At 40.4% G+C, this 71394-nt stretch overlaps 4 protein-coding genes across 9 annotated transcripts in view; 1 reads left to right on the forward strand and 3 right to left on the reverse strand.

Annotated features, from left to right (window-relative positions):
• Positions 1-1487: 1487 nt before the first annotated feature.
• On the reverse strand, positions 1488-13732 carry LOC145545292 (killer cell lectin-like receptor subfamily E member 1). 4 transcript variants are annotated; one of them, XM_081589391.1, is made up of 8 exons: positions 13632-13732; positions 11968-12175; positions 10134-10238; positions 9868-9906; positions 8894-9057; positions 7463-7563; positions 6250-6350; positions 1488-4250 (listed from the first exon to the last, which is right to left on the reverse strand). In XM_081589391.1, the coding sequence occupies exons 2-8, from the start codon at positions 12155-12157 to the stop codon at positions 3976-3978; spliced, it is 975 nt and encodes a 324-aa protein (XP_081445517.1). In that variant the 5' UTR covers positions 12158-12175; positions 13632-13732; the 3' UTR covers positions 1488-3975. The 4 variants fall into 4 exon arrangements, with proteins under 4 accessions (XP_081445517.1, XP_081445520.1, XP_081445521.1 ...); XM_081589394.1 differs by having other exon boundaries at positions 3934-4416; XM_081589395.1 differs by having other exon boundaries at positions 3934-4529.
• Positions 13733-26398: 12666 nt separating this feature from the next.
• Positions 26399-35600, reverse strand: GABARAPL1 (GABA type A receptor associated protein like 1). Its single transcript, XM_081589396.1, has 5 exons — positions 35232-35600; positions 30526-30604; positions 29254-29372; positions 27699-27760; positions 26399-26601 (listed from the first exon to the last, which is right to left on the reverse strand). The coding sequence occupies exons 1-5, from the start codon at positions 35319-35321 to the stop codon at positions 26514-26516; spliced, it is 438 nt and encodes a 145-aa protein (XP_081445522.1). The 5' UTR covers positions 35322-35600; the 3' UTR covers positions 26399-26513.
• A 12018-nt stretch (positions 35601-47618) lies between these two features.
• TMEM52B (transmembrane protein 52B) lies at positions 47619-55783 on the reverse strand. The gene is made up of 5 exons (XM_081589397.1): positions 55730-55783; positions 53220-53263; positions 50599-50637; positions 49736-49902; positions 47619-48355 (listed from the first exon to the last, which is right to left on the reverse strand). Exons 1-5 carry the CDS (start codon positions 55781-55783, stop codon positions 48111-48113), a joined length of 549 nt encoding a protein of 182 aa, XP_081445523.1. The 3' UTR covers positions 47619-48110.
• Positions 55784-64277: 8494 nt separating this feature from the next.
• Positions 64278-71394, forward strand: part of LOC145545295 (oxidized low-density lipoprotein receptor 1) — a 12199-nt gene continuing 5082 nt past the window's right edge. The window contains exons 1-3 of one of the 3 annotated variants that reach the window (XM_081589400.1): positions 64278-64503; positions 67852-67953; positions 69445-69690. In XM_081589400.1, coding sequence (XP_081445526.1) covers positions 64476-64503; positions 67852-67953; positions 69445-69690 — 376 coding nt within the window. In that variant the 5' untranslated portion in view covers positions 64278-64475. Of the gene's footprint in view, positions 64504-65803; positions 65985-67851; positions 67954-69444; positions 69691-71394 lie in introns of those variants that run through there. The other 2 variants (XM_081589398.1, XM_081589399.1) reach the window with 2 other exon arrangements.

Genomic DNA, 71394 nt, shown 5'->3' on the forward strand with positions numbered 1-71394 from the left:
ACAGCACCAGTTCAGGGATTGTGTTAAGTACAAGATATAGTCACACTACTTCTTTTCTCTCGCTCTCTCTTTTTTAAGGTAAGAAGTAGATTTATTTAGAGAGAAACACATTCCACAGACAGAGTGTAGACATCTCAGAAGGCAAGAGGCCCTAAAATATGGGGTGAGTAGTTTTTATGGACTGGGTAATTTCAGGGCTTCCCTGATGGCTCAGCGGATAAAGAATCTGCCTGCAAAGCAAGAGACCTGGGTTTGATCCCTAGGTCAGGAAGACACCCTGGAGGAGGAAATAGCAACCCATTCCAGTTTTTTTGCCTGAAAAAATCCCATGAACAGGGGAGCCTGGTGGGCTACAGTCCAAATGGTCATAAAGAGTCAGACACAACTGAGTGACCAAGCCCACACAATGAATAGGAGAATTTTTCCAACATTTTGGGGAAGGGGCAGGGATTTCTAGAAACTGGTCCAGTGCCCACTTTGTTTCCTTTTATGGTTAGCTTCAGAATTGTCATGGTGCCTGTGGGTATGCCCTTTAGCTTATGCTAATGAATTACAATGAGCTTATAAAGAGGCTCAAGGTCTATTGAATGAAAAATCTTCCACCATCTTGGACCTAGTTGGTTCTAACTACAATTTTTTTTTCCAGTAATAGAACTAGATAGAGATGCCAAATCCCTACTATATATTTTATTTTTGGTTGAAAATACACACACACACACACACACACACACACGCATCTTTCTGGGGACAGCCTCATTCAGTGATCAAATTGCCTTACTAAGAAGAAGGAAAGTAGAGTCTTTCTTTCATTTCTTTCATAAATTTTTGAGGAAGCCATACTAAAATTCAAAAACAACTAGATGCCCAGGAGTGATATGGGTCATGGTGATCCATTAAACACCTTAACTATTAGCCATTTTGAGTGGCTTTATATGAAAACAATCAAAATTGTCAGAATATAAATAATCTCAAAAACTGAGGGCCTGGTACAGATTAAAGTCGTGTTGCTGGAATTAGTTGAGCAAAGTGAAATAGTAACACTATTGCTTAGAAAAGTGCGGACAGCAGTGAGGCATCACGGGTAACTCCAAGAAGGGGTCAAGCATGTGATGTAACTAATCTACCAGGAGTAGGTAGGGAGAAATGCCCAGTGCTCTGTGATCTCCTCCACTAGGAAACAATGTGGTCAACTTTAAGAATCAAAAGTCTGGTACTAGTAGAAGCCTATGCAATCAGAAGCAGAGTCCTATACTTTGTGCTAATCTGAGCTAATCTGCACCAAAACCCGACTGAAATCCATGAAGATGGTGAAAATGAAGTCATCATTTCTGGAAATATGACTGCCAAGTAAGCCTGCCAAAGGAATTCTAAGATGCCAAATATAAAATCTTGCCCACCTTAGAAAAAAAAAATCAGTGGAAATTAATATCAATTTTGGTGTGAAATCTGAACATCACATATAAAAACACAGATGAATCACACAAACATTACACTGGAAGAAAAATTGTTTTGTACAAAACATAACAAAACAGAATTTGAAATAATTCTTGAAAAAGAATTTACAAAATATCATCAGAATAGTGGTTGACTTTAAAGAGTGGGTAGGGATCTATTGGAATGAACTTGAGGGAATCTTCTGGGAAAGGGTAATACTCTTCATCTTTTTAGAAAATAATTTTATTTATTTATTTGTTTATTTTTGGCTGCACTGAGTCTTTGTTGCTATAAGCAGACTTTCTCTAGTTGCAGTGAGCAGGGGCTACTTTCTAGTTGTGGTGCAAAGCTTCTCATTGCGGTGGCTTCTCTTGTTGTGGAGCACAGGCTCTAGGGCAAGCGGGCTCAGTAGTTGTGGTGCATGGGCTTAGTTGCCCTATGGCATGTGGAATCTTCCCCGACCAGCAATCGAACCTGTGTCCCCTACATTGATAGGATTCTTAACCCCTGGACCACCAGTGAAGACCAATACTCTTCATCTTGATCAGAGTTTGCAGCAGACTGTATGATAAACTCATTGAATAGTTAACACTAAAATCTGTACATTTATTGTATGCAAACTGTACTTCAAAAGAACAAGAGAATTGTAGGCAAATATTGAACTCTAGTTAGTGATATACATGCTATAGTACTCAGGAGGGAAGTGTGCTGATATCTGGAAATTATTTTGAAATGTATAAAAAATAAGATGTGTCAAGTGTAGATAAAAGGATAGGAGACAGATATGTGATGGAGAAAATATACTCAAAAGTTAATGGTACAATCTGGGTGATGAATATACCTATGCTTGCTATAAAATTCTATCACCAGTTCTGTTTTTAAATTTTCACAATATAAACATGATATGAATGGCAGTGCTTAACTTTATTCTGTGGTTCAACAGCTTTTCAGGTTCTTCTTCAAAGGATAATGCTGATATATACTTCAGGGATATTTTGGAGAAATGTCTATAAGTTATGTATGATATTTGCCTGTTTATACTAATAATTCAGTTATATTATTCACTGACTTCTAAACAAGGTGAGTTGTAACATGGCATGTCAATGCTTCAGATATTGCCCTTCAACAGTAGGTAATAAAACCATGTATTGTAGCACATGGGCTGCGTTGTTGTAAGTAATTATATAACTTTAAGGGAATCAAGTTGAAAACATAGGCAGAACACTCTTTGACATAAATTACAGCAGGATATTTTTGATCCACCTCCTAGAATAATAAAAACAAAAATAAACAAATGGGACCTAATTAAACTTAAAAGCTTTTACAAAGCAAAGGAAGCCATAAAGAAGATGAAAGACAACCCATGGAATGGGTGAAAATATTTGCAATGAAGTGACCCACAGGGATTTGTCTCCAAAATATACAAACAGCTCATGCAGCTCAATATCAGAAGAACAAACAACCCAATCAAAAAAATGGGTGGAAGATTTAAACAGATCTTTCTCCAAAGAAGACTTCCAAATAGCCAAATAACACATGAAAAGATGCTCAACATGATTAATTATCATTGCTATTCAGTTGTTCAGTTGTGTCCAACTCTTTGAGACCCCATGGACTGTAGTGTCCCAGGCTTCTCTGTTCTTCACTATCTCCTGGAGTTTGCTCAAACTCATGTCCATTGAGTGGATGATGCCATCCAACCATCTCATCCTCTGTCGCCCCCTTCTCCTCCTGCCCTCAATCTTTCCCAGCACTAATTACTAGAGAAATGAAACTCAAAACAACAATGAGATATTACTTCACACCAATCAGAATAGCCATCACTAAAAGTTTTACAAACAATAAGTGCTGGAGAGGGTGTGGAGAAGAGGTTATAAAATTTTACAAACAATAAATGCTGTTGGTGGGAATGTAAACTGGTATAGCCACTATGGAGAATAGTCTGGATGTTCCTTAAAAAACTAAATATAGACCTACCATCTGCTCCTACAATCTCACTCCTTGCCATATATCAGAGAAAACCATAATTCAAAAAGGAAACTCTTTTTTAAAAATCCTCATGAAACTACATACCAGAGTAAGAAACTAAACTCTGAAAAGTTGCTCTGATCTGCTTTTTTGCTTAGGATGACCTTCTGGGAAGGGAAATATTTAAGGAATAAAAGTATAGTAAAGTAAGTATGGAGGAGTGGAAGAAACCGACAAAAGGAGTTTTGACTTGTTGAGGTATGTGGCAGTCATTCCAGCTTATGCATAAGTTAACTTGAATTTTATACTAAAGTGAAAGTGTTAGTTGTTCAGACATGTCCAACTCTTTGCGACCCCATGAACTGCAGCCTTCCAGGCTCCTCTGTCCATGGAATTATCCAGGCAAGAATACTGGAATGGGTTGCCATTCCCTTGTCCAGGAGATCTTCCAGACCGAGGGATCGAACCCAGGTCTCCCACATTGCAGGCGGATTCTTTGCCATCTGAGCCACCAGGGAAACTAACAGCCTATTTGTGGCCTATCAAACATACACTGTACATCTGCTTTAATTATTAAAGAAAAGGACACATTGACCAGAAGTAAAGAATGTCCATGTTAACAAAGATTAAATGCTCCCTTCTGGGGATGCCGATGCTGATCCTCCTTTGATGATAAGACTCTCTTCCTAGGTGCCGCAGCCATAGTGACACTCTGCATACGTGCTGATCTTTTTTCTTTTTTTGTGAATGCTTGAAGGAATGCTGGCCTTCCCTGGTGGGCTCAAAGGGTAAAGCATCTGCCTGCAATGCGGGAGATCCGGGTTTGATCCCTGGGTCGGGAAGATCCCCTGGAGAAGGAAATGGCAACCCAGTCTGGTACTCTTGGCTGGAAAATCCCATGGACAGAGAAGCCTGGTAGGCTACAGTCCATGGGGTCGCAGAGTTGGACACGACTGAGCAACTTCACTTTCACTTTGAAGGAATGTATCCCTGACTTGCTTGTTGTTCTTTGTTCTAACAAGATATGAAACAATGCTTAGAATCCTACTTCTCCAGAGAAGTTATCGGAGAGTCTATCTTCCAGATTATAGTCCTCAGTTTCCCTCAAATAAAGTTCTTTTCTGCTCCTATTAGAGATTATTTATTGATTATTTTCATCAATGGAACAAATGCTTGGACTAAGAACAAATAGAGCACAGTTGGACCTCTGCACCCATTGGTTTTGCATCTTCCAATTCAGCTAATCGTGAATAGAAAATATTTTTAAACATCTAGAAATTTCTGAAAAGCAAATCTTGAATTTGCCACACCCAGGCAACTATCTACATAGCCTTATATTGTATTGACAACAATTTACATAGCATTTACATTGTGTTTGGTATAAATAACCTAGAGATGACTTATATGTACATAGGTTATTTGTAAACAATACACCAAGATTATTTTTTGTACATACACCATATATTTATACAAATATTGTAAAATATATGCAAATATTTTATATAAGGACCTTGAGCATCTACACAGTTTGGCAACCACCAAGGGTCCTGGAAGCAATCTCCTGTAGATATCAAGGAACAATTATATCTAATTCTTCTGTCATTATCATGTTGCTTCTGCTCTAGTGAAATAAGAACTTTGGTAAAGCATAACTTTTGCTCTTTGCATATAATTTTAGACCAAATCTTATTAAATAAACATAAAAGGGAGCTTATTTGATCTGTATGTGTAAAAGGCATAGAAGGTTTTAAGACTAAGAGGAACCACAGCTTGTCATCACTATTGTTTTAATAAATCTAAAGCCTTTGATACAATTAAAAGGAAATAAATACTATTCATTTATTTTTTATTTTTTAAAAATACTATGCAACAGAACAACTTAAAGGAATGAACATTTCACAATAGAGACTTTAAAGCAAAATCCTTTTTAACCACATTGTCACCTGTGGGTCTAATTAGCTATCTCAGAGTCACCATGTTACAAAATAAATTGGACTTTTGGGTAGTAATCAAGCTGAAAACTAATTTTGAAAAAATTAGGGAACAATTCTATTTTTTGTGCAGTTATACTAATCTCTACATCTGGTTCTGTGTTCTATTGCTTAACAATATATTTTGACAATTTTATAGACAAAAAAAGCAATACATATATCAGTGACAATAGTGTAAGTTTACATAAGACAACTGTTTAATGTCCAACACAGTCTAACCTTGTCTCATTAACTTTATCTCATGGTGTAATTCAGAAAATATTTAAGGCAATGTCTCCTAAAGTGCATTGGCGTATATATTCTAGGTATTATTACAGTGCTATTTCATGAAAAGTCATCTAAATCAAAGTATATCCACTCAACAAAATTATAGTACATTTATAAAATAGCATTGCAGTATATGTTTAGAACATTCCATTTTTACTAGAGGTGTTCATTTACATATTTTCTCTATAGACCAAGAAAGTGACCATTGGCGATTCTATCAACATGTAGAGTTAGATAAGAGTAATGCTCATCTTTTCTGTGAATTTACAGAATAAATAAGGTGATTCTATTTTTTAATTCTAACTGGAGTATAATTGCTTTACAACCATAGGTCACCGTAGAGCATTGAGTAGAGTTCCCTGTGCTATAGCAGGTTCTCATTAGTTATCTGTTTTATACATGGTAGTGTATATATGTCAATCTCAATCTCCCAGTCCATCCCACGCCCCCTTTCCACCCATCTTGGTGTCCACAGATTTGTTCTCTACATCTGTGTCTCTAGATTTGATAATAGGTTTTGCAAATAGGTTCATCTGGACCATTTTTCTAGATTCCACATATATGTATCAGAAAATAATGTGATTCTTACAGATGTAAGTCTGTTTAATTCCACAGCTTTCACTTAAATAAGCTTCTCTTGATTTGTAAGATAGACAATTTTCTCCTAACGTAGGTGTAGGAAGGGAAAACCTAAAACAGATGAAATGGCATAGTCTTCGTGAAGTTCTATAACAAGTAAATACCAGAGAGAAGAAATATAAAACTTTCATTTTATATATAAATACTTAAAATGTAATGTACATATAATAACATAATTGAATCAAATTGAATTTCTATCAGTAGCACAGATAACTAAGATTTTTACAAATTTAAAATTTATTGATAGATTACAGAACCTTAAATATTTCATAGAAACTCAGGTAAGGATGTAAGTATATGAGAGGATGGAGAGCTGGCTGATTATCATTGCTTATAGAAGTAGACAGCTTAAAAACAAGAGTGAAAAAGCCTATGAATAGCAGGTATCATCACATTGTTCTGGTGGGGAAAATAAACATTTTTAGTGTCCATAGTGTTTAGGCAGATGGTGGGTAGAATGTAAAAATGCAGGGAGATTTTAAAGATATATTAATGACCTGGAAGTTGGGCCTTATAGAGAGAGCACTGTGGTTAGTGAGGAAGCAAGACGATTTTAATCCATGGTTTGTGTTATGAGCTGAATTGTGTCCCATTAAAATGCATATGTTGGGATCCTACCCTCCATTACCCTAGAATATGAGTATAGATAAGGTTTTTCAAGAATTAATTGAGTTAAAAGAGGTCATTAGGGTGGGCCCTAATCCAATATTGCTGCTGTCCTTACAAGGGGGTATTTGCACATAAACAGGCATAGGGGGAAGACCACCTATAGACACAAAGAGTAGGCAGTCAAGGAGAGAGGCCTCAAGAAACCAAACTGCCAGCACCTTGGCCTTGGACTTCTATCCTCTGCATTCAAGAAAATAAATTTCTGCTGTTTAAGCCACTCCATCTGCAGTGCTTTGTTATGAGACCCCTAGCAAACTGAGACGATGTGTAAGAAAAATTCTCAGGAGAGGACTTATTAAGGAACTGAGTTATGTTATCTGCTTCTGGAGGCTATAATTCTGGACATGGGATTGGATTTAAGTTACTGTCTTTTCCCAGTTCCCTAAATGGCTTTGAAATTGTGTCTTGGACACCCTTTATTTCTATTATTTTGGGCAAATGCAGCAATTAAACCAAGGGCAAAGGAGGTTGCATTATGTCAGACAGATACTTACATATCAGAAGGCAGAAGTGAATCATCTTCCCACAGCCACTGCCTGTCAGTTTCATTATAGTAGACTCCAATCCAAAAGAAAGATTTTAAGGAGAAGAAATGCTAGTGATAAACAAATACATGCAAATACAAAGTTCTCGTTGTTATCTTTTCATCAACTGCATGACAGTCTTCTTAAAAAAAAATTCAACATCGCGCTTATCTTTATTCGATTCATCCCATCCGCAAACTCATTATCATATGCTATATTCCAAGACCATTTTGAGATCTAGCTAATAATACAGCAGGAAACAACACAAATTCCCAGTTCTCATGGGAGACACAGAAAATAAATAAATATGAGTAAAAAGATAGTGTGTGTTTCGTGAATAAGGGAGTAAGGTTTTTAAAAGAATGATGGCAAGGTCTATAAGCAAGACCTTTATAGATGTCTTGAAGACTAATTTTACCCCCAATGTCTAACTCCTGTCTCTTCAGGTGCCGAATGGAGAGAACCTCCTCTATCAGGAGAATTCTTACTGTGGACGCTGTAACTCGATGCTGATGTCCATTGGCAGAGTGAGGAAAAGCTCTTCCATCTCCTCGCATCCTGCTCTAGATTGTGAGGCACCGCTCACACAATGCCATTAACTTTTGGACCACAAAGGCTATACTGTCTTGTTGTTGGGCTATATACCAGGTTCTTTTTTCTCTGATTGGGAGTTCTTGTAATAACTGTCTCCTTCAAAATTCATTCAATATGCATATTTTCTAAATGTCTTTTTTTGAGGGGGGTAGATTTCACCTGGGCTAGGAAGATCCCCTGGAGAAGGGCATGGCAAGCCACTGCAGTATTCTTACCTGGAGAATCCCATGGACAGAGAAGCCTGGTGGGTTACAGTCCATGGAGTCACAAAGGGTCGGACATGACTGAGCAACTAACATGTTCACATAATATAAAATATACTATTTGAACTATGTTTAACTGTACAGTTCATGATGGCACTAAGTACATTCACATTGTTATGAAACTCTCAACCATCATCTGTCTCCAGACTTTTTCACCTTCCTAAACCAAAACTCTGTCCCCACTACACACTAACTCCCCATCGCCTCTCCCCAGCAATGCACTCCCCTGCCCCTAGCATCTACCAATGTACTTTCTGACTGTGAGTTTGACTATTCTAGGTACCTTGTATAAGGGGAATCTAACAGTATCTGTGCATGAAGGTCTTTCTACCTATTATTTCAAAACATCTCTCCCCTTTACATAAGAGCTAGATCCAGTGGCACATTTTGCATATGAAAATGTAAACAAAAGATAAACCAGTTATACCCTTCAGCCATTTGTCTAGTGCTGAGGTCAGGTAAATGCAAATAACTCTCAGCTTAATACACTCAATTGACTTCACATATTTCACATACCATCATGATGCTCTGCTTCACAACTTACCATCTCCTCCTTGTTTATCTTGATGAGACTGGAATTTAGAGATGAACAGGCACTTTGACTCTCTCTCCAAGTTAACTCTTCCTTGGAAAAGTAGTAACAGCTGCATCTGAACCAAACCCAATTCTCTGGACAAGAATGACACTGAGGTCCAAGACACAGGTTCTCTATGATTGCATTGGGGAAACAAATCACAAAATCTGACTTTATTATTTCTTAAATACACCTTGTAAGCAGCAGTACACTTTTGTCATTAGAGTAACATTTCATAAACATAAAAATTACTCATAACAAAATTATGAATTAGAATGAAAGTTTTTCTTTTTTCTCACTTCTGAGACATGTTGGACCCTTCATATGTCATATGACACTGGTGACCTAGAATCTATTCATGTTCTTATCTCCGTACAATTGATATTACAGCATTTCAGGGCTAGAATGTCTTCACATTACATCTCCATTAGATTAATATTTGTTAATATTTTACCCCTGTATAATAAACTCTACTTCTCCAAAATTTGTTCTCATTACAGGTATTTCTATTCCCCTACAAACATATGAAGTCTTACAACAATTTCTTAAAACACCCCAGGAAATCCCCAGAAAACCTCACCCCTGTCTTCCTATATTTCAGTTAATTATACACAAACCTCAGTTTCACGAGACTGTAAGTTATTTGATGTCTGGAATTATGTCTTATACTTTCTATTACACATACTAGAGTAACTTGCCCAGAGAAATCTCTGTGTGTATGGATAGATAGTGATAGTCGCTTAGTCATGTCCGACTCTTTGCGACCCCATGAACTGTAGCCCGCCAGACTCCTCTGTCCATGGAATTCTTCAAGGCAAGAATACTGGAGTGGGTAACCATTCACTTCCCCAGGGGATCTTCCCAACCCAGGGACAGAACCTGGGTCTCTGACCAGCACAATAATACTTTTAATTCAGTTTAAGAAATCAGTCTGTAAAACCTACCTTTCTCTTGGATTATGAGAGGTGGTTTTTTGGAAGATGCTGCAAAAACAAATATCATGAGTAGATCTTATTTTAAACTGAAATAAAAAATGAGATACTCAAAGACTATATTTCATAAAAATAAATCAGCCATTTTCAAGAAAATAAAAAAGGAAGAATTTTGGTAAGTTAAAATTGTTCTCAGCCTGTTTGGGCTTATCATATTTTATGAAATTAAACAGTGCTCCTGAGGGGAAGACAGCTTGGAAGTTTCTGTATTTACTTACAGTTTGCAGTAACAACAGCTACCACAATGGCCATGGCCATTAGGAGAAGGCACAAGACACCCAGCATGCTAGAAATGAGCCTCCATGCAAGAGGCAAGACATCTCCTGAGAGCATTGAAAACACAAGCAGAATCAAAATTAGATGAAGCAAGATGACTGGACAAGTAAACACAATGCTTAAAGAGTAGTTTACAGTTAAAAACATATCAAATACATGTCAATTCTTGATTCTCACAACAGGCCTGCAAAATATTTTCAAACAATTTTAGATAATACTGAAATAGAAGTTTTAAAAAATCTCATTTTTTACATAGGCTCTTTGTCTAAGATAACAATGAGCTCACAGCAAAACAGAATCCCTAATTCACTAATGCTGCCTCCAAAGCTTACCATCATTCTTCTCCGACCCACCCCCCCAAAAAAGAAAAGAAAGATAAATTGAGCAAGAAAACTGCAGAATGCAGTTTATATACAATTGATTCATTTAGGCACTGAGCAGTTTTCCAACATGAAAAGTTAAAAGAGGCAACAATTTAGATTAGGAAGTCAACAAATACCATTTGTTTACTCTTCTCTCACATATTAAGGTTCATAGTGTTTCATGCAAGTATAGAACCAGTGATGGTGTTATGGAAAGAATAAGAAGCTAGGAGCTTCTCTGAGGGTCCAGTGGTTAAGACTTTGCCTCCTAATACAAGGACTGTGAGTTTGAGCCTTGGTTGGGGAGTTAAGATCCCACATACCTCACGTCCAAAAAGCCAAAACAGAAAACAGAAATAATATTGTAACAAATTCAATAAAGACTTTAAAAATAGTCCACATCAGGAAAAAAAAAAATCTTTAAGAAAAAAAAAAAAAGCTGCCAGCATCCTTGACACACCTATAGTTCACCAGTTGGAAGATCAGAAGCAATAAAATGCAGGCTTATTTTTGTCATTCAACTCGGGGACATTTAATATGCAAAAAAAATAATTTTTTGAGTATTACCTTTATCTTTCATATCAACTTCCTTCCTCCCACTGAATTTCTTCAGTATTCAGTCATGCAATATTATTGTCACGCATCTCTTACAGTCTCTTCATTCGTTTTCACCTCCATGCCTTAATCACCCAACTTAGACCTAGTGATGGGTCACCTGAGTGATTGCACTAATGCCAACTGCTCATTTTCCATTTTATGCACCTTGTGTACTGTTACAGATATTTGATGAAGGACGTCAAACAGCTTGCTGCTAATCCACATCAGGATCCCAAACTTCACCTGGATTCTCAGTGGCACTTGACAATGATTTACCCAATCTATTTTGTGCGCCAAATAAAGGAAATATGTTTATGTTCTGCTTAAGTAAATAGTTATGTCAAAGATTATGGCACAAAGTATACCACACTCTAGTCCAGAAATCAATCAGTCGAAAATATTTATTTCTCACATTATACAACTTTTGGCTTCCAATCAACGTATCTAACTCAATCCTCTCGAGCAGCCACAGCTAGTCATTGTCCTTCATTTACCATTGTTGTCTCAAGGGAATTACTTTCCAACGCTTTTCTATTCAAATCATATTCTTCCTCTAAAGTCTAAATAAACTCCCACTTTAGCAGTGAGATTTCTAAACTATCCAAGGTATCTTTTAAATTATTTACAGTATTTAACATTTGGCCTTTAGCGTTATCTGTATTAAATTAACATTTACATTTTTGCTTGTACATTTTCATTTTCTAACTAAACTTAGAAACTATTATATTTTTGTATCCCCCTAGTGCATAGCACATCAGTATATAATTTTAGGCATTCTCTACATGTTTACTGAATACTCTGTTTTAATATAGCTTACCTTCATCATTGACATCTTCTGCTTTATTTTTGTGCTGTCTTTTACAAGGTTTCTGGTATTTCAGCTTCTTCTTGGTTAATGGCAATTCATTTGGATCCAATTTATGCTTAATAATATTTTTTGGTGTGTGCCTCTGCTGAAAATCCTGGTTTAGAGTAGTAATACTATAAATTATGGGTTCTTCATCCATCTTTATATAGGAAAAAAACTGTAAGGGAGAAAGAGCTCAAATATCAGTATATCCTTCTATAATTTGGGAAGGCATATTATAATATAGAAAAATGAAACAATAATATAATATCTGAGTTGTAGGGAATTCCCCAACAGTCCAGTGGTTAGGACTCTTTACTTGCACTGCTGAGGTCACAGGTTCAATCCCTGGTCAGGGAACTAAGATCCAGCAAGCCACATGACATGGCCAAAATAAAATAAAATGAAATAAAATCTGAATTGATAAATAGATACATCTATTACACTTCCCAGAAGCATGTTCTCAACAGTTTGAAGCCCTGAGTACAGGAAAAAAATGTCACCAAGAACATAAAAGTAAAGGAAATAGAACCCTACAAAAGTTAAGCTCTCTTTAACCAATTCTTATATAGAAAGGACGGAGAAGGCAATGGCACCCCACTCCAGTACTCTTGCCTGGAAAATCCCATGGATGGAGGAGCCTGGTAGGCCACAGTCCATGGGGTCGCTAAGAGTCGGACACGACTGAGCGACTTCACTTTCACTTTTCCCTTTCATGCACTGGAGAAGGAAATGGCAACCCACTCCAGTATTCTTGCCTGGAGAATCCCAGGGACGGCGGAGCCTGGTGGGCTGCCGTCTATGGGGTCGCACAGAGTCGGACACGACTGAAGCGACTTAGCAGCAGCAGCAGCAGCAGCAGCATATAGAAAGGAATCATTGCTTTTAGAACAGAATTTTAAAATTCTAGGTCTGCAATGAAGTCATCCAAAAATACCAAGCCTGTTTCTAACATAGTTGCGGTTTGCCTCATGAAACTGAATAGTAAAAGACAGAGTTGGTGTTCTGCTATTATTAGAAATTGAAATATGTTTATTGGCTGTGATTCTCGGAGGCATTGCACAATTTACGATTAAAACACAAAGTTAATCATTTCACTTTTCCTAAGTGACTCTATGAGTAACAACACAACTTATGAACAATATCTTTTATATTATTTTGTAACTGAAATAAGACACCCCATAAGTGGACTTAATAGCTTGTTTCTATGCTTTATATAAATTCTCTTTATTGTTAAAAAATAAACAAAATACGTTAAGTATCCAAATAGCTAAAATTCAAAAGTGTGAAGAATTTTGTTGTAAACATGGGCTATCAGATTCAGCGCTGGCAAAACACTAAACAGGGTGAAGTCCCTTATTTGCCAGGGTTCTAAATACCTTCAGTTTAAACTTCTCAGAGAAACTTTATTTAAAAAAGATTACTGGACATACATCAAAGACTTGAAAAGAATATAGTCAAATAAAGCAAAATGCAATATGTTGAAGCAGAAAACAATATTATACTTATTGTTTGAATTTATTTAAAATGTTTAAAACTAGAAACTGCACAAAGAAGAGCTGTCTAGTGGTCTCATCTTTCAGGAATTAGAGGAGAGGGGGGATTACAAGAGAGCCAGAAACAGCAAAACATACCTGAAATGAGGAGGGGATTCCTTGTGCTACGAATTAGTTTGTGTAAGTCTGAGGAAGCAGGACCTGGTAAGTTGGCACAGAATCAGAAACTGTGCCTCAGTAGAAAAACTACTTGTTGTGCAAGGTTTCATAATTAACCAACAGGAAGCTTTATTCTTTTTTTTCTGCATTTGTCCTTAGCACCCACAATATGGGTGATATAATCTTATTTCTTGTAACTTAGGCCAAAGTTACAAGAAAATATTACATGCATTTGATGCTCAGCCATACTAAATAATAATTTTTGTGAACTGAAAAGAAAACATTGCTCCTCTATATGATTTACCACACTGCATTATAATTGATGTTTGTGTATCAGTCATTCCACTGGACTGAAGTCCTGAGAGAGAGATACCATATATTTTGATAATTTTACCTCTAGGTAATTTTATGTTTATGAGAACATAGTAGACATAAAATTCATCTATAGTGGATAAAGAAATTCCTTGCAATTTCTTCATTCAGGCTACACAGATGACTTTGCACTGACATTGTTCCCATCAGAGATTTCCCTTCAAACATTCACACACACAGAGAAATTTAAAAAGGTAGGAACGATGTGCAATTTAGGAGGGAAAATTAACTTTAAATAAATCTCAAGGAAATCACAATATTGTCTCTCTCAATGACAACATGATAATAAAATGAAGTTTATTATATCAAAAAGTATCACAAAATCCTAAAGTAAACAGAGGGAGAGTGAGCTGTTTTTTAAGTCAATATATGCTCTGTGATTCTTGCCTGAAGAAACCCATGGACAGAGGAGCCTGGCAGGCTACAGTCCATGGGGTCACATAGAGTCGGACACGACCTAGGGACTAAACCACCGCCATCACCACCGTGCTCCTTAATGGACAGCACACGGGGAAAGAAAAACACTAGGAAATAAGGCACGTCATGGAAGCATGCCAAAATTCCTCAAACTACTCTGCTTATGAGAAAATTGCCAATATACCTCAAAGTTTATGTTTTGGCTCAATGAAGATGGGTAGATAGTATGCAGTCAAGTACTATATATAGCAATTAATAATTAAATAATCAACGCACATGTAATACATGCATGCCTGTTTACAAAGCTAAATTTAACCAGAGAGCTACAAAATGACTAGGGTGAATTACATAAAAAAATACTTTCTGTATGCTTGTCTCTCTGAAGTGAGACAAACCTTTTTTAGGCTATTAGTTGTTTTTTTTTGGCTGCAGCGGATCTTTGTTGCTGCACACAGGCTTTCTCTAGTTGTGGTGAGCGGGGGCTATTCTTGCTTGTGGTGCTCAAGCCTCTTATTGCAGTGGCTTCTCGTTGTTGAGCACAGGCTCTAGGGTAACTGGGCTTCACTAGCTGTGGCTCGTGGGCTGTAGAGCGCAGGCTCAGTAGTTGTGGCCCATGGGCTTAGTTGCTCCCATGCATGTGGGATCATCCCAGACCAGGGATCGAACCCGTGTTCCCTGAATTGGCACACGGATTCCTAACCAATGGACCACCAGGGAAGCCCTGTTACCAGTCTTTTCCCCATGCTCGGCCGTTGGCCCAGGATTCAGTATCTAATCTCCCGATACTGAAGAAATATCTTTAGGTCTTTAAACTGTTAATAAATCAGTTATGTAATAGCCACAACAAAAACCAGAAGGTAACAGGAAAAACTTTGGTGAACATCAGGCTTCCCAGTCAAGACTTGCAGAATTCTTGAGCTTCTAGAACAATTTAGTAATAATTAAGTGACTGCCCAATAAAAGTGGGGGGTGGGGGTGCAGTGGGACAGAAGTCCAAGAGGGAGGGCATATGTGTGTGCATATAGCCGAAGAATTGATGCTTTTGAACTGTGGTGTTGGAGTAGACACTTGAGAGCCCCTTGGACTGCAAGGAGATCCAACCAGTCCATCCTAAAGGAAATCAGTACTGAATATTCATTGGAAGGACTGGATGCTGAAGCTGAAACTCCAATACTTGGGCCACCTGATGCAAAGAACTGACTCATTGGAAAAGACCCTGATGCTGGGAAAGATTGAGGGCAGGAGGAGAAGGGGACACCAGAGGATGAGATGGTTGGATGGCATCACCGACTCTATGGACATGAGTTTGGGTAAATTCCCTCTGGGAGTTGGTGATGGACAGGGAGGCCTGGAGTGCTGCAGTCCATGGGGTTGCAAAGAGACATGACTGAGCAACTGAACTGAACTGAACTGATAGCTCATTCACTTTATTGTACAGCAGAAAGACAACATTGTGAAGCAATTATCCTCTAACAAAAAAATTAAAATAATTGCAATTTTTTAAAAAAGCTTTGAACGTCTGACTGAGTAGATGGATGAACTGGAAAAATCACAGGTCAGAGACCACAAACACCATCTTCAACCCATGCTGTTATCCTTCTTCAGATCAGAGTCACACAATCCTAGTGAAAGGAAGCTCACAGTAACCATAGGTTAAGGTTGAAACATCACACTAATTTAGACCCTAAACGGGCTGGTTTTGTTTCATTTCACCAAATTTCAATTCATCACTTTGTTAAACTAATGCTGTATGTTCAATTATTTAGGTTGCATGGTTCTGGTTCTGTGATATGTGTTCCACATACATAAATTTTTAGGTTAGTGATGTACTTTTTTCTTATATATCTTAATAGGTGTATTTATCACATTACTTTCTTACTGATATGGAAATAAGATCATGTGCTTATTTCAAGTTCAAGTTCTGAACTTCTGAAAAGTTCAAGAGTTTGAACTTTAACTACTTGCTTCTCTTTATTTATATATAGAAAATTTAAAGGAGAGAGGGTTCCCTCTAAAGAGATACTGTTATTCATTGAACAGTTATTGAGTGCCTAGTGGTATACTACCTGATAAAGAGTAGACACACAGTGGGCTTCCCTGGTGGCTCAGTTGGTAAAGAATCTGCCTGTAATGCGGGAGACCTAGTTTCCATCCCTGGGTTGGGAAGATTCCCTGGAGGAGGGCATGGCAACCCACTCCGGTACTCTTGCCTGGATAATTCTATGGACAGGGGAGCCTGGGGGGCTACAGCCCATGGGATCACCAAGAGTCAGACATGACTGAGCGACTTACACCCCCACACACACACACACCCACACACACATATTAAATATTTAAGTGAAAAAATTATGGAATAATTAAAAAACAGACATGGTCTCTGGACTCATGGAGATTATAGTTTTCCTAATAAGAGAAATTTTAAAATCTAAGTAAAATTAAAAAATGCAAGTTCCAGACTTCCCTGGTAGTGCAGCAGATAAAAATCTGCTTGCCAGTGCAGGGGACATGGGTTCGATCCCTGGTCCAGGAAGATCCCACACACCATAGCACAACCAAACCGGTGCATCACAACTACTCAGCTCAGGCTCCTAGAGTCTGTGCTCTGCAACAAGAGAAACCCAAGAACCACAACAAAGAGAAGGCGCAGATCGCTGCAATTAGGGGAAGCCCGCGCAAAGCTACGAAGCCAAAAATAAAATAAAAAATACAAGTTCCAATTCGTGTTACAAATGAAACAAAAAAGGGTTTGAGATTCAGAGCAATAGTGAAGGGGGGCCTATAATCTCTAACATGGCGATCAGAGATTATAGAATTTAAGTGAAAACAAAGTATAAGAATGAGCTGGACATACAGAGTGAAGGAAGGAGCAGTTCAACAGAACATTCGAGCATGCACACAGCCCTCAAAGAGGAAACGGGTTAGTGTAGTTCCCAAAAGAGATAAAGGACCAGTGTGGTTCAAGATTAATTAGTGAGAGGGCAGTTGACAAGCAGTGCTTGAGGCTGCAGAGGTAAGCGGAGGACCACTGTATATGTGTGTGTATATATATATATATATGTATATATATATATAATCTCTTTAGATCTGAACATTATAAACAAACTCAGGGGTGTCTTTTCTTAGCTGCAGAGGGTTTTTTTTTTTTTTTCTGTTTGCCTTTTTTCTTTTTTAAGGAAATACTAAAACATAGTTCTAGTCTTTTATTCTTGAAAGCTTGCTTGCATGCATGCCTGCTAAGTCACCTCAGTCATGTCTGAGTCTTTGTGACCCCATGGACTGTAGCCCACCAGGTTCCTCTGTCCATGCGATTCTCCAGGCAAGAATACTGGAGTGGGTTGCCCTGCCCTCCTCCAGGGGAGCTTCCTGACCCAGGGATCAAACCCGAGTCTCTTATGCCTCCAGCATTGGCAGGAGGGTTCTTTACCACTAGTGCCACCTGGAAAGCCCCCAGTGAAACGCAGTCTCCTAAACATTAGGAGTAGAGCACATTTGGAAAAAGATGCTCAGAAGTGTTCATTTCCTGCCTCATCTTCCTCTATCACCTACCCCAGGAGGAAGTTCTTCATTAATTGGTGACACTGAGGCCAAGACCAAAGTCAGTTTTGAGAGACATTTAAAGGAATTTATCATTGATAACCTGTTTTTTGGATTGTAGTGATGGTCTGTTAACAAAACTTCACCTTTTAGAGAGGCAAATACTCTCAGAGGTGGAAAAACAGAGACAAGGCATACAGCATTTTGCTTCCCCGCCCTCCTCCACCCCCCCCCAATAAATCTTTATTTTGGCTTTGCTCTTTTTTTCAACTTTTTAGGTAATTCAGACAAAACAAATGGGGGATCAGGTCTGTAGTTGTATTACAGATGTTGCATTCTTCACAAATTGAAGATCTTTACCAAGTCTATTGGCACCACTTTTTCCAAGACCATCTGCTCACTTCATATCTGTGTCACATGTGGTAATTCTCACAGTATTCAAACTTGCTCATTATTATTCTGTTTATCATGCTGACCTCTGATTACTGATCTTTGATGCTACTATTGCAAAGATTACAGCTCACTGAAGGCTTGGGTGACAGTTAGCATTTTTTACTAATGTAATATTTTTAATTAAAGTATACACATTGATTTATACAAAATGTCATTCTACTCAATAGGCTACAGTATAATACAAACATAACTTTTATATGCCCTTAGAAACCAAAAAAAGCTTGTGACTCACTTTATTGCAACATTCACTTTATTGCTGTCATCTAGAACCAAACCTACAATATGCCACAATAAAATTACAGGTATGCTCGTAATTGCATTCCTAGATTTCCAGCACTGTTAACTCTTTGAACAGAGACATTCCCATGTATCTGAAAGAAGAGTGTTAGTGTTTTTCGTAGATTCTGAAAGGACACTAGAAGGTCAGAATAACAATTTAAAATGTATAAGCAACCTCCCTACTTTGGAAGATATTAAAAGACAATCAATGATCAGGGTCATCTCATATTTCTGTCTAGTCCTAAGATTCTGTATTCTTCTTTGCAGAAGGTTGATACATTTTTATTAGTAACAAATGGGAAAAAGATCATTGCTGCCGGTGGCAACTAAAGCTAATGAAATTGTCTAGCCCGCCACCTTGTGGCCATTAAATGAAATAACTTTTTTTTCCCGCCAAAACCTAGTTGTGCCTGAGTAGGAAAAGAGTCAGGGCTTGGGGGCTGTCTTACTCTTCAAAGTCTTTCAATCAGATCAAAACAGCATCAGGGTCACTGCAGAAAGACAGGTGGCTTGTTTTCTTAAAGATGTGAGAGAAGCCTTCTAATGCCTACTCATATGTAGCAGAAATCTAGTTCATGGGATTGTCTTAGATTCTACAGCACTACAAGAAGGAAATATAGATCTGGCAAGAATTATTCTAGGACTAAGAAAATGATGCTTGAACTGTGGTGTTGGAGAATACTCTTAAGAGTTCCTTGGACTGCATGGAGATCAAACCAGTCAATCCTAAAGGAAATCAGTCTTGAATATTCATCAGAAGGACTGACTTTGAAGTTGAAGCTCCAATACTTGGCCACCTAATGCAAAGAACTGACTCATTGGAAAAGACCCTGATGGACATAAGTTTGAGCAAGCTCTATGAGTTGGTGATGGACAGGGAGGCCTGGTGTGCTGCAGTCCATGGGGTTGTAAAGAGTTGGACACAACTGAGGGACTAAACTGAACTGAAGGAAAATGAAGTCAATTCAGAAGAAAAGCCATTTCCAGAACTGGTATAAATGAGTTTGTTAGACAAAAAGCATCCAGTTGAGTTGTTCAGAACCCTAGCTGCAGAGATTCCTTGAGAGGTTTGTAAAAACGTAAAGATGCCAGGACCCTGCTATGTCCTGATGCTAAAGTGGGGTCCTGGTTGGTATCAGTGGTTTTTAAAAATGTACCACTGATGCCACGCAGCTGGGACTGGAAACACCATGTACTTTAAACCTGAGAGGGTAACAGGCAGGAAGGCCAGGGGTCTCCAAACGCAGGAAATGGGCTGCAAGTGTAAGACATTTTTATCTCTCTCTTAAGCAGCAGGAGGAAACAAACTAGTGATATTTTTTCACTTCTCTATACAAATTTAAAAGAGGTTTCTCTTAAAATACTGTGTTGCCATAATGATACCTGGTTTCACCTGAAGTTAACTATTCTCAAACCTTGAGTTAACCAATGTATTTTTCTTATGGAAATGTTTGTCTTAAGCTATGTTAATGTACTATGCATTTATTCCAAACTCTGTCTCCAAGTCGGTTCTGCCTAATCGCTCAGAACCTACTTGACAAACCAGTATGTTATACTCAGACATTGTTACCCTAATCTATGTAAATGAAACTATTTGTATGATAATCTACCCTTCTACAAGATTCAAGTCAATCGTTTTATGGCCTGGGATAACTCGTCTGGTGCCAAGATTATGCCAAAATGCATCTTATGGATGAGGGGCCTGGTGCCATTCTGAGTTTAAAGACATTCCTTTCTTACATTAACAAACTGCTAGTGACTATATAACATCCAGCTGAAGACTACCAGGGGGGCACTCTTTCTGCCCCCTTCTGATGCCTATGTCAGAAGATTTCTCTATCTCCTTTATACTTTAATAAACTTTATCACACAAAAGCTCTGAGCGATCAAGCCTCGTCTCTGGCCCCAGATTGAATTCTTCTCCTCCGGAGGCCAAGAATCCCAGCCGTCTTTTACGTGGTTCAGCAACAACCTTTCAAACCCATTCAGTGGGATGGTTAGTAATTTTTTCATTTTATTTATATTTATTTTTGGCTGCACAAGGTCCTCATTGCTGCCCCTGGGCTTTCTCTACTTGTGGTGCACTGGCTTCTCATTGTGGTGGCTTCTCTTGTTGCGAAGCATGGGCTCTAGAGCATGAAGGGTTCAGTAGCTGCGGCTCCTGGGGTCTAGAGCATGGGCTTAATTGCTCCGAGGCATGTGGAATCTTCCCAGACCAGGGATCAAACCCGTGACCCCTGCATTGGCAAGCAGACTCTTAACCACTAGACCACCAGGGAGGTCTCGGATGGTTGGAAATTTTAATTGAATGTGGTTATAAGACCCAGGTTATTTTGTTCAAGAACAAACTCCCTACATTACAAGCAAGTCATGTGCAGATGATAATACAGCAATATTATCCAAATCTTTAGAATGATTACATGAAAAGAAACCCCAAATCTTTCTAGAATGGGCCCAATAAATAAGTTCATATATCCCAGATGGTAATCTGGTCTCCATTCCTTTTTAAGCCTAGATGCATTTTAGTGTGGCCATTCCTTTGTTGTGAATTTCTGTCATTGTTTGGCAAGTGTTAACACTCTACCTAGTATCTGTTTAGGTAAAGCCTTGCTTAAAATTCAGTTTCTTTTATTTACCCCTCATAAGTTCACATGACTAACTCTGAAGGGGTGAGTAGATATCTCCTACCAATTTAGCCACCAATCCAGGCAAGTCAGATGCTAGTGATTTCCTTTATTCTTTTTCCATAGCAATACATTTAAATCAGATTTTAATTTTTTTAAATCATTGTAAAGCAATCAGATAACTGCTTTACAATGTTGTGTTAGTTTCTGCAGTACATGAATCAAACCTAAGTATACATACATCCACTCACTCTTGAGCCTCCCTCTCCCTACCCCACCTCCATCCCATCCCTCTAGGTATCACAGAGCACCAGGCTGAGCTTCCTATGCTGTACAGCAACTTCCCACTGGCTATCTATTTTACACATGGTAGTGTATGTGATCATGTACTATATGTTTTTGTCAGTAATAAAGTTTTGAACCAGGATAATGGCCACCTAGGATACAGACTAAATTTTCCCAACTCCATTTTCAAGTAGGGGTGGCTGTGTTACTCAATTCTAGCCAGTAGAGGTCAGTGGTGCTGTCCTTAGTACCTTCAGGGAGCTTTCCTTCAGAGAGCTGGCCAGTATGCTGTCCTCTTCTGGGTCTCTTCCTCCATCTGATTACAAGGAGTAGATCTTGTGTCTGACTTGCAGGATGAGGAGAACACCCAACTGATGTGGAACAGAGGGCAGAAGTAGCCCCGGCCTCAAGAGGCAGTTTGTTGTGATCCACACAGTCAAAGGCTTTAGCATAGTCAATGAAACAGAAGTCAATTCTTTTTTGGAATTCCCTTGCTTTTTCTATGATCCAACAGCCGTTGGCAATTTGAGTTCTGGTTCCTCTGCCTTTTCTAAACCCAGCTTTAACATCTGGAAGTTCTCAGTTCACATACTGTTGAAGCCCAGCTTGAAGGATTTTGAGCACTACCTTGCCAGCATGTGAAATGAGCCCAATTGTGTGGTAGTTTGAACATTCTTTGGAATTGCCTTTCTTTGGGATTGGGATGAAAACTCACCTTTTCCAGTCCTGTGGCCACTGCTGATTTTCCAAATGTGCTGTCATATTGAATGCAGCACTTTAAAAGCATCATCTTTTAGGATTTAAACAGCTTAGCCAGAATTCCATCACCCCCACTACCTTTGTTAGAAGTAATGCTGCTAAGGCCCACTTGATTTCATACTCCAGGATGTCTGGCTCAAGGTGAGTGACCACACCATCGTGGTTATCCTGGTCATTAAGACTTTTGTGTAGTTCTTCTGTGTGCATTGTGTGTATTCTTATGTGACGCAAAGAGCCAACTCATTGGCAAAAGACCCTGATTCGGGGAAACGTTGAGAGCAAGAAAAGAAGGGGGTGACAGAGGATGAGATGGTTGGATGGCACCACGGACTCAGTGGACATCAGTCTGAGCAAACTCCAGGAGACAGTGAAGGCCAGGGAAGCCTGGCGTGCTGCAGTCCATAGGGTCGCGAAGAGTCAAACACAACTTGGTGACTGAACAACAGGTAGTAGACTCATTATGCCAAACCTGGACATTTTTACACGAGAATGGAGTCAATGTCTTGTGCATGTATTTTAAATATACAAATATTTGTGTATTTAAATTTTAATATACAAATATTTGTATATTTTAAATATATGTGTTTTAGATATTTTTTAAATACTTATATATTTCAAGTATTTTCACATATTCACATTGGTTCTAGCCTGATAAGGCTCTGAAATGTTCTAGCTACTCTGTCCCACATCTAGGTTTTACCTGCACCCGGGGAAAAGGAGATCGGGCAAGATCATCTTCAAAGATGACGATCAGCTACTTCCATCAAGAAAATCAATCCTCAAGGCGAGTTTATTAACCAAAAGGAGAGCCTTCTCAGCTGTATTTCCCATCAAGTCTGAAAACTGTTTTTAGAGACACCCAGCTCAACATATGCTACACTTTCCCTGACTCATGCCATATCCTGCATTTTCCAATAAATGTCCTGCAATATTCAGTCAGTCAGTTCACTCAGTCATGTCAGACTCTTTGCGACCCCATGGACTGCAGCACTCCAGGTTTCCCTGTCCATCACCAACTCCTGGAACTTGCTCAATCTCATGTCCATCAGGTCACTGATGCCATCCAAACATCTCATCCTCTGTTGTCCCCTTCTCCTCCTGCCTTCAATCTTTCCCAGCATCAGAGTCATCCCTAATGAGTCAGTCATCCCTGACTCTTTCCAATGAGTCAGTTCTTCGCATCAGGTGGCCAAAGTATTGGAGTTTCAGCTTTTGCATCAGTCCTTCCAATGAATATCACCAGTGAATAAAAAAATAAAAACCTAGATTATTCTGGCTAGTTAGCCCAAGTCGCTGCCATTTTAGTTTTAAATAAAACTTACTTCTAATATGCAACAATGCTATTTAATTTGCAACGGATTTCACAGTCACAACCTCTGACATAATTATATCTAACAGGAAGGAAATTCACCACTTTCTTTATACAAAAAATAAATTGGCCTGCCCATGTCACAGAGCTAGTTTAGTGGCAAACCTGGGATTTGAGCCCTATGCCCAGCCTCCAAATACTTCTAGTAAGCTCCAAGGTGTTCCCAACAGTCCTTGAATGGCCCATTTGAAACTTGTGCTTTTATGGATAATTTGGTTCTTCATGACCTAATCCCTGAACTGAAACCTTCAAGCCTATGAGAAGCTACTATTCTTTCACTATTTTTTGAGGATCAGCTCTAGGCCAGGCACTGTTCTGACCAGCTTGTTATGAACCATTGAACAAAATAAAACTTCTGCCTTTGTGAAGCTTACAATCTAGTGAGAGTGGACCATGAACTTGAGAAAATGTCAGGATCAGTGTTCAGCAAACAGAACAAGTGTAGATCAAGGTGGGAATCAGTGTGAGCTGTGAGTGGGTGAAGGTTGCTGAAATATTAAAAAAGGTGCTCTGGGTAACCCGAGGTGACAGCTGAGCCAAGACTTGAAGGAGATAGGGAGTCACAACACCTAAAATACAGTTTATTTTTTTCTTTGAATGGCAAGCAAAGCAAGAACCAAGCTTTGATTGAGTGATGTAAGGCAACATTAGGCCTCAAGAGATAGGGACAAACAGATGTGTTTCATACCTCCAACCCAAGATCTCAGGATCACTTTTTGCAAGTTTCAGGTGCTAAACACCTGTAAATTGAAGTCTTGAGGATATTAAATAAATACACTGCTGTACTGAAAACAGTACTGTCAAAACTGACGGTCCACACTGCAAAATATACACCAAGAGTGACGAGGGTTGTCTCTTAGGTCACTGTTGAAGTTTATGTGCAGGCCTGCACAGTGGCATGTGGAAACGTCATTTGACTCCTTCTGGAGTGATCGCTTCCTGTTACTTCAAACTGAAAATAATCTGTTTGCCTGTATTTACAAACTATTAAAGTGTCCTTAACCGCAAGAATAAAAGTAAAAAGAAAAAATATGGTAAACAGACTGAGATCACAGGCTGAGAACATCTTACAGCTTTGGGAACAAGGAGTGTTTTTATGTTTGGGGGATGGGGGAGGTTAAAACACAAGAAAAACAAGCTCTGTAGCTCTAATTACCCACGGGAGAGCATGCCACAGGCTGGAGCTGACCAGATTGCAGGCCTCGCTCTGTAATATCCAGGTAAACAAAGGGGCGAGTGAGGAGCTGGACAGGAGGCAGGGCCAGGAAGGAAACAGTTACTTGGAGCTGAAGTAGAATGACCAGCTGGACTCAGCCACTTAAGGACAAAGTAGACCAGTTTCTCAAAATAATTGGTGGTTTCATGCAGCAAAAACAAAATGATGAATGCTTGGAGCTTATTCAAATAAGAATAAAAATATATCCAAAAGAAAACACAGCTAGAAATAGTTGAATACAAGTTTTGTATTGAGTAAAAAACTGGACAGAATCAGTGTACCAACTAGTTTATTTTTCTGGAAATGACTGGTGTGTTATTACAGCTGACTTGGGGCTGTATTCATGGGCAAGAGCACCCCCAGCTCACACTCAAGACCTCAAATCACACCATACCTATTATATTGGGTGGTTACCAACACAGACACCATGAAGAACTGTGTGGTTAATATGTGCAACATTTTCACAGCAGCTTGCATAACTGACAATATTATGTCCAAAGGGTGAATGAAACAAGGCAGAGACCTGGGCCCTACCCAGCTCTGGAGAATGCTGTACATACCACCAGGGCCGAGCGCCCCCTGGAGTTTGAGCATGGAGGTGCACTTGTCTGCCTAGTCACCACTACTCACATTTTAACCATTTGTTGTTCTTTTGCATTTTAACCTGATTTCACAATATAGTCCTACTAACTTTCTTAAATGCACCAGGCTTTCTAGGGAAAAAAAACAATTTTGCGTTGGGAAAAAAGTGGAATAAAGCAGAACCTGGTTTCTTTCAGAAAGGAATTTCTACTCATCTGTTTTTTGCTGTCTCTTAACTTGTACCCCAACTGCCCACATACATATGGGTTCCTGACTGAAGGTTCTAACCTTCAAGCTTGTGCCAAGCCCAAAAGCCATCGAGGTGCCATTGCTGCTCTGGGAGACGGTGGCCTCTTACAGACTAGGACGTGATAACAAAACAGGCTGGCTTGGGACTTACAGGGAAGCCAGGTTAACAGAGCAGCGCCTCTGCAGCTTCGGTGTGCAGCAGAGTCACAAGGAGCCAGTTAAAAATACAGCTGCCTACGCTGAGATTCTTAGTCAGCTAAACCCGGGACAAGGCCTAGACATCTGCATTTTAACAAGCACTCCCACCTCCACTCCGCTATCTTCTGATGTAGGCAGTCTTCCACCTTTAGCACTGAGGAGCACGTAAGGCAGTGACAAGGCATTAATCTGTGGCGGAAAAAGCCGACAGACACCCTGGGCACCCCGCCCCCAGCTCCCTTCGCCTTTGGCCTTTGGCTGGTGACTCCTGGGTGGTGAGGGGAGGAGTACACGTCTGACCACATCTCGGTGACCCCTCAAAAGGCCACCCCCTCCCAAAGTTTCCCGCTTGGAGTCCACATGCCGTCTACTCTAATACCTACTAAATAAAGGCAACACTTCTAACTCATTTTAAGGTATGCAATTCTTTTATTTCCTTGGCCTGACAGCATAAACTTCATTATACAAGAGCTTGCAGCTTGACAGAGCTGACCCTCGGACTTCCCCCATGGGAAGGACCCTTTTCATTCATGGAGATGAACTGAAGTGTCTGAGATGAATTGAAATGTCCCATCTAGGTGCAAATTCCTGCTTCCCACCCAGCTCATAACCCTAATGTGAAAATAATCAGAGTCAAATGGAATCCCCAAGAACTACGAAAAGTCACCCCTCTCAAATTTTTCTAACTAGCAGCTGAGGGAAATTAAGACCCAAGGAGGAGGGGCCGCCGGCCCTCACCGTGCATCTCTGTGCATTGTGAGAGTGGAGGACAGCGGCCCCAGAGCAAGAGTTCTGGATAAGTGGGAGGTGCAGACAAGCCATCTTACCCCATACCTGACCCTTCTGTACGTAACTCCATTAACTCATGGAGTGAAGTCTGGGAAATGTCAAGACGAGTGGTTTTAGCCTATCACTGAAATGGGTGAGGCTCATTCAAGTCCAAGGCAGGTTAGACAGAGATGCTCAGTACTCATTCAGTTCCAGTTCTATGCTGTGGAGACTATCTTCACAATCCTGACATCCCTCACGCCTGGCTTCTACTCTCCAGCAGAAGGGGAGCTCCATATAAGTGTCTGGGTCTGAGGTCTACTGCCACCACAGGGGTGGTGGGCTGAGTATTGTGATGCTTGTGAGATGACCACTGGGATGTGGGTGGGATGTGGGAGGGATGTGGGGAGATAGGAGAGGTCAGGGGTCACAATACTTCAATTACAGTGGGTCTCTTTTGGTCCCCAGGAATGGTCCACTACCAGCCAGTAGTTCTGCAACATTCTCAACCCCTTTCCCCACCTGTCTTGTGCAAATGTCAAAAATAGAATCTCTGCCCAAAGCAAAGGAGAGCAGGAAGTTACTGTCGGTCCACGGCCTCTGGCCCCAACTTGCCCACCCCGATTCTTCCATGGAAATCAGATTTCGTAGCAGTGTTTGTTGCGAGACTAGAGTATCCCCGTTTTTGTTTTTCTATCAAAGCCAATCCAATAGCTCTGTCCTGAAGTGCTTTCTCCCAGGGCCGAGAAAGCAGCAAAAAATGTCAATCGAGCGTGTGAAAATATGGTGATGGTATGTGTGGTGTCGTGTTTCCAGGTGTTCCACCTCTGTCTCCTTCACGGGGGGAGCCCTCCCTCTGTCTCTCTCTCCCTAAGTCCCACACTTGCCCCTCCCCCTGCCCCGAGTCCGGTCGCTCCCATCGGCCGGTTTCCGCCACTCACTTCCCGTAGACACTCTCGTCACTGTAAGCCACATACAGAAAGTAGTCTTCCTCATGGTTGTCCTAGGCAAAGAGGGGAGAGGATGGTTTAGAAACATAATCAAGTTCGTCATCCCTAGGGTCTGGAGCCTCACACAACCTCGTAAGGTAGGCATAGGAGGTACCCTTCATCCCCGTTCAAAAGAAGATTACGGGACTCCCCTGGTGGTCCAGCGCTTAAGACTCTGAGCTTTCAATGCAGGGGGCACAGGTTTGATCCCTGGTCAGGGAACTTAGATCCTGCATGCCACTGGGCAGGGCCGAAAAACAAAAAAGGGATCAAAGAAGCAGCAGAAGTGGCTGGGATTCAACTTTGAACTCTGAGTTCACAAAAACCTTCATGGAAATCATACACATCAGAGATATGAAGCTCATTCTGGCAAGAGGAATAAAGATACAACATGATTATATATTGTTGTCGACTGTTGTTCAGTCACTAAGTTGTGTCCAACTCTTCTGTGACCCCATGGACTGTAGCCCACCAGGCTCCCTTGTTCATGGGATTTTCCCAACAAGAATACTGGAGTGGGTTGCCATTTCTTCCTCCAGGAGATCTTCCTGAGCCAAGGATTGAACACGTGTCTCTTGCATTGGCAGGTGGGTTCTTTACCGCTGAGCCACCAGGGAAACCCATTAACTACATATATTTGAAAGTCAAAGTCGCTCAGTCATGTCAGACTCTTTACGACCCCATGGACTGTACAGTCCATGGAATTCTCCAGGCCAGAATACTGGAGTGGGCAGCCTTTCCCTTCTCCAGGGGGTCTTCCCAACCCAGGGATCAAACCCAGGTCTCCCACACTGCAGGCAGTTCTTTTCCAGCTGAGTCACCAGGGAAGCCCAAGAATAATGGAGTAGGTAACCTATCCCTTCTCCAGTGGATCTTTCCAACCTGGGAATCGAAGGGATAATTATATATATTGGGATATAAACTACCAAGGAATGTATGCTGTGTAATAAAAACTAGAAATTATTAGAAAAGTTCACTAATAGGATACAATTACAAGGCAGTATTGTGTGAAACCCTTTGAGGAATGATGATGTAGTTACAATCTAAGGTGATAAATCATGATCAAGTCCTTTACTATAGTTTATCATCATATTTTTACAGTTTACCAAAAACTAAAGCACATAAAATCATTCAAGTTACTCCCTCCAACTGAGTTGATTTGTGAAGACAAATGAATCCACTGAAAGACTGCCTTGTCTTTAAATTTCATTTGATTTGCAATATTTGTGAAGCACTTTCTGCTGTTTCAATAAGGACACTCCAATGTTAAAGTACTACGGCAGGCTAAGACTGAGAAAAGAATTCAAAGGGACTGAATCCCGTGGGCTGCTCAATTGCTGAGGGACAAGAGACACCTGATCTCCCAGAGGCCGACACGGCCGTGTGAGAGCATCCGGATAAATGACACCTCTACTGCCTGCCCCACTTCCCGGGTGTGTGGATGATAACGCCTGGGACAGAGGCTAGAGAAGGCCAGACGGTACGGCATTGTCTCCAGGACCATTACCTCATACAGCTGGCCCATGGTCGCACTAGTGGGAGGTATGGTGTTGTTGACAAAGAAGAATAAGGCGTCCTCAGGTCTCAGGTGGATTCTCTTCCGGATTAAGAAGTAGAACTGGCCAACTGGATAAAGGGGGGAGTTTAAAAAACGAAGATGAGGTGGAAGAAGATGAGAGGTTAGCAGGAGGGTAGTTAAGATCCAGTTCTACTGCACCTGTTTCCCAAAGCACCAGACCGGTGGTATCATCTGAGCAGAGCCAGACGCTGTCCTGCAGCTTTAGAAACAACAAATGATACAGCAAAAAGCCTGCGTGTTCCTTAACGTGCCACGGAGCTTAATTCCTCAATCTGTCTCCGCTTTACTCCATTTCAGACCTAATGCTAACATTCCCATAGTCTAAATCTGATTTGAAACACACTTTGCGGAATTCTTCGGGGTCCAGTGGTTAGGACTCTGGCGCTTTCAATGCCAGGGCCCAGGTTCTATCCCTGGTAAGGGAGAACTAAGAACCCAAAGCCACATCATGTGAAAAATTAAAAAGAAAAAAAAAAACAAACCACCAGACACTTTCATGTCCATTTCCGCCTAAGACAGACTTTTGATGGATGAGATCTACTGGACTCCAGTAATCTTAGTACAATCCCTCACCCCAACGTCAGGGCAATGAGTGGCGTGCAGGGCTTTATTTTTCACTGAGCACACTGGAAGGTTTCTAGAAGGCTGATATTCGAACCTAACCACTCTGGAGCAAACACATCTACCGCTATCTTTCCAAGTGTCTCCTGCATGCAGTGGTTATTCCATTAAAAATCAACATGAAGAATTAACATATCTTTTGCAAATCCAAACAGTATCTACAAGATGTATGAACAAAAAAACCGTAACTTGAAGAGGTCAAGGTATTCAGCTGAGAATCTCTATAATGTGATCTTCCCAACAAATTAGTCTGGTTTTCCTTATGGTGTAAATTGGTATCACAATAACAAACCTGAATTTTAAGCGGTTTATATAATACACATCTGGTCTTTTCTTTCAAGCTCTCACACTCTGCTGCCTCTAAATCAAACAAGGCCCTACAACAATGGGAAAAGCTTAAGGAAATCGGTGATGGGAAGGAACAATTACATCACCATAGCTGAATCACCCAGCTCTCTGGGGCATCCCACTCACTTTCCTCAGTTCTACCTCTTCTCAAGCCCACGATCGCATGCACACAGGAAGGACTGGGAAGGCTGTGCTGTGGGAGGAAGGGTCAGGGGAGGGACAGAGCATTACCAGTGAGGTCAGAGGGCACGAGGTACTTCCTCTTGTCCAGGTCAGGCACCCTGGCCTTGGGAGCCTTCTCCACGATCACCTGGGAGGAGAGACAAAGGGTGGGAATGAAAACTGCAGAATCCAACCTAGTATGTTTCCTTCTACACCCTACAAATGCCCTTATCTGAAGTGAGTTTCTCCAGGCGCAGCACAACTTTTCCATCTCTTATTCTCTCTTCCCCTTTACAAAATGTACGGGGAAACAAACTTTCTTAATAAGGTTATAATTTTATTCCTGAAATAACAAGAGGACAGGGAAGGGATATTATGAAAAGTAAAGAGGACCTTGATTTTAATTACAAGTTACCTATAAGATGTGTGTGTGTGCACGCTAAGTTGCTTCAGTCGTTTCCAACTCTTTGCAACCCTATGGACTGTAGCCCACCAGGCTCCTCTCTCCTTAGATCTCCAGGCAAGAATACTGGAGTGGGTTGTCATGCCCTCCTCCAGGGGATCTTCCTGACCCAGGCATGAAACTAAGAGTCTCTTATGGCTCCTGCATTGGTAGGCAGGTTCTTCACCACCAGCGCCGCCTGGGACGTCCCATGTATAAGGTACACTATAGGATACCTACTTTGTGGCATTTAGTTGAAGCACCAAGAAAATTGTCTGGATTTTCTCAAGTGGTCCTGAGTACCTACTAGGTTTATTCTTTCTCATAAATGATATTTATCTGTAAAGGTACAGGTGATGTGGCTTAAATTTTGTACATCAAAATTTCTGAGAATGACTGCAAAAAAAAAAAAATGCATTCAAGGCACTATTAAGTGAAAAAATGGTTAAAGTAGTGCTTATATTAATAGAATGTCAGTACTATAACCCATAATAACCCATACTGATTATCTCTTAGGATTTTAAGAGATTTTCAGTGTCTACATTAAATATTTCTACGATACTTCCAAGCTTAGAAGGGTCATTTGTAATGAAAAGGAAGAAAAGATCAAAAGGAAGGAGATATATGTATACCTATGTTGAGGTTTGACAGAAAACAAAATTCTGTAAAGCAATTATCCTTCAACAAAAAAATAATTTATAAAAAAGGAAAAAAGATACATAGAAGTTATACATGTAGATGTATAAAATAGGAACTATTTTATAAATAAAAGTTCAAGCAACAATTTAAATAATGTACTTAAATTTAAATATTACAAAAATACATTCAGTATTTATATATTATATAAGTGATATAATATGTAATTTGATTTAAATATAAATACTTCGGATTATAAAACCTTCAGTTTTAGATTTTTAGTCTAGAAAATATAATCATTCTAGGTAGAAGATAAGGAAGTACAGAAAAGTTATAACATAAACAAACACGGGGCAAGTATCCCCAGTAGCTGTGTGACCTTCAACAGGTCACGTAAATTCTCTGAACTTCAGCATTCCAAGGAGTAAAATATGTATGTATGTTTAGTCGCTCAGTTGTGTCCAAGTCTTTGTGACCCCTTGGACTGTAGACCATCAGGCTCCTCTGTCCATGGGATTCTCCAGGAAGAATCCTGGAGTGGTTTGCTATGCCCTCCTCCAGGCGATCTTCCCAACCCAGGGATCAAACCTGGGTCTCCCACATTTCAAGCAGATCCTTTACCATTTGAGCCACCAGGGAAGCCTGATAAAAAGGAACAAGGTAACTTTCACACACATCTTTTACAGACACATGGAATGGATACAACAAACTCAAATAATCCATAAATCCATAAAACTTTTATGTGAAAAGGCTTTGTAAGCTGTAAAGATCTAAACATAAAGATTTGGAGAAATCTGAAGCTTTCAAATTTAAGGGGATAGGTTAACATAGTGAAAAACCTACTTATTTTTGCAGAGAAAAAGAATCCTGCACCAGGAAGGCCAGAAGGACATGATCACACTTAAATAAATCACAGGCACAAAATGTAAAGTGTGAGAAATAGAGTAGTAACTAACACAGTGATGTTATCATAACTAGGCTTATCATGGTGTCTTGAAATGTACATAAAAAAATCACTATGTTGTGTAACAGGAATTATCAGTGTTGTAGATCAATTATACTTTGAGTGAGTAAATCCTAAGAGTTCTTATCACACACACATTTTTTTTCTATTTCTTTAATGTTGTATCTGTATGAGATGATGGATAGTCACTAAATTTATTGTGACCATCATTCCATAAGGTATGTAAGTCAAATCATGATGCTGTACACTTTATAGGTATACAGTGCCATATGTCAATTATATTTCTATAAAACCAGAAGAAAAAAATTAAAAAAAAATAAAAATTAAACCTGGAGTACTGATATATGAATCAGAAATGAAAAGAAAGTTGGAAGAGCATAGGAACAGACCGGTGAAGACCCAACAGTGAGGCAGCAGGTAAATAAAATTAAAAGGGAAGGAGGGAGCATAGCATTGTGCCGCACAGGAACTCTTGAGACCTGGCAGCTCCAGCCCCAATTAATAAGAGGTGGAAACCACAAGAAGGGGGCAGGAAAAGAGAGCAACAAAGACAAATGCAAAGGAATCAGGGTACGTGACGGCTTTAATAACGAAACAGTCCAGCGAGAAAGGGCTTTGGAAATCATTTAACCCTCTTTTCCGTCAACCCTTCAGCACAGTGAGATGCAGAGCTGCGGCCAGAACTAACACCAAATCTCAGAAGTCAGAGGGCAAAGCTCCTTTTATTTGTCATCAGAAAGAAAGCCACACACTGAGCAGCTGGAAGGAGTTTGGCCACTGGTTAAAATCCAACTGGAGAAATCATGAGATCTGAGTGAGTCATAAGAGCTCACAAATTATCAAAGAAGTAAAATATTTAACAGCAAACAATGAGAAGGAAAAAAAAAAATAGAGGGATTAGCTGAAATTCTGGGTGAGTGCATGGAAACAATTGAAATGGGAAGGGCTGTTTTGAGGAAATAATGGGCAAGAATTTTAACTAGATTTCGGAACAGGTACAATTCTGAGCTTGTAGCTTATACAGAACTATTGGAACCAAGCTTCAATCTTGGAGTCCTGAAAAAAATGGTCGTCATTTTGCTTACTGTAATGTTTTTCTGGCATCATACTGCCATCTTAACTGTTGAGGGCAACCAACAGTTGATTTCTCTATTTCCAATACCTGACAGCGCAAGGCACACTTAAATCATTCTTAAATCATGAGCTGCTTTGGACCTTGAGAAACACTATGGCCTGGAGGATCCAACGGCCAGGATCAGAATCCCAGCTCAGTCACACACCAGCCAGGTGAAACCTCTCAGGAAGTTACTCCATTTCTTCAGATTCTTCATCTGTAGAAAGGGATTATAATGGTGTGAGGACTAAGTGAATGACTACAAACAGGGCACTGGAGATACTCCCAGGGACGTGGTAAGCTATCAATCAAAGTTAGTTGTCAGTGGAAAATATTATAACAGGGTTGGATGGGCATCACCAAGACTTGGTGGGAAACTTTTAACGCAGTCATCCAAGGTCCAGAGGCCAGGAAAGAATTTGTGAAGCATCCTTTAGTGGGTAATAGGACTAGTTCTCCTTTTTAGCTGAAAACACCTTTGTACGTAATTCCTCTAATAGAATAGCCCTCATGTCTCCCTTAGTTTATAGGAAAAGTACTGCAAGAGGTTTATACGGCCCAGGTCGCTTCTGGCAGCTGTAAGAACATGAGAAGTTAGATGAAGACTGGAAAGGAATTCACCATCAGATAACTGCAATTGCTTTACACCTAAATTACCTGTAATATTTATCCTAATGTCCCTGCCCTAAGATAAACAGCACAGTCTTAGGGTCTCTAATCCCCCATCTCCAAAACTCAAGGATTGTTGTTCCCTCTACCACACTTTAAAAGCCTTCTGCCCTCAAATCCAGCTACGCAGCCCACATTAGCGAAAACCAGGCAAGAGGTAGGGGGAAGGGTGACAGGAAAAACGCCCGGATGCAGAAAGACACCTTGGTATTTCTTCTCTGTTCCTCCTCTCCGCCTGCACTAGGTTTAAGACCATAAACCTGAGTCCAAAAACCCGAGAAGAAGGTCTCAGTCCTTCCTGATGGTGTTCAGGTACAATGTGTTCAGAATAAACACCGGCCCACACACCCTGGAGCCAAGAATGATGAGGCAACCGGGTTGCTGCGCAGAGAACGTGACCTTGTTTTCTGGGCCAGGCCTCTATTGTGGCGTCCCCTTCCCTTCCTAATCCTCACAGAATAAAATAAAAGATCCACTGGCTTCCAAACATTTCCCTCCCAAACCCAGGGCTACAAAGGGCCAAAGTCCTCCCGATTAACGGAGAACCACCTAAGGGCGGAAATTGATGGGAACAAATCCCCTCGATCTATTATCCCTGAACAGTTCCATGCCATCTTAAGGCAGCATACGGGTGGTCCCGACCTCATCATTCTCTCCCCAAAAAGCTACATTTTGAGTACATCCCAGCCAACACCTCCGCTGAACACTGCTGAGTCACTCAATCGTAGGATCCGCTCTAAAACTGCGGTCAGCTCTGAAAGATGGGGACCGGCTCTAGGGATACGAGTTTTAAACGGTCCGCAGTCCGAACGTCCATTCCACTGGCTCTCCCCGCGGTGAAGGGCGTGCAAGTTGAGTAACTTTAGGGGCCACCCTTCTGTGCCTTCGGGCAGCCATCACGACTCCCCCGCCCCCACCCCATCCCCTCCTGTCCACCCTCGGACACTCACAGGGACCCGGTCCGGATATTTCTTCCGGATCTTTTCTCCTTCCTTTTTCCGATACTCAAAGGGATGGTCCTCCTTATACTGGAACTTCATGATGAACCGCAGGGTTTCTAAAATCCCCGGACGGGGCTTGCCTCTCTCGCGGACGAAGGCGTCTCTCCCGTCTTTTGATGATTTCGTTGGACAACTGGCAATGAGTCTCAGATTCGCCCCCGAAAGGCCGCTCGGCAGAGCTTTCAAAAACGGGGGACTCGGGGCCTGGGTTCCAAGACAGGGTAGGGCCAGGTAAAGAATTCTCGGAGGTTTTTCCCGAGAGCTGCGAGCACAAAAACAACACCGCGGCCCGCTGATCCTGTGACGTCAGGAAGCCCCGCCCCCGCCCCGCCCCGCCCCCGCGAACCTTGGACCGCGGGGTGGGGGTGTGCAGGCACGGTCCATTTCAGCGTTTTCTCGTTCTAGTTACAGTTTCCCCGAATACAGTCCATTTAGAACACGAGAAATTTCCACATCTTATTTTATTGTGACAGTGACATTTGAGGTGTTTTTAAAACAAAAACAAAAAATAATGTTCTAAAGATGTCTTCTACCCTCTCCGCCATTTCTTGGTTGGGCCCCCAAAACAAATACAGATGGTAAAAATCTAGCTTTTTTTCAGCCTATTGGGGATCTGGAGTCTGGGCAGAGGTGGGATGGGGGTCCTGGAACTCGTTTGGCCCATTCAGAGGTGCCCCGGGCTTGTATTTCGCCCTTTGCTTGTTCACTGATTACGCCGGTGCCTCGGATGCTGGACTGGCTGCCTCTGATGCTGGGCTGGCTGCCTCCGCCTCCTGACCTCTCATTCACCACGTCGGCGTCATGTTTGGGTTTTTGCAGCAGATCTGCTCCTAGAGCAGCAACATAAACAGAGCATGACTCAGGGAACTGAAGAGATGTAGCAGGTGAAGGGCATGAGGTGTGATCAAGGTCCAGGGAAGTGACGTCAGTCGTTACTACTAAGGACTTTGCATAGATTGAGCTATGGAAATGAATGACAGATCTCAGAAGTTAGGTCTGTCTTCAGAAAAGAAAATATCAGGCAATTCAGATGATTAACGCGGTAGTCCTCAATTTTTTCCCTGATGCAAAAATTCACAGGAGGAGGGTACTCCTTTCCAGACATGAATACAAAGTGCCACCTGAAAGGCTGGTGGAAGACTGAAGGTTAACAGTGTCGCCTCCCCCTGGCCCTCCACTTTCCCTGCTAAGACAGAGGAATAAAGCCTTTCCAACCACTACTAACAAGTGATTATAGGGACCTGTAAGGGAAGAGCAGCAGAAACTGTAATATTAAAAAAGAGTGAAGATACAGAATGAGGGGCTGCTGTGCTCTAAAGAAGTCCAGGAAGTTCTGAAAAACGACAGCAGTGGCCTGCGTCACTTGTCGTCTTTCATCAAGGTCTCAGGACCTCTGACTAAAAAAAAAAAAAAACCTCACAAATGAAAAGAAACAAGGAAAATGAATTGCATAGCCCTACATTTTTTTATTTTTAGGATTTTTTTTTTAATGTGGGTCATTTTTAAAAAGTCTTCATTAAATTTGTTACAACATTGCTTCTCTTTTATGTTTTCGTTTTTTGTTCACAAGGTGTGTGGATCCAAGCTCCCCAACCAGGGATCGAACTTGCAGGGATTGAACCCTGTATTGCAAGGTGAAATCTTCACCATTGGACCGCCAGGGAAGTCCCTAGCCTTTGCTTTTAATGCTAATCATTTTTCTCCATGGCGTTTTTCAATCCTTTGTATGAAAATCCAGAAATTCTTGTATCACATTATATTTTTGTAATGTTTAGTCCTTATTCTCAAATTGATATTTTAGCTGATATGAGCTTCGACCCAAATATAGCTAAATCTCTCAAAGGAATACTTTAAAATCAATGGAGAAGAAGAGTGTTGTTTTCCCATCAAATCTACTGGAAACAATAATAGCTAGTTTAAAAATGATTTTAACTTTTATTTTAAAAACACCTATTCATGGTAGCAGATTACATAAAAAAGATACTCAGGAGATGAAATTTCATTAACCTTTATGCCTTAAGGCCTTTCTAAATGCAAATGCTTTTTTACAGACTAGCCACTCTGTCAACCCTTTACAGCTTGCTACATATACTTGTAGCAGAACACTTAAAATATTATACAGAAGGTAATTTTGTAAGGGCTTCCCTGGTAGCTCGACAGTGAACAATCTGCCTGCAGTGCAGGAGACCTGAGTTCGATCCCTGGGTTGGGAAGATCTCCTGGAGAAAAAATGGCAACCCACTCCAGTATTCTTGCCTGGAAAATGCCAGGGATAGAGGAGTCTAGCAGGCTGCAGTCCATGGGGTAACAAAGAGTCAGACACGACTGAGCAACTAAACAACAACTTTCAAAGTCAGTTGGTGGTTTCGTGGAAAACTAGAGAAACTCTAACAATACAATACAGCAAAATTTAGTTCACATGGGTTGTGACAGGGCTTCCCAGATGGCTCTAGTGGTAAAGAACCCACCTACCAGTGCAGAAGATGTAAGTGACATGGGTTCAACCCCTGGGTTGGGAAGATCCCCTGGAGGAGGGCATGGCAACCCACTTCAGTATTCTTGCTTGGAGTATCTGATGGACAGAGGAGCCTGGTGAGTTATAGTCCATGGGGTCACAAGGAGTCAAACACGACTGCAGCAATGTGGCAAGGCTGCATGCCCTTACATGTCATGACAAGTAATCCAATATATTACTTCTTAGTTACTCTATTGTTGTTGTTGAGTCTCTGTCAGATCAGGCTCTTTTGTGACACTATGGACCTGCCAAGCTCCTCTGTTCATGGAATTCTCTAGGCAAGAATACTGAAGTGGGTAGCCATTCCCTTCTCCAGGTTGTATCTTCCTTTCTCCAGGATATCTTCCCCAACCAGGGATCAAACCCAGGTCTCCTGCACTGCAGGCGGATTCTTTACAGTTTGAGTCATCGGGGCAGACCAGAGGGCAGAACATCTGTTAATCAAATGAGGAGGAGTCACAAAACCACCTGAAACAAGATTAAAGGGACCAGAGAGGCTCATTAAGATTAAGAGACTGGACTACCTAAGACCCTGCACACACCCTAATCTTGTCAGCAAACCCATCCTTTTGAAACTTTGCAGAAGAAAGAAGAATGCAAGGCTTACTTGCATTGATCCTTATCACATATCCCTGCTTGACAAGGCCGAAAGCGAAGAGAAAACCTCAAGGAGCCTCTTGAGGAGGGTGAAAGAGGAGAGTGGAAAAGCTAGCTTAAAACTCAACATTCAAAAAACAAAGATCATGGCATCTGGTCCCATCACTTCATGGCAAATAGAAGGGGAAAAAGTAGAAACAGTGACAGGTTTTATTTTCTTGGTCTCCAAAATCACTGCAGACAGTGACTGCAGCCACGAAATTAAAAGACATTTGCTCCTTGGAAGAAAAGCTATGACAAACCTAGACAACTACCCATTCCAGTACTCTTGCCTAGAGAATTCCATGGACAGAGGAGCCTGGTAGGCTACAGTCCATGGGGTCTCAAAGAGTTGGACATGACTGAGCGACTAACTTCATACTTCATTTTTGTTGTTCATCACAGGCTTCCCTGTTCTTGACTATCTCACAGTGTTTGCTCAAACTCATGTCCACTGAGTCGATGATGCCATCCAACCATCTCATCCTCTGTCGCCCCCATCTCCTCCAGCCCTCAATCTTTCGCAGCATCAGGGTCTTTTCCATTGAGTCGACTCTTCACATCAGGTGGCCAAAGTACTGGAGCTTTAGCTTAAGCTTCAGTCCTTCCAATGAGTATTCAGAATTGATTTCCTTTAGGATTGACTAGTTTGATTTCCTTGCTGTCCAAGGGACTCTCAAAGAGTCTTCTCCAACACCATAGTTTGAAAGCATTAATTCTTCAGCCCTCAGTCTTTTTTATGGTCCAACTCCCCAGTCTGTACATGACTACTGGAAAGACCATTGCTTTGACTACCCAGACCTTTGCTGTACACCTGAAACTAACACAACATTGTATATTGACTATACTTCAAAAAAAAAGGAATAGAAACTTATGCATGGTATTTGAAGTAAAGTAGATTTTAAAAGTCAGCTAAAATGTAGGGATTTTACATGTGTGTGGTGGGAAGGTGCTTATTCTCTTCAACAAGACTTGTAGAGCTATTTGACTTTGCAATCTGTCTGAAGGTATACATTTGAGTAAAAGGAATAAAAATTAAACTAAAGAACTAACAACAAAAGGTTTTTCAGTTTGATGTTTAAAGTCTGAGGAAATTGAGTGCAAAGCCAGGCCAAGCATTCAGTTTTCTGCCGGTCATACCACTTCTCTGTAACTTAGCCTCAAAAGCTGACCAAAGGGAGTACATTGTTTGGAAAATTAAAAGGGCCCTGTAGGCATTCAGAAGGTTATGGTTACTTACTAATTGTTTGACCCCTCATGAACTTTTGTCCAGTTTGAATTGGATTTGCATTTATCTACTTTGGTGTTCACTGAGTTTAAATTTACACCCCTTTAGGGGAGAGAGAGAAGGGAGGACCTAGTTCTACCCCGCCATGGTAATTAGAGTTAACATTAGAAGGAAAAGCAAGTCCTAAGTCTAGTGCAGGAGGGGTGTACCTCACAAATCCTGTATAGGCAAGTTTGCTATGCAAACTGGGACCAAGAAAGGTCTGGCACTCAGAGCACTGATATCATTTGTGGAATAGGACAGTAAGAACCAAAGGTAGCATAAACACTTAGTCTGTGATCTACTCGGAAACTGAAACACAGTGAAGAGGCATTAAATGTAGTCTGCCTTATTTCATAACTTTGCCTGTAACCAAGCTCTTATGAAAGATATTGGGGTGTTGTCTTGGGGTAGCTGAGTAGCCACAGTGGTCTCCCTGTTCTACATCTCACGTCTCCCATTCATCCTCTAGTGACAGCCTAAGCATCTTAACAAGTTACATGATCTTTTCACCTCTCTTCAAAAACTTTCAATAGCTTTTCATACAACGCAGGATAAGAACCAAACTGCTTAAACTCATACGGTAAGTATCTCCTTTGCCTCTCCTTTCTGTTTGTCCATCCCTTTGTTTCCTTTAGACCTTGATCATAAAGATGAGACCATCACACAACATTCATTAATAACTTAGCTCCTGATTTCTGCTTTACTAAATATATGTAACACCTTGCTGAATCTATTGATTGCTTTCTTGGATTAGGAGTAAGAACGAAGAATTAAGTTGTTAACAAATGACTGACCCTCTCTCCCGAGCTTCCTCTTCAGTAAATTTGCAGGTGGATCTTTCAAGCGCAAATGGATCACACAGGCAAGAGAACATCCAACCACAGGTGGACCACGGGAGCAGGACAGGGTCCTAAGGAAGAGACGTCAGCAGGTCTGCACGCAATGGAAAGGTGATGAAGAATCTGACCTCCTGTGTTAATGATTAACTAAGATTGTTTCTCCTTGTTCCATTTAAAAATTGTCTTGACTGAGCAGAATCTTCAGAGTTGGTCTCTGGACATAAATCCACCATCTCCTCAGATTGCTGACTTTTCTTCTTTATCAAAGCTTGCCCCTCAATTTATTGGCTGTTAAGCAGCAAGTGGCCAAGCCTGCACACAGTTATAATACATAATTTGTTTGTTTGTTTAGTTGTTCAGTTGTGTCTGACTCTTTGCGACCCCCTGGACTATAGCCCACTAGGTTCCTCTGTTCATGGAGGTTCCCAGGCAAGAATACTGGAGTGGGTTGCCATTTCTTCCTCCAGGGGATCTTCCCAACCTAGAGGTTGAACCTGCATCTCCTGCATTGCAGGCGGATTCTTTACTGCTGAACCACTGGGGAAGCCTCATAATATGTAATACTTGCCATCAAAGGATGCCAGCCTATCTTTTCAGAATCATTCTTTTTCTATTACTCTTGGGATTTTTAACACTCTCCATGATTCGCATTCTCATCTTTCCCATCTTTGCTCATAGACAGAAAATGGACTTATCATGCATATTTGATGTTTACATTCTATAATCCTTCAGGTTTCAACTCAGACATGACTGCTTCATGACACCCTTTCCAAGCTCTAAAGTTCTGAGGAATTCTGAGGTGGGAAATAGTGCAATTCTGGCTTAACAGAGGTGGAGGTGCCAACAGATGGGTATTGGCCAACATTATTCAGACACAGCTTGTAAATTATCTTCTGCAAATGTATCTTGGACAATCCATAAATCACTGAAATTATTTTCCTTGTCAGCCTGTTCAAGGGTGGACTTCCCATCCTGGCTTCTTTATTACCTTCCAGCCAATCTGCTCAGCCAATGAAAAGAAAACAAAACTCGGCTGTTCCCAGACTTTGCAGTTTTTCTCCCCTGCCTTTTAAATTTGTTACATAAATTTCATTTTTGCTTTAGTTCCATGCTCTCATATACATGTAAACTCCTAATGTGTTAACTAATCAGACCCTATTGTAGTCTTCTCAGCCAGACCTATAAGGCCAACTCAACAAGGTTCGACACTATAAATCCCAACCTAGACTTGGACCAGAAACAAACCACTACAAGGTTGCTTGTGCTGTTTTATTTGCCTCTAAACCACAGACAAAACCAGTCATCACAACCCAGTCAATCTTCTCTCAGACTCATCTTCCCACAGAAAGGATCTCCTATATTATCCTTGAATAAACTAGTCCACGTCTGGTCCATCTCTCTCAGACTGGGAGCTTCATGCTTTCAGAGTCTTCTCCTCCTGCTATGCAGATATTTTTTTATAATAAATATTGTATTTTAATCGTTGACTAATTTTTTTTTTCAATTTACTTATTTTTAACTGAAGGCCAGTTGCTTTACTGCATTGGTTTCTGCCTTACATCAACATGAATTAGCCACAGGTATACATATGTCTCCTCCCTCTTGAATCTTACCCCACCTCCCACCCCTTCCCACCCCTCTAGGTTGTGATAGAATCCCAGTTTGGGTTTCCTGAGGCATACAGCAAATTTCCATGGGCTATCTATTTTACATATAGTAGTGTATATGCTTCCATGCTGCTCTCTCTATTCATATAGATACTGACTTCCTTTCAGATGTCCACGTCCCACTGGACATGGCCCTGATTATAGGAGTTTCAGTTTTGGCCAATAAAAAAATGACTTTTTAAACTGTGGGTTTTTTTTCCCCCCACTTAGTGTAATCAACCTCAGTTCAGTTCAGCTGTCACTCAGTCATGTCCGAATCTTTGCAACTCCATGGACTGCAGCACGCCAGCCTTCCCTGTCCCCACCAACTCCCGGAGCTTGCTCAAACTCATGTCCATCGAGTCAGTGATGCCATCCAACCATCTCATCCTCTGTCGTCCCCTTCTCCTTCTGTGCTCAATCTTTCCCAGCATCAGGGTCTTTTCAAATGAGTCAGTTCTTCGCATCAGGTGACCACAGTATTGGAGTTTCAGCTTCAGTATCAGTCCTTCCAATGAATATTCAAGACTGATTTCCTTTAGGATTGAATGGTTTGACTGGTAAACACCCTAGAAAACCCAAATCCAGACAGGAGCATATATTGTAAAAATCCTAGTTAACAATGATGAGAGCCAAATAGATTGACTGCTAATCACCCTAGAAAATCCAAATTAAGCTATATATATATAGATTAAGCTATAGAGTTTGGATAATGAAGCTTCATAGGCAGGCTGCAGGATGTTACACATATTTATACCACTTGGACTGAGAAAGCGGTGGCAGAGATCCTTCACTGCTCAGAATGACAGGAAAGACCTAGAGAACAATAATGTAAAAGTCGTATTTCCTAACTACTTTATTATTCATTATTTTCAATCTAAGTACAGCTTAGAGTTTCCCTGAAAAGAAGTGATTATGATTCATTTCATCACTACTATTCCACATCCAGTCCCCCATCCCTTTTCAGGCTTTCATCCCTTTTAACTAGGACTTTTACAATGTATGCTCCTGTCTGGATTGAAGACCTGCTTTTTCGCACTTCAGCCAAGACCTTAGACTTCTGTCAGTATCTTTCTAAAACATTGAGCACATGGATTTCTCCTCCTAAAAGACTTTCATGACTGTCTTCAAGTTCAGTGTAGGACTTACTGAGTACCAGGCTTAGCAATGTAATGTTTTTCTTCTTCAGCTTATGCTCACCCTTCTTTTTAGAATATATAATTCATACTAAACTAATGTTCAATAAAGAGAAGAAATGAATAGAAAGTGAACAATTGAAAAATAAACAAGAGGAACAAGGAGAAGGGAGAACTGGTTAACTTACTAACACCTACATATATATAAATAAGCACTTTAACTTGAGAGCTTCCAGACTTACATCCTCCTGCCCAGACCCTGAATACCCAGATCAGCAAATTCAACAATCTCTGGGCCATTTCCAGTGGCTTATTTTATAAACACTGCAAAGTGTAAAGATCCAATATGAATTTTTTTTTTTTTTTTTTTACAAATTGAGGATTCCCTCACTCACCAGGAAAATGATTTTTCTCATTGGCACATCTGAATCTTCCTTGTTGCTTTCTTCTATTAGACCTTATCTCAGATTAACTTGGTTTATATTTACCACCAGCTGCCTTTCCCCCATCTTAGAAATCCCTGAATTTAATTTCCCCCTAAATGAGGTCTCCACTAGTCTTCTGCATCCTCAAAGACAGGTACACCTTCCACACATTGGCTCGGTCACTGATCCAGAATTTAATTTTCACTTACAGAGTTTCCCTACCCAATCCATCAGCAAGCCCTGTCCCCAGAATATCTTTTTGACTGCTGCACTGCTCAGGGATATAGACTTTGAGGAGAGATCAGTTAGCTTCATTGAACCCACATTTAAAGTTTGAAAGATGGGTATTGAAGTTTGAAAGGCAAGAATTCTGTAGTGGGTTGCCATTTCTTTCTCCAGGGGATCTTCCTGACCCGGAATTGAACCAGGATCTCCTGCATTGCAGGCAGATTCTTTACCATCTGCGCCAGCAGAGAAACCCATGAGGATAATTAAAAGGAATGAAATAAAATTGAGACCAGTGGTGAAAGTGATTTTTTTTTTTTTACTCTACAATATTGTATTGGTTTTGCCATACATTGACATGAATCTGCCATGGGTGTACATGTGTTCCCCTTCCAGAACCCCCCTCCCAGTGCCCTCCCCATCCCATCCCTCTGGGTCATCCTGGTGCACCAGCCCTGAGCACCCTGTATCATGCATCGAACCTGAACTGGAAATTCATTTCACATATGATAATTCACATGCTTCAATGCCATTCTCCCATATCATCCCACCCTCGCCCTCTCCCATAGAATCCAAAAGACTGTTCTATACATGTGTCTCTTTTGCTGTCTCGCATACAGGATTATCATTATCATCTTTCTAAATTCCATATATATGTGTTAGTATACTGTATTGGTGTTTTTCTTTCTGGCTTACTTCACTCTGTATAATAGGCTCTAGTTTCATCCACCTCATTAGAACTGATCTGGATGTATTCTTTTTAATGGCTGAGTAATATTCCATTGTGTATATGTACCACAGGTTTCTTATCCATTCGTCTGCTGATGGACATCTAGGTTGCTTCCGTGTCCTGGCTATTGTAAACAGTGCTGCGATGAACATTGGGGTCAACTTGTCTCTTTCAATTCTGGTTTCCTCGGTGTGTATGCCCAGCAGTGGGATTGCTGGGTCATATGGCAGTTCTGTTTCCAGTTTTTTGAGGAATCTCCACACTGTTCTCCATTTTGGCTGTACTAGTTTGCATTCCCACCCACAGTGTAGGAGGGCTCCCTTTTCTCCACACCCTCTCCAGCATTTATTGCTTGTAGTCTTTTGGATAGCAGCCATTCTGACGGGCGTGAAATGGTACCTCATTGTGGTTTTGATTTGCATTTCTCTGATAATGAGTGATGTTGAGCATATTTTCATGTGTTTGTTAGCCATCTGTATATCTTCTTTGGAGAAATGTCTGTTTAGTTCTTTGGCCCACTTTTTGATTGGGTCGTTTATTTTTCTGGAATTGAGTTGCAGGAGTTGCTTATATATTTTTGAGATTAATTCTTTGTCCGTTGCTTCGTTTGCTGTTATTTTCTCCCATTCTGAAGGCTGTCTTTTCACCTTGCTTATAGCTTCCTTTGCTGTGCAGAAGCTTTTAATTTTAATTAGGTCCCGTTTGTTTATTTTTGCTTTTATTTCCAATATTCTGGGAGGTGGGTCATAGAGGATGCTGATTGAGCTGATGAGCAGATGTCTTAGACTGAGTAAAGACGTGAAGCCAGATAGCTGCTAATGGCTTGTGACAAAATAGGAGGGTGACAGGGGCGGGAGACTCCATGTGGCTGAGGACAGGGCAAGGGGGAAGGGAAAGTGAGGCAGAGAGATCTCTTTAGAACAAGATCCTTACAGGCAGGGTTTCTTTCAAGATCTCCTTGTACCTGAGGACATTTTAACTTCTTTAAGGCTGTAGCATCCTGAAGGTTGAAAGGATCTAGAGTACTTTATGGAATATGTGACACTGAAGAGATTCATTTGGGAGCGCAAATCAAGGCCCCTTCAGGTGTTATTAACAATTCATGCATTTAACAATTTCCAGAGGCAGTGTCTTAAATGACTCAGAATAAAATAGATCACCAGCAGAGTATACTCACTTAGAACATTTTCCCTCCTAGCTCATTGAGCATTCCAAGAAAGGGTTTAACGAGGTGGTGCATTAATCAGCCACCCCTGGGTCTGTATTGCTCCCTGAAATGGAGCTAATTGACTAATAAACAAATTTTCTAAAATATTCCTTACCTCTACACAGGATATATTAAGACGGGTCACATGTCTCCAGCTGTTTACCTCCACCAACAAATATTTATTGATGAAATAAAGCTACGTGAGGGGTGAGTTAGCAATAACACAGCAGGCTGACTGGCAAAAGGACAAATCATAATACAATTCTCAGCAGCATCATAGGAGGCAAGTGAGAATAAATTGTCAAAAGTAAGAGTAACAAATGGATGTGTATAATCATTTACAATTCTTGTCATTTCTAGACAGTTTATTTGATTTTCACGACTATCATCAGTGGTGTTATTATCCCTTATTTTACAAATGAGAAACTGTGCTTGAAAGAGCTCAGTGACTTTCCTAAGGTCACTGGCAAGTAGTTTTTCCCCAAATGTACTTCATTTCCTAAATTTTCCAATAACAGGACATTTTGGAGGTAGTGTGTTACGTGGACAGGTTAGCAATGCAACAGCAGGATGGTGCCCTGGGAAGGACTCCAAGCAGTTAGTGCTCCAAAGATCAGAAAGGTACGCATTTGCCAGGCTAGAGCACTGGAGTGGGTTGCCATTTCCTCCTCCAGGGGATCTTCCTGACCCAGGGATCGAACCCACGTCCCTTGCATTGGCAGGCATATTCTTTACCGCTGAGCCACCAGGGAAGCTTTAGGCGCCAATAGGAGAATGCATTTCTACCGTGGCTCCACCAGGTGGCAGTAAAGATCACCACTAGAAGCAAGTGTCACTACAGAGACAGGACTTGCAAGCAGTCAAAGCAGGAACCAGGAGAGAGGCAAAGCAATGCTATTCTTTTAGAGTTACAAAAGCATGCATGTGCATATGTGTGCATGCCTCCATGTGTGTGCATGTGTTTGCAGGGCAGAGGAACTAAAAATGAATGGAACTGTTACTGCATTCTATTCAGTTTCCCGTACTGTTAGTGGGTAGAAGAATGAAAGACCTCGATATTTGCACTTCAGTATGTTACTGTGCCGTCTTAGCCCATGCCTGCAATCCCACCCCTGGATTTTGGATGTCCAGTGAGGTATTACATGATGTCCCAAATTATCACTGTCATTTAGCATAAAAGTGAATGTTCTCATGAGAGGAAGGGTGTGTGAATTCAGTGTATGAACAGCTCTGGCTGTGCCTGTACGAGTGTCTTTCTCCACAAGTGTACACAACCTGTCTGCTGCTAGGGAAGCCAGCAACTTGCAGCGTCCTCTGGGGAAAGGACCTGGATAGATGAAGGAATCCAAGGCGCCTCTGGTGCTTTCCAGTTCAGTAGTAATCAGCATCACTACAGGTTAATTGCATATTTTTTACCACTGGATAAAGAAGAGTTCTCAACAAGAGCATCCCATAGTGGAAAATAGATGCATCTGGACATGAAGAGTTAGAATCTATCTTTCCCACAGAATGATGTTTAGATGCCATCCTAACCCTTCTGAAAGTTAGGAAAAAATTTTCCATTTGTTTATGAATATCTACCAACCCTGAGGACACCTCCACTCCATTAATAAAACCAGATTTCAGGGAGTGGGAGGGATGTTCAAGAGGGAGGGGATATATATATATATATATATATATATATATATATACACATATGTATATATATACACACACATATATATATTTATTTATGGCTGATTCATGTAGTTGTACAGCAGAAACCAACACAACATTATAAAGCAATTATCCTCCAATTAAAAATAAAGTAAAAAGGAACTTCTAAGATACTATGACTACTATACTTCAGCAGATGAAACATTAAATTACAGAGAATTTAAATCACTTATAAATATAATGTTTTCCCTATAAATCACTTATAAATATAACGTGAATCACTTATAAATGTAAATTATTTTAGTGTGCTAATTTTAAATTGTGTTGCAAGCAGGAACCAAAGAAGGAATGTTTAACTTATTATAAGAGAAAATGTGTGTAATATAGTAACTGTTACTACTAGCAATTGGTGGCTATGTCTGTTTATAATTACATTTCTCTTCCTGGGTCTATAGGCTTATCTCAAATTTAACATAAACAAAATTTTAGTAATTTGATTTGTTACAGCTAAATAAAATATAACGTTAAAAAAAAAAGTTCCCATCAATTAGAAGAGTGTTGTATTCCGGGAGACTCTTTCTCCATCGGGGGCAGCTGCTTTTCTTCTGGCACTGATGGGAGATCAGGTGCTTTCTGCCCGCACCTTGAAACAGTGAAGCGAGTCATGCGAAGTGCTTCCTCATACCCTGGAAGGGTGTCCAGAGAGGAGGGCAGCTGGCCCAGGGAGCTGGGGGAATGAGCCACAGCCAGGATCCTTCGAGCCGCGGGGCCGAACACTGACTGCAGGGCTGGGCAGGAAAGAAGGACCAGAGTTCAAGTACATGCGGCATTTTCAGAAACCAGAGACTTACTGCACATGCAATTCCCCTTTATTTATATTATTTTATTACAAGGGTGTCTAGCCTCTGTCCCTTTTATTTATTTACTCATTGGCTGCACTGGGTCTGCGCTGTTGCCCACAGGTTTTCTCCAGTTGTGGTGAGCAGGGGCTACTCTCTAGTTGGTGCGTGGGTTTCTCATTGCGGGGGATTCTCTCATTTCAGAGCACAGGCTCAGTAGTTGGAGAGGACGGGATTAGTTGTCCCACAGCATATAGGATCCTCCTGGACCAGGAACTGAACCCCTGCCTCCTGCATGGGCAGGCAGATTCTTTACCACTGAGTCCCCAGGGAAGCCCAATCCTCCATCATTTTAAACAAGTGTCAAAACTCATTGTCACTCTTGGCAACAGATGTTATAAAAGTCCTGTGAAGCTTGTGCAGAAACCAACTTCCCTCTTTGCTTCCTCAAATAATCTAAAATGTGTCCCCACATCTCATAACCCTTTTCTTTCCCCTTTACAAATTTAGAACCCTTTACACCAACCCACTGAAGTTGCAGATCTCTTAGAAGCAGTTGTTTCTGCTTATTTGTCTTTCCTCGTAGATTGACAGCAAGAAAAGAAGCAGGAAAAGGTGAACAATATGCTATAGCGCTCTCTCTTTTCAAAATAAATATCACAGGGTATTGCCACCTGCTGTTCTGCCCAGTAGGTCACTCTCCAATTTTAGGAGAGAATATAATCCAAAGAAGAGAACAGAGGGAAATAAAGGAAAGTGTCTTATAGCTATCAAGTGTTGGGCCTAATATTTAACAGAGTAAGACCTGGTGAATAAAGAATGGAAAGCACCTCGTAACTGATTTTTCTAAAGATTACAAAATAGTATAGTTAAGAGAAAATGCAAGTTTGGTTTTCACAAAATCTAAGATGCTTTCAAAAAAGGGATATGTGCAGTGCTTAAAATAGTTTTATCAAAGTAATTGTTTATAAACTTGGAAATTTTTTCTGTAAGATTTCCAATATCATCTCTAACATTTCACTTCTTCCTTCATTCCATCATGAGACCAAAAGTACAGCATCAGTGAGAGACAAGGTCACCACACCATCAGGCGTCTGGGAATTAAAGCTGCCCCAAGGTTTAGAATCTTTAATACTATTCCCTCTTGGTACAGTGGGTTTCCCTGGTGGCTCAGCTGGTAAAGAATCCGCCTGCAATGAGGGAGACCTGAGTTTGATCCCTGAGTTGGGAAGATCCCCTGGAGAAGGGAAAGGCTAGTTTTTACACTTTCGCACTAGGTGTATTTTTAAACCTGGCTTCACTTCCCGTGTTACACGTCCATGTACTCACAAGTGACTGTGCTCTGGAGAGTGCTGTCATGGTCAAAAGCGATGACCGTCACTTCATAAGGTGGCCGGCCCTCCTCTTCCCCATTTTGCTGGCGACCCAGACAGCAGCGGAAGCACACAGAAGTCAGGCCACACAGGAGAAGCAGTGCCCCGATGACCACCAGCAACCTGCAAGGACCCCACGGAGGAGTCAGGGCTCCGTGCTCCTTGCTTTGCTTTGTTTTTTAAACCAATTTGCATAATCAGTCTTCAATGTCTGCATTTTAATTCTTGCTTGAATGTTTTTTAGAATGCTTTTAAGATTTCAGTTCCCTGGCTTTCCTGTCATATATATACACAGGTCATACATATATACATATATATATATATGTATATGTATATATATATATGTATGTATTTCCATCCATCCATATATATATATGTATTTCCATATATATACATATGTGTGTGTGTGTGTATATATATATATATATACTTCCTTATTTTGTCAGCAAGACTAAGCCTGTTCACTTGAACAATTCATGACAGATTTAAATGCGTTTTGGAGTGGCAGATTTTTACTGAAGTAATCTCCTTTCTGTGGCTATTTCTAGAGCTGACCCTGAGAAAGTACACAACAATCTGTTGATGTTGGCCCAGGAGATGGTATTGAAATAGGAAATCCTGCTGTATTGTCACATAGGTTAGTGATGAGGCAAAGAGGGTTTACTCCGTGAGATGTTAGGTAAGTAGGCTTGATATCTCAGATTTTTCCCCCTGTTGTCAATATATTTAAAAATGAAAAAAAAAACAACCTTAAAAAATAATACCCCTGAGATAAGCTTCCTTTTAAATGTCTTTTTGGGTAACATAGCTGAAACTTACCATATATACCAGAGATGCACCCAATCTGTGGTCAGGCAGCTATGGAGAAAGAATAAAGATTTTATTTTGCAACAAAAATATAATCAATGCCTGTTATACTTTCAGAATCAGAAATATGAGTTACAAAAATGCATGATACCTTTATAATAAAAGCATTACAGGTTATGTTAACTTCAATTTAACCAGCTAAATCTATCATGAAATGGGATGCCTTTAGTAGTGGTTCATGCATGCATGCATGCTGTTGCTTTGGTTGTGTCTGACTTTTTTGCAACCCTATGGACTGTACCCTGCCAGGCTCCCCTGTCCATGGGATTCTCCAAGCAAGAACACTGAAGTGGGGTTGCCATTCCTTCCTCCAGGGGATCTTCCCAACCCAGGAATCGAACCTGAGTCTCTTACATCTCCTGCATTGGCAGGCAGGTTCTTTACCGCTAGTGCCACCTGGGAAGCCCAGAAGTGGTTTATACCATCATGTAAATCACTATAAGACAGACTAAACTAGTTATCATGAAAGAAACATTAATAGAACATGTAACCACAATGATTGTAAACAGTTTTGATGACAATCATCAAGAAAGAACTTACAGAGTAAGCTTACAAAGAGTGAAAATGAATGTGACAGTTAAGGTTTGTATATGTTTGAAGTCAGTAGTTTAAACATAAAGAATATTTCAATTATAAGCATGAACATTTGTAATTTTTTTTACAAGATGTTGCAAAAAGGGCAACCATATAGATAAACAACAGAGTCCTACTATATAGCCCAGGGAACTACATTCAATGACCTGTAATAATCTATAATGGAAAAGAATATGAAAAAAAAAATATATATATATAACTTAATCCTTTGGCTGTACCCTAGAAACTAACACAGTATTATAAATCAACTATATTTTTATAAAAGATAAAAAGCAGAAACAAAGGGGAAAAAAAGAAAAAGAAGGGGTTCACAATAAAACCATAAAAACTCCCACTGTAAAAAGGGCTTTAAATTTTCACATCCAGGATCAAAACTGATAGGCATATCCACTGAGGCCAAACAAGAAGGGGGGAAAAAAATGTAAAAACCAACTCCATCACGATGAAAGCTAATTAAATACTCTGAATGAACTAGGGCAATTATCAATTTTCTCTACAGGATGAAGAAAATATGGGTTGCATGGGACAAGAAGTGGGATAAGTTTACAAGTGGGAAGAGGAGGGGAAGGAAAACATTTGTTTGTTACTGAAGATAATTATTAATGCATTTAATAATCCTTTCTGATAGGGTGATCTGTTGAAATCTACTTCTCTATCCTCTCTGCACAGTTGTAGACCATACAGTTTGCTTCATCAATGATCAGTGTCTCTAAGTGTCCTCACAGTCCCCATTTGTTCAAAGTGCCTTCCAGTTCTATAGTGTTATGATTCTGATTCTATTAAAAGTAACCCTCCTACAGCAGCATGCTCAAAGAGCATGTGACAAGTAACGGAGGCCATCGCCATTCCCCCCTGGGTTTAACAGACTTGGCTGTTGGGAAACTCTTTCCGTGCCTAAATATGTATTTTTCTTCAGCCTAAGTAAGTCTTTTATTCAAACTGTCCCTGCTTCCTTAAAACCATTTACCTCCAAGAGGAATGAATCTCTTCCCTTTTTTATCGTGGTGTCAGGACTTCCCTGGTGGCTCAGACGGTGAAGCATCTGTCTACAATGCGGGAGACCCAAGTTCAATCCCTAGGTGGGGAAGATCTCCTGGAGAAGGAAATGGCAACCCACTCCAGTGTTCTTGCCTGGAAAATCCCATGGACAGAGGAGCCTGGCAGGTTACAGTCCACGGGGTCGCAAAGAGTCGGACATGACTGAGCGACTTCACTTTCACTTTCCTGTGTCTACATGAGACCTAATTGTGACAGATTTAGATGGAGGGATACTCACCTCAAAGTGAGAGCTAAATGATACCTGCAATAAATATTGTTGTTACTGTGGTTGTTGCTTAGTCTCTAAGTTTTGTCTGACTCTTTTGACACCCCATGGACTGTAGCCACCAGGCTTCTCTGTCCATGGGATTTCCCAGGCAAGAATACTGGAGTGGGTTGCCATTTCTTTCTCCAGGGGATTTTCCTGGCTCAGGGATCGAACTTGCATGTCTCTTGCATCTTCTGCGTTGGCAGGTGGATTCTTTACACCACTGAGCTACCAGGGAAGTTTAATAAATATTAACATGCCCTAAAAAATAGGAAATGCTCTGCAGATCTGAAATGGTGGTTCTATTCTGGCAATCACTGAAGTGATTATCTGTCTGAGTCTAGTGAATTCTGTCTGTCCCAGTGAGTCACTGAGAAGCATGGGAAAGAAAATTTTTTGCAAATCTCCATGACTGTATAAACTGAGATTAAATGTGCAGTTTTGATTGGAAGATTGGCTTCGGGGGGGCGGGGGGGGGGAATGCTGTCAGCAGTATTATTTTGAGTACTTAGGATGACAGGAATGCTTGTTTGTCTGTGAGATTAGTGGGTGGAGGCCCATTTAAGTAGAAATAGGGAAATCACAGCTATCTAATGACATTTTGACCCTGTTTGGGGTGTTGATGTTTTTGTCTGTCTCGCCTTCCTCCCACTGAGTACTCTCAGATACTTACTGTTCAGGACTGATACAGTTCTCCTCGCATCTTGCCCGAGGAAGCTGTAGGAAGGGAAATAATCTCAGACAGAGAAATGGTCTCATTTGCTCTGCTCAGCAGCCTATGTGTCACCCTCATGACGGTGCCATCAGGTCAGCCGGTGAGAGTGAAGCAAATACAAGGACACGGTCATAGGGTCAATCATGGTTAGGACTGTTTTCGTCTCTCCTATGCCTGATCTTTATTAAATTCAAAGTGAGAAAACCTGCAGGAGCAAATGTCTACTCTGATTTGGTTCTTTTTTTTTTTTTTGGTGGTGGGAAGGGAGCATCCCTGACTTTGTGAATGAGATGCAGTATTTATACCAATTTGTTCATCTTAGAAACTTTCTCATCTGTCCCCCAGATAGATTCGTCAAATTCTCTCTCAGTTACAAGTTGAATTCAACCCCAGCTCTTTTTTATTTCCTCTGTACATCAATAACTCACTGGCAATACCTCAATCTAAAATTGAAAGTTAAAAAAAAGCAGCTCAGTGCCTTAGTGGTGGTGATTCTGTATTTAATTCTGTGTAGTACTATTTACAATCCAAGTAAAACATTTTGAAAATATGACTTAAGATTAAGCTAGATATGTCATTCAGCTTGTTCAGAGGGCAAATATTAAAACAAAAACAAACTCACCATACAAGAGAAGAAGGGGAGAAGAGAGTAGAAGAACTCTTTATTGAATAGCTACTCTCTGCCAGCCAGATTGCTAAGAATTTTTAAGATTTCATAACATTTCAGCACAATAACCATGCCAGTGGTTACTTTACTTTGAAATGTTAAGGATCTAAGGCATAGAAATTTAAGTAACGTGACCAACTGCACATACCTACAGATTTGGCCAGAATTCCAAACCAAATTCTATCATATATTCATGTTGAATGAGTTACTAGAACAAGAGACAAATCTGCTCTAACTCCTCAACATTGCTGTCAGGTCCCTTCTACTTCCAGAAGGAAATCTTCCACCCCCTCTTACAGGTATGTTTCAGTTGACTTTCTCCTTCCAAGCCTCTCCAGGTAAATTGTTGTTCTAAAATCTGTTTCACTCTTCCAGTAACTTGGACGATTTGATATTACAGAAAATCAACAATAAATGCCACAAAATTTCTCTAAAAAGAGATGGAAATTTGTACTTATTAAGAATTGGGAGCAGGGGGACACGCAGACTCGTGACATCGGGTGAAAAGGACTTGTAAAAGGATTAACAGCTGACTTCTGCAAAAAACACTTGAGAAACTCCTGATTTCACTAAGGATGACAAAGTATGGGTTTCCTCCACCCAGCCACAGGACTTCGTTTTGCTTTCTTTACTAAAGGAAAATAAAAATAAAAAAGCCTAAGGTGGTTAGTAGATAAAACAACCCTTTTCAAGCCTGTTGCAAAAAGAGAAGAAATGAGAAAAGAAATTTGGACGGGAAGGACAGAAAGAGAAGAGGAAGCAAAAAGAAAATACAAGAAAAAGATATGGTTTCAGGCATTCAGTTAACTGGTATATAGGAAGCAAAGAGCCGGCACCCTTCCTGTTAGGAGCTGTACAGGAATCGGAAACCAACCCGTTTCTTCATTTGCTTTTCTTCTTAGTAGATTTCATAACTGAATAAACTTCTCTCTGACAATGTTTTGGAATCCCTCAGTCCAATGACCCTTTCTCAACTGAGTTACTTAGAATCTTCTGCTTCCGAATGGAGAGAAATAAAAGGTCTAAATTACTTTTAAAAAGTTTTCTCTCTCTTAACTTATGTCTGACCCGGAGGCACCTAAACTGCTAGAGTGGTATTAAGGCTGATGTGGGACATCACCATTTAGGAGAATTATGTCCTTAGTTTTAATAATTTACTTGAGAACCTTTTTTCTTTTTTTTGGCCACATGAGTGACTTACTTGTTGGACCTTAATTCCCCCACTAGGGATTGAACCTATGCCCCCTGCAGTGGAAGCATGATGTCCTAACCACTGGACCACCAGGGAAGTCTCAATAATTTACTTGAGATTTTGAGGGCTAGGTGATAAGACACTAAAAGAGAGAAATATACGTAACAGACACTTCTAAATTGCCATTGTCATCCTACTTGTATATATGGCCTTCTTTTCATTGATGTCATTAGTTACAGGTCACTATGTAACCCTATAATACTAATGGAAAGTGCAAGTTGCTCAGTCGTGTCCGACTCTTTGAGACTCCATGGACTATACAGACCATGGAATTCTCCAGGCCAGAATACTGGAGTGGGTAGCCTTTCCCTTCTCCAGGGGATCTTCCCAACGCAGGGATTGAACCCAGGTCTCCTGCATTCCAGGCAGATTCTTTACCAGGGAAGCCCAATACTAAGGGAACATTTTAGTTAATTCTTTTTCCCTACCACCCCTTTGGTTCGAAAATATATGTCTTTCCCCCTCATTCATTTTTCCCCCAGGTTCTTCTGAAAGTTGACTTATCTGAGAAACAAACAAAAGTCTCATTCCTGCATTTTCACGACTCACCTGGATGAAATACACCAGGGCAGAGGCCATCAGGGCTGGGGACTGCAGTCCCATTTGGCTGGACTCTTACTTCTCCAGATCAAGCACTGGGCATCCGTTGTCTTCTTTCTGTGCTCCGGGCCATGTCTGACTTCTTGACCTAGAGGACTTAAGGAGAGAAACTTCTCTCAGCAATAAGTTGGTTTTTCCTCCTCTGTCTCTTTCTCTCCTCTCACTCTCTGTAGTTGTTATTTTCCGTAATTTTTCTCTCCCCTTTCATCCTAGCTTCTTTCTCTACTTCTGCCCCTGGCTTTAAGGTCTCTACATTTGCTTCCCTGCCCCTCCTTTTCTTCCATTCTACTTTTAGTCCTTTCTAGATGCCTTGAACTTTTTCCACTTTGCCTCCGAAAGGACGACTCTCAGGAAGGACACATGAGTCCTGTGAATTAGGTATTTTTCTAGGCAGTGGTGAGAAACTGGACTTGAAGGAGGATCAAAGGGAGACCAAATAAAGTCTTTTTTCCATCAGAAAAGGAGTAATATTCTTGGCCCTTCACCCAAGCACTCCGGGATGACTTTTGCTGGTTGAAAGTCACCCTGCCAACCTCCATTCACTCTGGCTCTCCATGTGATTAGCCCTCCTCTCTTGCTCTTGGAAACCACCCCCCTTCACTATGTTGATAATCAACTCTCCTGGTTCTGGGTCATTTATTCCTAGACACTGGAGTAGGGCTGAGAGGTTGCCAAATGAACTGGAAAGCTATATCATCTTTGGAAAAGCAAGTTTGGAAAATAAAATTTCTGGATGCTGTCCTTGAAGTTGCCCTCCACACTGACCTCAATTTTCATTGAAATAGTGAAAAATCAAACAGACATTTCTAAAACAAGACTCAAGATCCATATGTCACTCTCTCTCATATAACCTAAAATCAGAGCCAAAATAAGTACCCATGCAAAGGACATAGAATATTTATAAAGATACACTTCTCTAGGGACAAATGAGTGCTGTATAAATGATGTGTGCTTACGCCAGTAATCTTTTAATACAAAATATTAAGAATTTTTTAAAAAGAAATTATTTCATAGGAAAATCGGACATTTGTTTACAGGGATCTATCTCATAAAAATTGAAGAAAAAAAAACCAACTTTCGTATCCTTTCTAACTCTGCAAATCTGATTTGACTGAGTTATTGAGAGAGGACCATTGGGGTAGTTGATTCTAAAAGCCCTCACATAGCATAACAATGTGATACGAGGATGGAGAATATAAAGTCAATTTTTTTCCTTAGCCAAGGAATTCAGATAGTGAGGGGAAAAGCTGGTACAATACTGATAATCCAAAATCATTCATTTCTAGAAATAAATGAGCACGATGTCATTTTTAAAAAATATAACAATATGTTCCAAATTTCGGCAGAAGGGGGGCCAGGTAGGAGGCATTTTACAGGACAAAGGTGGCAGAATCTCGGCCCTTCACTAAATTATCATATAATGTCTCAGTCCTCAATTTTCCGATTCACGAACTAAGAATGGAATGCCCATGAGACCTGCCCTAGATGTTGATTCATAGAGAAAATACAGTCAGAGGCATGAAGGCGTTTTGATTAGAGCGTTTCTATTCAGAGTGTGATGTAGCGTCATTAAACTTGCTCTTCTCTTTCTCTTGTCAAAGAGACAATGGGGCGTCATGGCTAAGACTCCAGCTACACTGTCTGTGGGGTGAAATACTTACTCGGTCACTTATTAGCTGTGGAATCTTGGGCAAGATATTACATCTCTCTGTTGGCTCAGTTTCATCCTATATAAAATGGATAATAGTAGTAATAATAATAATTGTTGTTGTTGTTCATTGTTCACTCGCGAAGTCATGTCCAACTCTTTGTGACTCCGTGAACTTCAGCACGCTAGGCTTCCCTGTCCTTCACTGTCTCTTGGAGTTTGCTCAAACTCATGTCCATTGAGTTGGTAATGTCATTCAAGCATCTCATCCTCTGCCACCCTCTTCTCCTCCTGCCCTCAGTCTTTCCCAGTATCGGGATCTTTGCCAATGAGTCAGCTCTTTGGATCAGATGGCTAAAGTATTGGGTCTTCAGCTCCAGCATCAGTCCTTCCAGTGAATATGCAGGGTTGATTTCCTTTAGTACTGACTGGTTTGATCTCCTTTTAGTCCAAGGGACTCTCAAGAGTCTTCTCCAGCACCACAATTTGAAAGCATCATGTTACTTCATACACTTATGGTGGCTCAGATAGTAAAGAATCTGCCTGCAATGCAGGAGACATGAATTCGATCTCTGGGTTGGGAAGATCCCCTGGAGAAGGGAACGGTTACCTACTCCAGTATTGTTGCCTGGGGAATCCCATGGACAGAGGAGCCTGGTGGGCTACAGTCCATGGGTTTGCAAAGAGTCAGACATGACTGAGCGACTAACACTAACTTTTATACACTTAGAGAGATTAAATATGTTAATGTGTATGAAATACATACACTGTGAATGTAGTAAAAATCGCTCAGTCATGTCTGACTCTTTGTGACCCCATGCTAGGCTACATATACTAACCCTGATATGAAAAAAATATTTAGTGAGTGTTAACCAAGATTATTTTGATTTCCACTCAGTTTTAACAGTGACTTTTACCCTCAATAGACTGGATAACGTGTCCTCCTGCTTCTCACATGTATTGTCACCATGACCTTGTTTTAGCTTTCCTGGGATTCCTGTTCTTGAATATTTCCCCTTGCTATCCTGGCCCTCTTCTCTCCCAATCATGCCAGCCGTCACCTGCATGAACAGGTTTTTCTATTAACATGACATTTTTCACCCCCATTGCACTTTCCTGCCTTGTGATTGCCATCATCTCTTTGCCCTCCAGCTTCCTAACAAGTTACAACAAATAGAATTCTGTTAATGACCTTCTTGTTATTTTTCTTAGAATTACTGCTGCTGCTTCCCCTCCCCCACCCCACCCCACCCTCACCACTGGGTTAGGTGAAAGAGAACTTCTTGTTTATTCAAATGGAAGTGATTATGCCTTGTGGCAGTTTTAACTCTGAGCTCAGTCTCTATCAAAGCATCCACGTAGGGACTGATGAGAGAGGAGGGAGAATGCAAGTGAGAAGACTGAGGACAGTCTGCATTGGAAGGGCAGGTGGCTGAGCCAGAAGGGAATGATCTCATTACAACTCTACACAATTTTGTGGTTCCATTACGCTCGTGAATCATTAGCTTGTACCCAGGTTGTTAAGGACGTGGTGTGGAACCAATGGAGGGGACTGTACACAGGTCTTTTCACCTATGCTTCAGGGAATTGTTATACAATACCTGTAATAAGTGGGGCTAAGGAATTTCTTATGTCTGGTTCCTTTGATTATTCTCCTTTGGACCTTGCCTAGGTCAGGTCAGTGTTGCTGTTGCTGTTGTTTAGTCGCTAAGTTGCAACCCCATGGACTGTAGCCCACCAGGTTTTTCTGTCCATGTGATTTCCCAGGCAAGAATACTGAGTTAGTTGTCCTTTTCTCCTCCAGGGGATCTTCCCCACACAGGGATTGCAACCTCATCTCCTGCATTGGCAGGTGGATTCTTTACTGCTGAGCCACTAGGGAAGCATTCAGCAAAACAGAGGCTAAGACTGTTACTACTCTGTGGCATCTAGGGTGAACTATGAAGAGCTGAACAGTGGACCTTCAAAAATAGATACTATAACAGGAGAAAGCAGTTCTGTCTTACAACTACTAGAAGCTCCACCAGGAAGACAGAATACAGTGTCTCTATTTTACAAACCAATATTGCAGTTTAAGTATTGAGAGGCAACTTCAGAGGCACTGAAAGTCAGTGATAGGATTAGACTCAAGGAAGTTTAACAAAATAGGAGGATTAAGATTATCATAGAATTACTGGTTTTATATACCATGTAACACATTACTGCAAATTATGTAAGCAGCAATGTAAAATGATATACATTTATTATCTCACAATATCTGTGGCTCAGAAGTGTGGGCACAGTTTGGTTGGAACCTCTCCTTAGGGTCTCATGAGGCTGTGCTCAAGGTCCTTCCTGGTTTGCATTCTCATTGAAAGGCTTAACTGGGAAAGGATTCATTTCTAAGCTCCCCTAGGCAGAATTCACGCACATTTGCTTCTTGAGATAGGCACAATACCTTACGTAAGCACAAATACATGATCACATACATTACATCACCTTTACTTCATCCCAAGCCACAAATTCTACCGACATTTAAGAGGAAGAGATTACACAGGAATAATGAGAACCACTTACAGTCTATTAAGTCTGTCTAGCTATCCGCCACATAAAGATTGTAGAAATTATCCCCAAGGATCTTTCCAAAACAGGAAAAAGCCAAAAATTTCTCAATGAATCAATGGATAAACAAGATGTGACATACTTATGCAGTGGAATATTATTCAGCCTTAAAAAGGAAGGAAATTCTGACAGTTGCTACAATGTCACTGCTGCTGTGTCCATGCTCTAGTCCTGTCTGACTCTGTAATTGCATGGACTGTAACCTGCCAGGTTCCTCTGACCATGGGATCCTTCAGGCAAGAATATTGGAGTGGGTTGCCATTTCCTTCTCCAGGGGATCTTCCTGACTCAGGGATTGAACCCACAATTTTTGCATCTCCTGCACTGTAGGCGAGTTCTTTACCACTGAGTCACCTAAGAAGCCCATATACTAAAACACTGTATGAATCTTAAAGACATTATGCTAAATGAAATAATACAGATATGAAAGGACAAATATCATAAACTTCCACTTGTATGAGGTTCCTAGAGTAGTCGGATTCATAAAGGCAAAAAATAGGATGGTGGTTTCAGGAACTGGGAGGAAGAAGAAATGGGGTGTTGTATGAGTCAGGGTTTTCCAGGGAAATGAAACCAATAGAATTTGTATATATACCTAAAGAGATTTATTATAAGAAATTGACTCATTCAATTACGGAGGATAACAAGTCTAAATCTGTAGCGTGAGCTGGCAGGGTCCAGACCTCGGATAATCAGTGGTGTGGTTCCTGTCCAAGTCCAAAGGTTATCTCTTGGAGAATTTTTTTTTTCCATTTTTGGAGGAAGGTTAGTCTTTTGTTCTAGTCAGGCTTTCAACTGATTGGATGAAACCCACTCACATGGAGAGAAACCTGCTTCACTCTACTGATTGGAATGGTAGGTGGTAAGTGTTAGCTGCTTAGTCGTGTCTGACTCATTTCTACCCCATGGACAGTAGCCCACCAGACTCCTCTGTCCATGGGATTTTCCAGACAAGAATACTGGTGTGGGTTGCCGTGCCCTTCTCCAGGAGATCTTCCCAACCCAGAGATCGAACCTGGGTTTCTTGCATGGCAGGCAGATTTTTTACCATCTGAGCCACCAGGGAAGCCCATATTGAAATGGTAATCTCATCCAAAAACACCCATGCAGAAACACTCAGAAGAATGCTGGACCAAATATCTGGTCATGCTGTGACCCAGTCACATTGACACATAAAATCAACCATCACAGGAGTTATTGTTTAAAGGATACAGTTTCAGTTAGAGAAGATGAGAACATTCTGGAGTTGGATAGTGTGGAAGGTTAAGCAGCAATGTGAATGTGTTTAATGCCATGAAACTGTACCCCTAAAAATGACTAAAATGGTAAAAGTGTTATATTATATAACATTTATCACAATAAAAAAAAAAAAAGAAGAACCCACTTATTTCTAATGGGCTTGAATAGCAGAAGGCAAAACATGGCCCTTAACATGGCCATGCTGAGGAACTAGATTATGCAGAAGAAGGTGACTGATCTAGTTTTTCACACTGTCCATGTGATGACACCTCCGTGTGAGCTCTGTGTCTCTTCTTTGAGAGACATCAAGAAAAAGTTTGAAGGACTTCTCTGGCAGTCTTGTGGTTAAGACTCTAGGCACCTGTTTGGGGACACTGAGATCCTGCAAGGGGTAGGGTGTGACCAAAAATAAAAACCGATGAAAAGAAAAGGTTTGAGAGTGAATGCAGGTATGCGCTACCACACAACATGGTTAAAGTCTTCTGTGAAATTGATATTTTCTGTCTTGGTGATCTGAAAACTCTCTCAAATCCTTTGAGAAAGTTTCATATTGCATTTATAATACCACTCAGAAGAAATCACCTATGTCTTTTATGATCTGACATAATTGAAAGAACAGTGAACTGAGTTTTTGTGTAGCATCAGACAGAAAAGAGATAGTCAGTAAACCATTTAATAAGGTTGCAGGGCCGGGGGACGGCTTTAGTTCTACTTTCTCAAAATAATAGAATTGAGATAGATTTTCCTTAAATTTCTTTGTAGTTTAAAAATCTAGTTCACGCTGGTGATGTTTTCATAGTTAAGAACCTCATATGTTAACTGTTAACTGTTTGTATAATATAACACAATTTACATGGTATGCCTGATGTAGAAAAGAATGAGATTTCCTTAACAGGAGGCAATCAATCCTTACTTTTCAAGGAGTAAGTTTAAATGGAGAGTTTATAGTTTAAATAGTTTAAATGGAGAGATGGAATAACACTAATGGAATTGAAAATCAACACAGTGCATGTTAGAACTGGGACATGGAACAATAGACTGGTTCCAAATTGGGGAGGCTGTATATCGCCACCCTGCTTATTTAACTTATATGCAGAGTACATCATGAGAAATGCTGGACTAGATGAAGCAGAAGCTGGAATCAAGATAGCCAGGAGAAATATCAGTAACCTCAGATATGCAGATGACACCACCCTTATGGTAGAAAGTGAAGAAGAACTAAAGAGCCTCTTGATGCAAGTGAAAGAGAAGAGTCAAAAAGTTGGCTTAAAACTCAACATTTAGAAAACTAAGATCATGGTATTTGGTCCCATCACTTCACAGCAAATAGATGGGGAAACACTGACACTGTATTTTTGGGGGGCTCCAAAATCACTGCAGATGGTGACTGCAGCCATGAAACTAAAAGATGCTTGTTCCTTGGGAGAAAAGTTAAGACTAACCTAGACAGCATATTAAAAGCAGAGACATTACTTTGCCAACAAAAGTCCATCTAGTGAAAGCTATGGTTTTTCCAGTAGTCACGTGTAGATGTGAGAATTGGCCTATAAAGAGAGCTGAGCACTGAAGAATTGATGCTTCTGAACTGTGGTGTTAGAGAAGACTCTTGAGAGTCCTTTGGATTGTAAGGAGATCCAACCGGTCCATCCTAAAGGAAATCAGTCCTGAATATTCATTGGAAGGACTGATGCTGAAGCTGAAACTCCAATACTTTGACCATCTGATGCGAAGAACTGACTCATTGGAAAAGACCCTGATGCTGGGAAAGACTGAAGGTGGGAGGAGAAGGGAACGACAGAGGATGAGATGGTTGGATGGCATCACCGACTCAACGGACCTGAGTTTGAGTAAACTCCAGGAGTTGGTGATGGACAGGGAGGCCTGGTGTGCCGCAGTCCACAGGGTCACAAAGAGTTGGACATGACTGAGTGATTGCACTGAACTGAACTGACAGTGCATGTTAGAGTATATAAAATGAAGGTGGAAAAAGAAATTGATGATGACAATCCAACCTCTAAATGTTAAGTTGAGAGGATTTCTTAAAAGAAAAAAGAATTGTTTTTGAAGGAAGTACAGGATTTGTAGAGCTCGGCACCAAGTCCCAGACTGCCTAGGGAGATTCCTGTGAGTGTTGACCCAAAGGACAATGGATGATTATGCTTTTCTGGGTCTCATAAGTGAAGCGTGGAGGGGAATATCAGAACTCTGAGAGATCTAGCTCAATCTTAGGCCTTCTGTATTTCTTTCTGGTCGTGTGTGTTTCTTTGGGTATTTTAACTAAGTACTCACATGCATCCTTCTCATGCACTTCTTCCCAGGACAACCCGTAAAGGCTAGGAGGATGTGCTATGCTCATAAGAAACATGTGTCATGTCCTTTTCCTCAGCAAAGTCACCTGTATGTCTCACCTTCTAGTGTATGCGTGTTCAGTCGTGTCTGACTCTTTGGGACCCTACAGATGGTAACTTGCTGGGTTCCTCTGTCCATGGGATATTCCCAGCAAGAATACTGGAGTGGGTTGCCATTTCCTCCTCCAGGGGATCTTCCCAGCCCAAGGATCAAACCCATATCTCCTGTCTCCTGCATTACAGGCAGATTCTTTCCTGCTGAGCCATGGGGGAAGCCCAATATGGCTCATCTTAATCTACCAGAATATTGATGGCCTCCAAAATAGCTGTCACTGTGAGAAATGAAAAGGTTTCCACTTCACTGTGGTGTCATTTCAGTATTTATTTATTAATCATCATTAAAATAATTTCCTGAGATTCTATTTATGTGAACAGTCACTGTGGCAAATGCAGTCATGTATGGGGCTTTAGTTAAAAGGAAAGTAACGTTAATTTGTTACAAGCTGATTAGAGGAGGACATATTGGCTACATGCTGAGTTTTCCTTTGTGAACTATCTCATAGAGTAGCACTTTAAGTGATAGACAAACTATTTTCCATTTGGTCTCATGTACCCTGCAGTCCATGGGGTCGCGAAGAGTCCGACACGACTCAGCGACTTCACTTTCACTTTTCATTTTGATGCATTGGAGAAGGAAATGGCAACCCACTCCAGTGTTCTTGCCTGGAGAATCCCAGGGATGACGGAGCCTGGTGGGCTGCCGTCTATGGGGTCGCACAGAGTTGGACACGACTGAAACGACTTAGCAGCAGCAGCACCCTGTACAGAAAAAGGGAGCACAAAAAACTTAGGGACAGAAATGAAACCCTACTTAAACCATCACATTGGTGAGTTTTCCTAATGGTTTCCTAGATATTTTGTTCATTTATTTACTTTTTTCCAATCTTCTTTTATGTAGTCCCTTCTTTTAAAAAATATTTATTTATTTGGCTACACCAGGTCTTAGTTGCAGCGTGAGAACTCTTAGTTGCAGCATGTGGGATCTAGTTCCCTGACCAGGGATTGAACCCAGGGCCCCGGCCTTAGGAGCATGGAGTCTTAACCACTGGACCACCAGGGAAGCCCCCCATGTAGTCCCTTCCTTATATTATTTTTTCTGGTATCATTTAAAGCATAAATTAGCTAAATACCATAAAATACCATTTTTGCCTGTAAATAATTCAAAAAAATATCTCTCATAGATAAGGATTTTTTTTTTTTTTTTTAAAGCGTGTATAACTGCAAGGAGACATTTCTTTTCTGCTTAGAAGGTTGTCGAGGGTGGAGGGGGGATAGGTGAGAATTTTATCAGTGAATACTTACAGTATCTTTGTTGAGATCCCAGAGAAAGCATTGTGACTTAAGGCAAACACATATAAAATGTATTCTTTGATGAGAAATTCAACTCTGTTGAGTGTTACTACTGCTAATAATAATAGCTATCATTTATTGAGTTGTTATTGTGTTTGAAGTACAAAGCTTAGCACTTTCACTCAGTATCTTATTTGAATCCCTATAGAAACTTTATCTGCATTATCAAGCAGACATTATAATGTCCCAATTTATAGCTAATGAGATTCCCCAAGATTATAGACCAAGGGAATAGTAAAGGAAAAAAACACAAACTAGCTCCATCTGCTGCAAATTTCTCTATACTGCCACTGTATGAAATCGTATTCCTAGCTAAGTTCTAAATTACCACCGTTGTCATGGTTAGAGAGATGAGTCATATGTGATTAACTGCCAGATTCCTAAGCCCATTGCTGACAAAAAAAAAAAAATCAAAATTAAAAAGGAAAATGTGAGACTTATGAAAGACCCCAGTATAGAGATAGTCTGCTATAGTGAAATAAACATTTATGGCTATTGGAATAAAAATCTGGTCTAAATGCACATTCTTGTACAAGTTTTGTGGGACTTACCCTTTCAAATTTCAGTTTTCTTATCTGAAGCATGGGTAAAAATCCACTCCTCTAAGGCTCATGGAAAATACAATTTTCCCTTTCACAAATTACTTGGTGAAATATCCTGAAACATTATCAGATTCACCACTTTCCCTTCCTGCAACAGACATATCTCAAGAATTTGCGTCAGCCAACTTCTCAATATGAAGCAAAGCCGCTCCTTCCTCCTACCAACGATTGAGTCATTCCACTAGATATTAGTAGCTATTAAAACACTCCAGCAGGAACTCACAAAGTTTTACTTCGTAGAAGTCCGCAACAGCTTCACTCTCTCATTCTTGGAATACATTTGAAAATGACTGTTGATGACCACAAGAGCGTGAAAGATCAACTTGATCAGAAGCCAAATGGTGAGACAGCAAAAGGTACTAGGGGTGTGGGTAAACGAATACAAGGACAGAGTTAATTTAGACATGTAAACGAACTAAATATAGGAGTAGAAAACTACAATGTCTGAGTGTGGGAAAATATTAGAGTTAATAACATTTACTTAAAAGAAAAACAAGTCAGATATAATGGTGATTAAAGATGATGATAAGCTAACTTGGTATGAATGATGATGTAGTAGAGGGTGATGATAACCAACTCTTACTGATCATTTGCTATAGGCTAGTTTCTATGATATTCACCTTATATGCATTATTTCTCTAAATCTTTACACCTTGAGGTTGGGACTACTGTCATCTCCCTTTTACAGAGGACTAACTGGTGATCAGGAGGATTAACTAAATTACCCAGTTTTATGTGGCAATTAAGTGGTAGAGTTAAGACTGAGCTATAATATGGGAGGCATATTGACCAGAGGGAGATGTCGATTGAAAGATTTACCCAGATATTTGCTCCTAATGCTAGAATTGGGCAATTATTTGCAAGGCACATAATTATCTTCAACTTCCTTTCTGCCAACTTGCCAGACATATTCTAGGAGCTTAATCACTCTTGAATCAGTGAATGAACCACATTCCTTCCTGTCAAAACTTCTGTTTTGTTTGGTTCATCTGTAGAGTGCTTTTGACACTTGAGAACTCAGTGAAAATAGTAATATTTGATCATTGATTGATTTGAATCATTATACATTCACACTGAAACTTTTGTGATGTGACTGTCCAAGCCATGTAGCTACTGGCAATTGGATTAAAGATCTCTGTTTGGATCTTAACATCTGTGTGATTTTAGGCAACTCACTGAATTGTCAGTTTCCTTATTTGCATATAGAGGGTCAACATTTTCAGTGCCTTATTTGTTTATCTTGCAAGGTGAGGAGTCCAAATCCTTTACTTGAAATGTTTTCCTTCTGAACCAGTAATATCTGTGCTTTTTTGGTTATGGACTTCATAATAAGATATTCATACACTTGTGAGCTACATGGTTTGCTTTTATAGTAATGGAGATTTTTTTTCTTGTAACAAGAGTGCTATAGCTGGTGTGAGGGTAGGACATGATATTCATATGAATTGAGTGAATATAGAGATTTCATTTCTATTTTTTCTTTGGTCAATAACCCCAGTTCCAAGATGTATTTATTTTTAATGAAATAAAAACTGAATAGCATAAAAGTATGTATCAGTTCTTTGAGGCTTTCTCAGTTGGTTAACTGACTAAAGACTTTACTTGCTTGATGTCTAATATTCATTTATTATATGTTACTTATAACGGTGTGTATTGTGTCTGTGGGGTGTGGGTGTGTGTGCACACATATGCATACATACACATGGTCTATACTGAAAACATCAGGCCCTCTGCCTTGTGGAGGAAGTTGCTTCAACCAAGCTGGACTGAGAGTTTGTTGACTCATGGTGGGGAGACTAGACAAAGTATATGCTTTAGAATCAGATACTTGGAGAATTCCCAGGTGATCCAGTGGTTAGGATTCCATGTTTCCAATGCCATGGGCGTGACTTTGGTCCCTGGGCAGGGAAGTTTAGAGTGGCAAGGCCAAAAAGAAAAAAAAAAAATTGAACTTTACTAGAATCAGATCCTTGGAGTCAAATATCTTATATTGAATCTCAGCTCCTAAATTTCATCAGTTGTTTGATTATGGGTAAATTACTTAAAGTTTTTAACTGCCCATGTTTTTTGCCTATAAATGTGGATAGTGAATTATTTGCAGAGTCATTGGAAAGACTAGAGGTAAGTAGTGCAAAGTGCCAGGTACAGGCTGGATCCAAAGAATTGTTTGACCACTTAGCTCCATCATTTTTGTCTTTCTGAATCTCTCCTTTGTCACTCTAGGTCTTGGTTTTGTTTCCTCTTGGAGGTGGTACCCTGCTACTGTGACTCTAGCGGTCCTTTGTCTGGGATTACTGGTGACTGTTATACTGTTGCTACTGCAATGTAAGTGCTGAAGCAGGGAAAGAAGGGAGAAAAAAAATGAGGGCTTATAAACATTGTTTATTAGTTGGTTTCATAGTAACTATAAACCACCTTGATTTAGATACATTTGAGGCAGAGTGTTTTTAGGAGTGAATGGGAAGATGAATGAGTTTATTGTGTTCTTCCTTCAAATTGAGGCACCGGATGAAGATTACGGATATTAGGTTTTTGTTTGATTTTGTTTCCAGAACTTCATGGATAGAGTTCGTTTAAACCCCAGAATAATGAGGAAGGAAATACGTTGAAGTTACTAACCCATAAGATCACCTGAGGGACCCATAAAAGACACTTCATTTAGTTCACATTGAGTTTTAATACAAATGATTAAATACCAATTTAAAGTTAACTCAGAAACACAGTCTTCATAAAGAAAATATGTAAAATAAAACAGTCTTCAGATTTACAAATATGGCCATTTAGGAAAGAGGGGATGTCAAGAGGAAAAGAAATGAAAAGAAAGGTGAAAGTGACCAAGAAAGGAAAAAAAATGGCGATGATCATACATCTAATCCACCTATGTATTTAGGTTATGGATTTGAGCTATTTTGGCTCTCTAGAATTCTAGAATCCAAGTTATGAAGGCCTTTGAAGTGCTAATTTGTTCCTCAATTGGTGTTTAAGGTTGCAAACCACTTATTTTTTCAATCTATGAACACTTTGAACCTGTAAATCCTTTCCTAATGGTGTGGCAGAAGAGCCCTTGACTCAGTGGTGATCACTGGAGAAGTCTTCCTCTGAGGCTCTGACCACTTTTTAACAGGGTCAAGCATGGGTTTCAAGCCAAAAGGTCTACTTTGTACTGAATGATCAAACTTATAGAACCGAGACATTGGACCCTTAACATTTGTTGCCTGCTTGATTTCACAACCTTCCTTTCATCTCCACCCTTTCTAAAAACAAACAAAAAAAAACAAGCTAAAATTGAAAAAAAAAAAAATTGTTTTCAGATTCTTGCGAAAGCAGCTTAAAATAATCCCATGGGAGAGTTTCTCAAAAACAGGGTGTCACAGTTTTTATGTAAAATCAGGAAGTGTGGAAGTGTGGAGAGAGGGCAATTAAGACACAGTAGAGTAAATCATTAATGACAAGTCCTACTAATAGTCACTTAGTATGACCGGTGTCTGCCTATTTTAGATTATCTACATTTTACTTATGCCACTGATGAATGACTTAACTTGTGATTTCTTTTAACTTGTGTGTAACTCTCAGTAACTAGTAAAATCCTGTTTGTTTGTTTGTTTTAATCACAAGTATCTGAGACAGTTTCCAACATTAATATACATATATTGCAGAAATATCAAATAATTTCCAAATCCATAATTTGAGTAAAGTTGGGCTGCTTTGTTGTCAAAACAGATGGTTTGATTCTGTTCTTTGATTTCCTCAAAATCCAGTGGAGGAATTTTCTTTATTGGGGATTGGAAATGGAATCTCAATTTAGTTCTAATTTAGTATCCCAGGTGTCAGATCGCCTAAAGCAACAGCAAGCAAACCTTACTCACCAGGAAGATATCCTGGAGGGACAGATTTTAGCCCAGCGCCAATCAGAAAACTCTTCCCAGGACTCACAGAAGGAACTCAAAGAAATGATAGAAACCCTTGCCCACAAGCTGGATGAGAAATCCAAGAAACTAATGGAACTTCATCGCCAGAACCTGAATCTCCAAGAAGTTCTGCAAGAGGCAGCAAACTATTCAGGTATGAGGGAGAGAGGGAGTAAAGAGAGACAATAGAAGCTTCTCTATAAATCTGAACCTTTCTTTTGAAAGGTCCCAAGGACAGTATTGGTGTATGGATGTATGTATCATTTTCCATTCATTGGGTTCTACATTAGAGGTCCTCTATTTTTGTCATCCTCACTCTGGAGAGTGAAGTTGCTCAGTTGTGTCCGACTTTTTGTGATCCCATGGACTGTAGCCCACCAGGCTCCTCCGTCCATGGAATTTTCCAGGCAAGAGTACTGGAGTGGGTTGCCATTTCCTTCTCCAGGGGATCTTCCAGACCCAGGAATCGAACCCAGGTCTCCTGCGTTGCAGGCAGATGCTTTACCCTCTGAGCCACCAGGGAAGCCCCTATCCCACGTCATCCTCACTCTATCCCATGTCAAATTCTTGAGATTATCTGATTCAATCAATCACACTTTCTGGTGGGTTTAAGCTTTCCTTCCTCTTTTCTTTTTAAGATTTTAGTTTTGAGATTTTCTGGCAGAACCCTCCCACCTCTTTGTACAGATTCTCATCTCTTTCCATTTCAATGTATCATAATCACTGATTTCTTTTCCTAAGTGGTCTTCTTTGTCCTGGGGACTCCCACCTCTTCATTGGCTTTATTCTATGGGACTGTATCTTAAAGTATACAACTACATCAACATAAGTTGAATCAATCGAGGTGAGCTGGCTTGTAAGTGTTAAGTAGGTACTTCAAATCAGACAAAAATGTGAGGGACCCAGGAAGTCAGTGCATATGAGAACTGAGTTGATCTCAGTCGACCAAGTGAACTCAGAATCTAGGAGGCAAGAAGAAATAGTAGCATCTGTAACGAGGAGAGGATGATGTGAACTCTGATAATATTACAGAAGTGATCCATATGTACTATTTAGTTTTTCTACAGTGTGTAATTAAATCAGAAATGTGCTTTTAGTCATGGGGAGCATTACAAAGTGTGAAATGGAGTCACTTTCAGCAGCACATTGCTTTCTTAGTGGGGTGCTTGAGAATCTTATTATTGACATTAGCACCTCACTGCCACTAATAAACAGATTTCTCCAGCTTCTTGCTTGTATAGCTCACTGTCTCAACCATGTAGTTTTGTTGACTAAAGATTACATAGTAACAGTTTACAGATACCCATGCATTTATTTTATAGATCAAAAAGTTGAAACCCAGGTAAGTTTAATGATAAGTAGGTTTGTATAAACTTTTGCAGTTTACAAATTCCTTCAGTATGTATGGCCTCGGTCATGCCTGACTCTTTGTGACCCCATGAACTGTAATCCACCAGAGTCCTCTGTCCATGGATTTCTCCAAGCAAGAACACTGGAGTGGGTAGCCATTTCCCACTCCAGGAGATCTTCCCAACCCAGGAATTGAACCCATGTCTCCTGCATTGGCAGGCGGATTCTTTACCACTGCATTACCTGGGAAGCCCTCAGTGTGTACAAGGTTATTTAAATTTCCAAAATAAGCAGAAATTTTTAGACAAACTGATTTTTTTTTAGCAAGTGTCAATTGTATATTGAATCTCTTTAAGGAAAGAACAGCTGAGGAAATAAAACCATCTCAAAGAAGGCTTAAAGGAAAGAACCTAATATATCAAGGACAGGGATGTTTATATAAGCAGGCATAGCTACATACCAAAAATGGTTTATTTCACAGGTGGGGCCATAAACTAGTCTTGTTTTT

Source organism: Giraffa tippelskirchi, chromosome 4, assembly GCF_054371585.1.
Source record: "Giraffa tippelskirchi isolate mGirTip1 chromosome 4, T2T-mGirTip1v1.2.pri, whole genome shotgun sequence".
Classification (NCBI taxonomy): domain Eukaryota; kingdom Metazoa; phylum Chordata; class Mammalia; order Artiodactyla; family Giraffidae; genus Giraffa; species Giraffa tippelskirchi.

What these genes read in the sequence shown, in the direction of transcription:
- LOC145545292 (XM_081589391.1), bottom strand. Translation starts at nt 12,157, where the DNA reads ATGGATGAAGAACCCATAATTTATAGTATTACTACTCTAAACCAGGAT. An exon ending in AGAAGATGTCAATGATGAAG is followed by an intron (nt 10,239 to 11,967) that starts GTAAGCTATATT and finishes CAATGCTCTCAG; the next exon opens with GAGATGTCTTGCCTCTTGCA. An exon ending in AATTAAACAGACTTACATCT is followed by an intron (nt 4,251 to 6,249) that starts GTAAGAATCACA and finishes TTCCTTCTCCAG; the next exon opens with GGGATCTTCCCGACCCAGGG.
- GABARAPL1 (XM_081589396.1), bottom strand. Translation starts at nt 35,321, where the DNA reads ATGAAGTTCCAGTATAAGGAGGACCATCCCTTTGAGTATCGGAAAAAG. An exon ending in CGTGCCCTCTGACCTCACTG is followed by an intron (nt 29,373 to 30,525) that starts GTAATGCTCTGT and finishes CCCTTTATCCAG; the next exon opens with TTGGCCAGTTCTACTTCTTA. An exon ending in GACGAGAGTGTCTACGGGAA is followed by an intron (nt 26,602 to 27,698) that starts GTGAGTGGCGGA and finishes TTTTCACATTAG; the next exon opens with GGTTATGAGCTGGGTGGGAA.
- TMEM52B (XM_081589397.1), bottom strand. Translation starts at nt 55,783, where the DNA reads ATGGGACTGCAGTCCCCAGCCCTGATGGCCTCTGCCCTGGTGTATTTC. An exon ending in AACTGTATCAGTCCTGAACA is followed by an intron (nt 50,638 to 53,219) that starts GTAAGTATCTGA and finishes CTTTCTCCATAG; the next exon opens with CTGCCTGACCACAGATTGGG. An exon ending in GTGCATCTCTGGTATATATG is followed by an intron (nt 49,903 to 50,598) that starts GTAAGTTTCAGC and finishes GGGTCCTTGCAG; the next exon opens with GTTGCTGGTGGTCATCGGGG.